This window comes from Coregonus lavaretus (genome assembly GCF_964263955.1).
Source record: "Coregonus lavaretus genome assembly, contig: HAP1_SCAFFOLD_287, whole genome shotgun sequence".
Taxonomy (NCBI): Eukaryota; Metazoa; Chordata; class Actinopteri; order Salmoniformes; family Salmonidae; genus Coregonus; species Coregonus lavaretus.
In genome coordinates, this window is record NW_028156283.1 from 223,755 (window position 1) to 295,843 (window position 72,089).

General features: G+C 40.7%; 2 protein-coding genes across 2 annotated transcripts; one reads left to right on the forward strand and one right to left on the reverse strand.

The window, feature by feature from the left end:
- Positions 1-10,070: 10,070 nt before the first annotated feature.
- On the forward strand, positions 10,071-13,784 carry LOC311126490 (NLR family CARD domain-containing protein 3-like; the record flags this gene model as incomplete). The annotated part of the gene is made up of 5 exons (XM_084200493.1): positions 10,071-10,270; positions 10,613-10,697; positions 10,827-11,055; positions 11,509-13,303; positions 13,595-13,784. The coding sequence occupies exons 1-5, from the start codon at positions 10,203-10,205 to the stop codon at positions 13,782-13,784; spliced, it is 2,367 nt and encodes a 788-aa protein (XP_084056619.1). The 5' UTR covers positions 10,071-10,202.
- An 11,388-nt stretch (positions 13,785-25,172) lies between these two features.
- LOC311126491 (ribonuclease inhibitor-like) lies at positions 25,173-44,310 on the reverse strand (the record flags this gene model as incomplete). The annotated part of the gene is made up of 4 exons (XM_084200494.1): positions 25,173-25,377; positions 26,696-26,869; positions 28,322-28,415; positions 44,247-44,310. 4 exons carry the CDS (start codon positions 44,308-44,310, stop codon positions 25,173-25,175), a joined length of 537 nt encoding a protein of 178 aa, XP_084056620.1.
- Between the last annotated feature and the right edge of the window lie 27,779 nt (positions 44,311-72,089).

Here is a 72,089-nt window from a genome sequence, read left to right on the forward strand (position 1 = left end):
TGAGTCCCCAGTTAGCATCCATGTGGTTCATTTAAACGTTTCTAAAAAAAAAAACGTACTCCTGACGTTTCACCACAATAGGCTTCTTCAGACAATGGTACAAAAAGTAGCCAAACAAAGCCAAAGGAGAGTGATGAGCAGCAGCAGCATCATCAAACCAGCGAGGCCGCCGGCAAGCCCAACAGTGATGATGCTGCCGAGCTCCAGTTAGCTCCGTGTGCAGAGCCTACCCACCCTTCCACAAGCACCGCCAGGATAATGGCTCCACACCCCCCTCCACCTCCGACTGTTCCTGACTATCTTGGAACAGAGGTGCCAGCCCAGATTAGCCTAGAATCCTACCGTAGCCGCAGGTTTTCTGTCCAAAAACCTTCATTTAATAGCAACTTGTTCATAAGAAGAGAGTGTCTGGAATACTCGCTTACTGAAGATGCTGCATTGCTGAAAGTTCTGCGTGGGGTCCATCTATTGGGAGATGGCTAACTAGTCTGTATTTTCCACTGATTCATATGGATGCCAGTGCACACATTGGCTGTAAAAGTGGGTAAAAACAGAAAATACATATAACTGTAGCTATGTGGTCTTTACGTGGGTGTGTTTCAGCAGGGTGAGGTCAGAGAGATGCTTCCAAGTCAGCATTTTTCTGAACTCATAAAATCCTTTACACAATCTGATGGGATGAATGTTCAACCCCATTTAAATAACCATAAAGTCTATATAGTACCTTTAAGTTAAGACCTCACAGATCTGTTCATGGCAAAGCAGTTCAATTAATAATATTAATTGACTCTTAAAGAATATAACTTATAAATCATGAGCCTCATCTTGAGGAGTCACCTGTGACAGTATTCATAAAGAGTAGGAGTACTGATCTGGGATCAGTTTAGCCTTTTAGATCATAATGAAACAGATTAGATGGACAGGGGGGGACCTGATCCTAGATCAGCACTCCTCCTCTGGGAAACTGCCTGTATGAAACCGAACACATAGTCGTAGTCTAGTTACAGCAGGTGGTTACTGCCATCTAGTGGAAGATACCAATAAAACACTTTATTATCAGGAAGGGGAGACGGTTGAGCTGAAACAGAAAGTAAAGTTGTTCTTTTGTACAGGATCCATTTTAAGACGACTGAGCAGAAAACGCTATATGGAGAGAACAAAAAAATTAAGTGAGTATTTCTAAGTATTTCTGAACAATAATCTATTCTAAAGGACAGAGCATGTGAATGAATACCTGGAATGAGATATTACTAGTTAGTAGAACTGCTACTTGAGCTTAGTTGCTGACAGACAGCAGTTTTCAAAGTGTTATCACGTTATCAGTCAAACGTCTGGTAAAGATGGTGGAGGAGCTTTTAAATGATAGGGTTTTATGTTTATCTCAGGGTTTCTCAATCCTTTTGTTCTTGCCCAGCATTTACACACCTGATTCAACTAATCATCAGATATTTGAAGACAGTTTAATATTTGAGGCATACAAATGAACATTCTCAAATTTAAACCTTTTGGATTTGTAGGCCTGTTTACAATTATTATAGGCCTACGGTAATTCACATTTTGGAGGGGAAAAAGCACAGCTAAACCTGGTGGACATTTAATTTAATGACCAATGGAATGGTCTAAAACGTGCCAACTCTGCTCACCCGGGGAGCCGGCCAATGCAAAACTAATTGACCCAGTCACCGTTATAACTTTATTTCCTTATTTGAAATTGAAAGTGACTTTGTAGCCTACGCAGTTACAAAATGTCTGTTCAAACTGTGGCGCATATGGAACATTAGAACAGTGGTGGAAAAAGTAAAGATACCTTAATAGAAAACGACTCAAGTAAAAGTGAAAGTCACCCAGTAAAATACTACTTGAATAAAAGTCTAAAAGTATTTGATTTTAAATATACTTAAGTATCAAAAGTAAATGTAATTGCGAAAGTAAAGTAGGAATAATTAAAATAAAAATTACTTATATGAAGCAAACCAGACGGCACAATTTTCTTGTTATTTTCATTTACGGAAAGCCAGGGTCACATTCCAACACTCAGACATCATTTAAAAAAAGCATTTGTGACCAGGGATGACCAGCGATGTTCTCTTGATAAGTGTGAATTGGACCATTTTCTGAATGTAACAAGTACTTTTGGGTGTAAGGGAAAATGTATGGAGTAAAAAGTACATACTTTCCTTTATGAATGTAGTGAAGTAAAAGTAAAAGTTGTTAAAAATATAAATAGTAAAGTACAGATACCAAAAAAAAAAACGACCTAAGTAGTACTTTAAAGTATTTTTACTTAAGTACTTTACACCACTGCATTAGAAGACAGATAAATGTGTTGATTTTGAAAGAAAGACGGGCAGATTCTGCTAGGTAGGCTACGAACTATTATAAAGTTAGGTCGTCATCACAGTAGGTTTGAGCTACAGTATGATGACTTACCAACCTGATGGTCTCCGTTGGAAATGTTGTGGAAAATGTTGTACACTCAGTGTATTAAAATATATGACATAAACAACAAATGATATGCTCAGATACACAAAATACATCTGGTTTCAGATCTAGAAGATTCTCCTCTTCAATAGTAATATCATCAATTCTGACCAGTAACTTACCTGGGGTCAAAGGTCCCTGATTTATCACTAAAATTTATAGGATGATCTATAGAGATGTCACTCTTCATGGACAGATGACTGGGTACTGGAGAGACTGATCTCAGAGTTTGGTTGGAGATTCTGGAAAAAATAATAAATGACCATGAAACTAAATTTTAAAATATATCAAAATTATATTTCAATAGATAAAATACATTACATAAAGCATTAAAATATATGCCATTACATGATGCAACAAACACAAAACCTGACAAGCATATAACTGTAGTTATGTGGGTGTGTTTCAGCAGGGTGAGGTCAGAGAGATGCTTCCAAGTCAGTATTTTTCTGAACTCATAAAATCTGTTACACAATCTGATGGGATGAATGTTCAACCCCATTTAAATAACCATATGTTTTATATAGTACCTTTAAGTTAAGACCTCACAGATCTGTTCATGGCAAAGCAGTTCAATTAATGATATTAATTGATTCTTAAAGAATATAACTTATAAATCATGAGCCTCATCTTGAGGCGTCACCTGTGACAGTATTCATAAAGAGTAGGAGTACTGATCTGGGATCAGTTTAGCCTTTTAGATCATAATGAAACAGATTAAATGGACAGGGGGGACCTGATCCTAGATCAGCACTTCTCCTCTGGGAAACTGCATGTATGAAACCGAACACATAGTCGTAGTCTAGTTACAGCAGGTGTTTACTGCCATCTAGTGGAAGATACCAATAAAACACTTTATTATCAGGATGGGGAGACGGTTGAGCTGAAACAGAAAGTAAAGTTGTTCTTTTGTACAGGATCCATTTTAAGACGACAGAGCAGAAAACGCTATATGGAGAAAACAAAAAAATTAAGTGAGTATTTCTGAATAATAATCTATTCTAATGGACAGAGTAAGAGAATGAATACCTGGAATGAGATAGTACTAGTTAGTAGAACTGCTTCTTGAGCTTAGTTGCTGACAGACAGCAGTTTTCAAAGTGTTATCACATGTTATCAGCAAAACGTCTGGTAAAGATGGTGGAGGAGCTTTTAAATGATAGGGTTTTATGTTTATCTCAGGGTTTCTCAATCCTTTTGTTCTTGCCCAGCATTTACACACCTGATTCAACTAATCATCAGATAATTGAAGACAGTTGAATATTTGAGGCATACAAATGAACATTCTCAAATTTAAACCTTTTGGATTTGTAGGCCTGTTTACAATTATTACAGGCCTACAGTAATTCACATTTTGTAGGAAAAAAAGCACAGCTAAACCTGGTGGACATTTAATTTAATGATCAATGGAATGGTCTAAAACGTGCCAACTCTGCTCACCCGGGGAGCCGGCCAATGCAAAACTAATTGACCCAGTCACCGTTATAACTTTATTTCCTTATTTGAAATTGAAAGTGACTTTGTAGCCTACGCAGTTACAAAATGTCTGTTCAAACTGGGGCGCATATGGAACATTAGAACAGTGGTGGAAAAAGTAAAGATACCTTAATAGAAAATGACTCAAGTAAAAGTGAATGTCACTCAGTAAAATACTACTTGAGTAAAAGTCTAAAAGTATTTTATTTTAAATATACTTAAGTATCTAAAGTAAATGTAATTGCTAAAGTAAAGTAGGAATAATTAAATACTTATATGAAGCAAACCAGACGGCACAATTTTCTTGTTATTTTCATTTACGGATAGCCAGGGTCACATTCCAATATTCAGACATCATTTAAAAAACGCATTTGTGTTTAGTGAGTCTGCCAGATCAGAGGCAGTAGGAATGAACAGGGATGTTCTGTTGATAAGTGCGAATTGGACCATTTTCTGAATGTAACAAGTACTTTTGGGTGTCAGGGAAAATGTATGGAGTAAAAAGTACATACTTTTCTTTATGAATGTAGTGAAGTAAAAGTAAAAGTTGTTAAAAATATCAATAGTAAATTACAGATACCCAAAAAAATGACCTAAGTAGTACTTTAAAGTATTTTTACTTAAGTACTTTACACCACTGCATTAGAAGACAGATAAATGTGTTGATTTAGAAAGAAAGACGGGACGATTCTGCTAGGTAGGCTACGAACTATTATAAAGTTAGGTCATCGTCACAGTAGGTTTGAGCTACAGTATGATGACTTACCAACCTGATGGTCTCCATTGGAAATGTTGTGGAAAATGTTGTACACTCAGTGTATTAAAATATGTAACATAAACAACAAATGATATGCTCAGATACACAAAATACATCTGGTTTCAGATCTAGAAGATTCTCCTCTTCAATAGTAATATCATCAATTCTGACCAGTAACTTACCTGGGGTCAAAGGTCCCTGATTTATCACTAAAATGTATAGGATGATCCATAGAGACGTCACTCTTCATGGACAGATGACTTGGTACTGGAGAGACTGATCTCAGAGTTTGGTTGGAGATTCTGGAAAACATAATAAATGACCATGAAACTAAATTTTAAACTATATCAAAATTATATTTCAATAGATAAAATACATTACATAAAGCATTAAAATATATGCCATTACATAAATCAACAAACATGCAGCTCTAGCAGGGCAGGAATTTGACGAACTGACTTGTTGGAAAGGTGGCATCCTATGACGGTGCCACGTTGAAAGTCACATATGCATCGTTTTTCAAAACATAGTGAACCTGGAGGCAAAAAGCGAACCCCACATTCTAACTAAATGTTGTTTATTAGCACTCAAATCTATCAATGGTATTTTCGGCACAATTTGGTGAAAGCCCCAAAGCGTTCAGAAAGCCTCTGTTTCCCATCACTAGTGGACACCCCCATGAGTGTCTTTCAGAACCCCTCCTAAAACCACCTGTTTCGTTTTGGTTGTTGTTAGTGACTCTTTGTTAGTTCCTTCTTCTGTTTGAGAGACAATGTTTTATTTCTTGTTGAGGAACGTAACAATGTTCATGTGATTAAATTAAATCACCCGACTGTTTGGATATGTCTGTTAGTAATTGTTTTATTTCTAAGAGATCATGAGTAAAAGAGAACAATTGACATTCTAGAATGAGTTGTCACTGTGTTCACCACAACCAACATGCTGCATCTCTGTTTAGGGGTCAGTGCTCTAAAATGAGTCTCTCTGGGGAGAGAGAGGAGGGGGGCCCTGCCTCTAAAATGCATCTCTCTGGGGAACATGACACCAACGCTAAGAGGTGAGATGACAATTTTATGAAGAATTTATTAATTTTATTTACAAAATAAATAGCTATCTTAAGATGAATGCACTTACTGTAAATCACTCTGGATAAGAGCATCTGCTAAATCAGGAGTTCTCAATCCGGGGTCAGCGGAGGTACTGCAGGGGTTCTGCAGCACCCTGACTGGACTCGTTGCAATGGAAGACATTTCATAACATTTTCAGGACACAAACACTTAGCCTACTCTTCATTATTGCCTAATATAATGGAATGCATATTTCTTTAACCAATTCTGATGGTTGTTACAAGCGGAATTTTGACAATATTACCGTTATACCAACACACTCTTCACACCCGTTTAACAACTCTAAATAGCTTTGGCATCGTAGGCATCAGGGTCCCTTGTCAATAATGTTGCCTACAACTTTGCATACAATGTTCATTTTCATCGAACACATATTTCCCCCTAGATGCCTTCAATTGCCCAATTTATAGCCATGGCCAATTTAGGATTATTTTTTAACAACGTGATGTTGCGCACCAAAGGGATAACTTGAAATAACATGATGTAGGTAATTAAATAATCAAAAGAAAAACGTGTTTATTATACACTTAGAAAATAAGGTTCCTTATAGAACCAAAAAGGCTTCTATCACTTCCTTAATATATGGAACCACTAAAAGTTAGATATATTTTTGGGTTCAGTGAAGAAGAACCTCTAGAGTTCTGATCAACGAAAGGTGAATGTTTTGAGGATGTGAACCCAGTAGCCCTCCAGTGGTCAGATCAAACCCGCCCGTTTTTTCCAGCGCCCGGCCCGTGATTCGAACCAGCCACCTTTCTGCCATAGGTCCAACTCCTGCCACAGCTCCAACTCCTTAGCCGCTGGGCGAAAACCTGAGTTTATCTTCAGAAATAAGCATGAGTTAATCTGCCAAACCGAAGACAAAATGCGATGCATTCATTTATACCCATAAGAGTAAAATGTCTTAATTCTCAGCACTTATACGACCAATTTTCTACTCTGAGATACTTTGTGGATATGGGCCCAGATCTCAAAATATTGTTATAAAATAACTTTGAATGTTTGTTTTACATATAAAAATAAATAAAATAATATTACTAAAGTAAGCCACTGTAAAGACTGAGTTTAGTTTATTGTGTGGCTCTGCTCATGTCCGCGTCCACGTACGGTTTGGTGCCAAGCATATTGTCCAGTTACGCGCTGAGTGGACTGAGGTGATGTTGGGGAACAACGACGGAGTTAGTTACAGTGTTGAGACGCCGAAGTTTATTGTTCAATTTGCTTTTTTGCGTAATGGTCAGTGACAGTATGAGTGTAGCCAGATCCTTTTCACTCGCTATTCTTGTTTAATTGTGTGGTTCACCGGATTCGTCATCATCCTCGAGGGACAGACGAACGACCTGCTAGTTAGCCAAGCTAGTCGGTACAGCAGCATCCTAGTTATCCTAGCTACCACTACATCATCACCGGCTGCCTGCATTTCTTGTGGACCGATGGAGCTCCCTGGTTGTTTCTTCCACCTGTTAAATACCGTGGAGGGCTTCTCCCTCTCTCGTTGACGGATGCTGGCTACCTACCATCCCTCTGTCCGGTTCTCCTCTTCACTAGATGGACGGTAACTTTAGTGTTTAACCCCTCTGTGTCCAAGGACTGAACTTTTTGAATATTATTTTTGGGGCGCCTCAAGTTACATTTTTTTCAACGTTTATTTCTGATAAAATTAGTTCATTGCATCCGCCATGGAGCCCAGTTTCATAATATTACCTTCTGTCCCTGGTTATGAAGTAATCGCGAAAAAACAGGCCTTATGCTCGGACATTTTTCACCCTACCAGCTCCTATTAGTTCTATTGAGCTCTGTGACACCGACTCGCCTTCAGAACGTTCTATTCCCAGCCCATTGTTCTGCGTCACAATGCCAGCTTCACTATTGTTATCAATGAGACCTGCCTGCGTTAACCCTGTAGGTTTACCTCCGGTAACTTATTATTAACAAGGTTACGGCTACTTGGTGAGCGTTAACCCTGTAGGTTTACCTCAGGTAACTTATTATTAACAAGGTTACGGCTACTTGGTGAGCGTTAACCCTGTAGGTTTATCTCAGGTAACTTATTATTAAAAAGGTTACGGCTACTTGGTGAGCGTTAACCCTGTAGGTTTACCTCAGGTAACTTATTATTAACAAGGTTACGGCTACTTGGTGAGCGTTAACCCTGTAGGTTTACCTCAGGTAACTTATTATTAACAAGGTTAAGGTTACGGCTACTTGGTGAGTGCGCTCACTGTTCACCTGAGTACATGTTGTTGTGAGCAGTCGAAGACATTAAACATTAAACATTTTGTGTCAGAAAAAAAGAGATCTAAACAAAACGCATGTAACTGTTTTCTTTTTCAAGATTATTATATTAAATATTTCCAATAGATGGGAGCATAAGACCACGAAGCATCAGTTATAGGCTACAAGCAGCAATATGACATGGTGATCGTTAACCCTTTAGGTTTACCTCAGGTAACTTATTATTAACAAGGTTACGGTTACTTGGTGAGCGTTAACCCTGTAGGTTTACCTCAGGTAACTTATTATTAACAAGGTTATGGCTACTTGGTGAGCGTTAACCCTGTAGGTTTACCTCAGGTAACTTATTATTAACTAGGTTACGACTAATTGGTGAGCGTTAACCCTGTAGGTTTACCTCAGGTAACTTATTATTAACAAGGTTACGGCTACTTGGTGAGCGTTAACCCTGTAGGTTTACCTCAGGTAACTTATTATTAACAAGGTTACGGCTACTTGTTGAGCGTTAACCCGTAGGTTTACCTCAGGTAACTTATTATTAACAAGGTTACGGCTACTTGGTGAGCGCGCACACTGTTCACCTGAGTACATGTTGTTGTGAGCAGTCGAAGACATTAAACATTAAACATTTTTTGTCAGAAAAAAAGAGATCTAAACAAAACGCATGTAACTCTTTTCTTTTTCAAGATTATTATATTAAATATTTCCAATAGATGGGAGCATAAGACCACGAAGCATCAGTTATAGGCTACAAGCAGCAATATGATTGACATAAAATAGCATGCAACCAAATACTATGTGTCCCATGATTTTCTAAAATGGTCACTCATTACTTTAGTTAGCTATATATCTCGTTTTAGGCCTGTGATACTTTTGGAAGAGCAATTAAATAGTGACTATAGCAGGTGTTGAACCCCTGGTAAATAATCACTAGTCAGATGCTCCAACCTCAACCATAGTATACATTCGTTATTAAATATCTAATATTATGATTAAACAACCTCGGAATAGATAAGACAAGAGTGCGTCTTCCAGCCGGCCAATAAATTACATCATGCAACCCTCCCGGTTAGCAAATGTACCTCAACATGCCCCTCAATTGTGCTAGAAGGCAGAGTGCTCGCTGCTGGTTGATGAATCTGACAATGAATGTACTAGGAAAATATGTTTTTCTCAACCAGAGGTGACTAAATTAATGTTCAGGCTTATTGATAATCGTTATAGTAATGAAGTATAATTTCAAAACATGAGCATAAAAACAGTTAATAATAAACATGAATCATCATTATATTATTTCACAGTAATGTGTTAAATGCTTTTTCAGTCGTTCCTCTTGCGTTAGCAGTGTGGAAAGGGACAGTAAAAAGTGTGTGCAGGAGTTTTCCTGTGAGGGGGAGTGGTGGTGTATCCAGGGAGAAAACTAAACTAACCTTCTGAAATGTAATTTGTGGTCTTATGCTACCATCTATTGGAATTATTTAGCAACTGCAGTACTACTGAATAAAGAATATCCTAACTAAAGTAGTAATTACTCAGAAATTGCAAAATATGACATTTTCTAGTTCATTTTACCACTTACAACCATAAAATAACCATTTATAGCATAACAAACAATGAAACTGACATAAACCAAAAACACCATACATTTAGTTAACTATATATATATATATATATATATACTATTTATTTAGATGGGTGACATTATCTGCCAAAGTAACACCACTGTAGATAAAGAAGAGCTCTCCAGTAGGTGAACCAAAACATTTAAAGGCCATTTTCTCAAAATTGAGGTTACAAGTTTATCATCTTTCAAAGCAGAATTACTTTCCCATTGTTCCTCAACTGTAGTGTATGATATACCTTTTTCTAGCTGAGTCTATACTTTTATCCAATGTAAAAAACACAATTTCACACTTTAGACACATTTATAAAGGTTTAATAATTGATTTAAGCAATAAAAGCTAATTGACCAACATTTCTGAAAATGGATATATAGCGTTTTGGAATGAAACTCTTGTTTCCCCATCTGAGCTCAGAGTAGATGAGAGATGTAATGTTTGTCTCTGTTGTGTTGAAGTCCAATCAAGCAGGAGAGACCAGCCTCCCCTGTACCCAGCTGTGTGTCCATGAAGAGTGACAAGTCTATGTATCTACCTATAACGTTTAGAGAGGGATACTTTTCTACTGAACAAAGGTAAGAAGAACTCATGGGTCATGGTCAGTGAGTTAAACAACACTGTCTCTAGTCATTTCTCCTCTCCCATTTTACCATTTATTTTTGTTGTTTTCATAATCCATAGGCTAATCCTTTTTTCCATTTTCATAGTCCTGAAACAATATTAAACTAACACAACATTCCCTCCCTGTGTGTGTGTGTGTGTGTGTGTGTGTGTGTGTGTGTGTGTGTGTGTGTGTGTGTGTGTGTGTGTGTGTGTGTGTGTGTGTGTGTGTGTGTGTGTGTGTGTGTGTGTGTGTGTGTGTGTGTGTGGTGTGCACTCCCTGGATGAGGAGATGTAATCTCATGTTTTGTCCACAGAAAGCAACAGGAGAGATCAGAGTCAGAGATTCTCAGTGGTCAGTCTTCCCAGAGTCATCAAACAGACCTGGCCTCCATATTCAGTGTATGTGGTCCTGTTATGTACATTTGTTTTTGTTTACCTCAAGTAAAGTTGATCTGTCAATCATTCATTCATGTGTTAATGAGAAAGCATTTAGTCTCTTGCTTAACTTATTTACTTGATTTATTTCAGTTGCTTGAAGAGAATATTATGACATTTGTGAAGAACAAGCTGAAGATGTTCAAGAGGATTCTTAGTCCAGAACTCCCAGAAGGCTTTGAGAGTCAGAAGCAGGATAAGGAAGTGGTGGATGCTGAAGATGAGAAGCAGGAGAGCAGTGCCAGAGAGGGGGCTCTGAAGATCACACTGCACGTCCTGAGGAAAATGAACCAGAAGGAGCTTGCTGACACACTGGAGAAAAGTAAGAGTTGTCTGCCTCATGTTGAAAGCTGTTTTAGAACATTTAAAAGCTGTAGCTAAAGTACAGCTAAAGTAGCTGTGTAACTCAATGATATTGTAGCAGCCTTAACAAGTAGCAGCAGGGGTGTGTTGTGTTGATTAATTTAGACAGGAGAGAGAGAGAGAGAGAGAGAGAGAGAGAGAGAGAGAGAGAGAGAGAGAGAGAGAGAGAGAGAGAGAGAGAGAGAGAGAGAGAGAGAGAGAGAGAGAGAGATTGAATTATACCATCAATAATACCAATAATAATATAATCAGTCACACCAGTCTGTAATGCATTATGAAAACATTTACAGATTTATACAGACAGTTAAGAGAATAAATTATTACAATTTAAACTTTATAAAACATTCTTACAATAGTGTAGCCATTAAAACAGACATAATATTAATATCCTCTGTGTTATTTCTTCATTCAGATGAGCTTGCTGTGATTTGCCAACGTGAACTCAAATCTAATCTAAAGAAGAAGTTTCAATGTGTATTTGAGGGGATCGCTAAACAAGGAAACCCAACACTTCTCAATAACATCTACACAGAGCTCTACATCACAGAGGGTGGAACAGGAGAGGTCAATAATGAACATGAGCTGAGACAGATTGAGACAACAACCAGGAAACAAGCAAGACCAGAGACTGCAGTCAAATGTAACGACATATTCAGACCCTTAACTGGACAAGACAAACTTATCAGAACTGTGCTGACAAAGGGAGTCGCTGGCATTGGAAAAACAGTCTCTGTGCAGAAGTTCATTCTGGACTGGGCTGAAGGAAAAGCAAATCAGGATGTCCAATTTGTATTTTCATTCCCTTTTCGGGAGCTGCATTTGATGAAAGGGGAAAAACACACTTTCATTGAACTTCTCAATCACTTCTCAAAGGAAACCAAAGAATCAAGAATCTCCAACTACGACAAGTACAAACTTCTGTTCATCTTTGATGGTCTGGATGAGTGCCGACTGCCCCTAGACTTCCAGAAGAACAAGATTTGTTGTGACGTCACAGAGTCAACCTCAGTGGATGTTCTGCTGACAAATCTCATCAAGGGAAATCTGCTTCCCTCTGCTCTCCTCTGGATAACTACCCGAGCTGCAGCAGCCAATAAGATCCCTTCAGTGTGTGTTGACCAGGTGACAGAGGTACGAGGGTTCAATGACCCACAGAAGGAGGAGTACTTCAGGAAGAGATTCAGTGATCAGGACCTGGCCAACAGAATCATCTCACACATAAAGACATCAAGGAGCCTCCACATCATGTGCCACATTCCAGTCTTCTGTTGGATTTCTGCAACAGTCCTTGAACACATGTTGAGTACAGACAAGACAGAAGAGATGCCCAAGACACTGACTGAGATGTACTCACACCTTGTGGAGTTTCATACCAAACAGAAGAATGAAAAATATCTTGGGAAAGAAGAGACAGGTCCACACTGGAATAAAGAGAGCATTCTGTCACTGGGAAAACTGGCTTTTCAACAGCTTGTTGACGGCAATCTGATTTTCTATGAAAAAGACCTGAAAAAGGCTGGCATTGATGTCAAAGATGCCTCAGTGTACTCAGGATTGTGCACACATCTCTTTAAAGAGGAATGTGGGCTGTACCAGGACAAGGTGTACTGCTTCGTGCATCTGAGCATTCAGGAGTTTCTGGCTGCTGTATATGTGTTCCTCTCATTCATCAACAACAATGAGAATCTAATGGATGAATCTCAATCAACGTCCAGGAACTTTTCTGTGAGGATCAGACACAACCGTAAAGTTACTGTCTACAAGAGTGCTGTTGATAAAGCCTTACAAAGTGAGACAGGAAACCTGGACCTTTTCCTCCGCTTCCTTCTGGGCCTCTCACTGGAGTCCAATCAGAAGCTCTTACGAGGTCTACTGACAAAGACAAGAAGCAGCTCACAGAGCCATGAAGAAACAGTCAAGTACATCAAGGAGAAGATCAGGGAGAATCCCTCTCCAGAGAGGTGCATCAATCTGTTCCACTGTCTGAATGAACTGAATGACCATTCTCTAGTGGAGGAGATCCAAAGCTACCTGAGATCAGGAAGTCTCTCAGAAGAAGAACTGTCACCTGCACAGTGGTCAGCTCTGGTCTTTGTGTTGCTGACTTCAGAAAATGAGCTGGATGTGTTTGACCTGAAGAAATACTCCAGATCAGAGGAAAGTCTTCTGAGGCTGCTGCCAGTGGTCAAAGCCTCCAGAGCTGCTCTGTGAGTACAACAAATGACATATAAGAACTAATCATCAGGAATAAATATGAAATTTAGAGAAATATATGTATTATAATATGTATATAATATATAATATTACATTGAATAACTTACTGAATCAATGCAATGATGTTCATATTAGTACAACAATATGACTATACAATTCTAGGAGACGGAAGATGAATCTATATGTTGTTTAAGAGAATAAACCAAATGCATCTGCCATTGTCCTTCTACACTACTGGTTAAATTAACAGTGTGTTTGTGAAATCATGATGATCTCTTTGTCAGGCTGTCAGGCTGTCTAGTCACAGAGGAAGGCTGTGCTTCTCTGGTCTCAGCTCTGAAGTCAAACCCCTCACACCTGAGAGAGCTGGATCTGAGTAACAATGACCTGAAGGATTCAGGAGTGAAGCATCTCTCTGCTGGACTGGAGGATCCCCACTGTAAACTGGAGACTCTGAGGTCAGTATTCCTGTAGTTGGTCAACAAGTGATAACTGTTCCCTAGATCCACATGTGTATACCAGACACACATAGTCCACACCATATGTGTTTGGACAGTGAAGCTTACAGTTTTAAATTTGGTGCTATGCTCCAGCATTTTGGATTTGAGATAGAATGTTTCATATTAGGCAACAGTACGGAATGTCACCTTTTATTTAAAGGTATTCATACATATCTGTTTTACTGTTTATATATGAAAGCACTTTACGTATCTAGTTCTCCCATTTGAAAAAGTCGTAATAATTGGGACATATTCACTTATATTGTATTAAAGTAGTCATAAGTTTAGTATTTGGTCCCATATTCCTTACCCACAGTGATTACATCAAGCTTGTGATTCTACAAACTTGTTGAATACATTTGCAGTTTGTTTTAGTTGTGTTTTGGATGATGTTTTTCCCAATAGAAACTGAATGGTGAATAATGTCCTGTCATTTTGGAGTCACTTCACTTGTATTGTCAGTAAGAATAGAAGATGTTTCTGAACACTTCTACATTCATGTGGATGCTACCATGATTATGAATAATCATGAATGAATCGTGAATGATGATGAATGAGAAAGTTACAGAGGAACAAGGATCATACCCCCTCTGTTATTGGTAATGGTGAGAGGTTAGCATGTTTTGTTGTAGCCTCTGTAACTTTCTCACTCATTATTATTCATGATTCATTCATGATTTTTCTTAATCATGTCATCATCAGGAGGATTCATTTAGTAGTGTTTAGAAACATGTTATCTACTCACTTAGACAGAAATTACTCCAGTCATCATCCACCATTCAGTTACTATCGGGCAAAACATAACCCAAAACACAACCAAAACACACTGCAAATGCAACCAACGAGTTTACAACCAAATACTAAACTTTTGACTACTTTAATACACTGTAAGTGAATTGGTCAAAATACTTTTTCAAATAGGGGGACTAGATACATAAAGTGCTTTTATTTTTCTGAACAGTGAAACAGATATGTATGAAAATACCCTCAAATAAAAGGTGACATTATATACTGTCACCTCATATGAAACATTTGATCTCAAATCCAAAATGCTGGAATATAGAGCCATATTTAAAATGTTATCTTCACTGTCAAAATATATATGGTGTGGACTGTATACTCAATACAATCTAAATCTGATACCTCACTGTCTGTCTTTTGACTGATACTGCTTTTTAAACTGCTCTGGTCAGTCTACTCAAATATTTGTACTATACATGTTTCTCTCTACAAGCAATATTTTGATAATTTGTCATTTCTAATAATGATACATTAATTTATGAATAGATATGGCAGGTTTCATGACACTGATATATCTTAATATGTAGAAAAATATACTGCCACTATTTTCCCCACCAAAGAATAGCAGTGTGGTTTTAATATTATTTTACTCTTTGCAGGCTGTCAGGCTGTCTAGTCACAGAGGAAGGCTGTGCTTCTCTGGTGTCAGCTCTGAAGTCAAACCCCTCACACCTGAGAGAGCTGGATCTGAGTAACAATGTCCTGAAGGATTCAGGAGTGAAGCTGCTCTCTGCTGGACTGGAGGATCCCCACTGTAAACTGGAGACTCTGAGGTCAGTATTCCTGTAGTTGGTCAACAAGTGATAACTGTTCACCAGATCCACATGTGTTTACCAGGCACACATAGTCCACACCATATGTGTTTGGACAGTGAAGCTTACCGTTTTAAATTTGGTTTTTAGATACAATGTTTCATATTATGCAACAGTACAGAATGTCACCTTTTTTAAAAAGATTTTCATACATTTACAGGTAGGGAAAAAAGCATTTGATCCCCTGCTGATTTTCTACATTTGCCCACTGACAAAGAAGTGATCAGTCTATAATTTTAATGGTAGGTTTATTTGAACAGTGAGAGACAGAATAACAACAAAAAAATCCAGAAAAACGCATGTCAAAAATGTTATAAATTGATTTGCATTTTAATGAGGGAAAAAAGTATTTCACCCTCTCAATCAGAAAGATTTCTGGCTCCCAGGTGTCTTTTATACAGGTAACGAGCTGAGATTAGGAGCACACTCTTAAAGGGAGTGCTCCTAATCTCAGTTTGGTACCTGTATAAAAGACACCTGTCCACAGAAGCAATCAATCAATCAGATTCCAAACTCTCCACCATGGCCAAGACCAAAGAGCTCTCCAAGGATGTCAGGGACAAGATTGTAGACCTACACAAGGCTGGAATGGGCTACAAGACCATCACCAAGCAGCTTGGTGAGAAGGTGACAACAGTTGGTGCGATTATTCGCAAATGGAAGAAACACAAAATAACTGTCATTCTCCCTTGGCCTGGGGCTCCATGCAAGATCTCACCTCGTGGAGTTGCAATGATCATGAGAACGGTGAGGAATCAGCCCAGAACTACACGGGAGGATCTTGTCAATGATCTCAAGGCAGCTGGGACCATAGTCACCAAGAAAACAATTGGTAACACACTACGCCGTGAAGGACTGAAATCCTGCAGCGCCCGCAAAGTCCCCCTGCTCAAGAAAGCACATATACAGGCCTGTCTGAAGTTTGCCAATGAACATCTGAATGATTCAGAGGAGAACTGTGTGAAAGTGTTGTGGTCAGATGAGACCAAAATCGAGCTCTTTGGCATCAACTCAACTCGCCGTGTTTGGAGGAGGAGGAATGCTGCCTATGACCCCAAGAACACCATCCCCACCGTCAAACATGGAGGTGGAAACATTATGCTTTGGGGGTGTTTTTCTGCTAAGGGGCCAGGACAACTTCACCGCATCAAAGGGACGATGGACGGGGCCATGTACCATCAAATCTTGAGTGAGAACCTCCTTCCCTCGGCCAGGGCATTGAAAATGGGTCGTGGATGGGTATTCCAGCATGACAATGACCCAAAAGACACGGCCAAGGAAACAAAGGAGTGGCTCAAGAAGAAGCACATTAAGGTCCTGGAGTGGCCTAGCCAGTCTCCAGACCTTAATCCTATAGAAAATCTGTGGAGGGAGCTGAAGGTTTGAGTTGCCAAACGTCATCCTCGAAACCTTAATGACTTGGAGAAGATCTGCAAAGAGGAGTGGAACAAAATCCCTCATGAGATGTGTGCAAACCTGGTGGCCAACTACAAGAAACGTCTGACCTCTGTGATTGCCAACAAGGGTTTTGCCACCAAGTACTAAGTCATGTTTTGCAGAGGGGTCAAATACTTATTTCCCTCATTAAAATGCAAATCAATTTATAACATTTTTGACATGCGTTTTTCAGGATTGTTTTGTTGTTATTCTGTCTCTCACTGTTCAAATAAACCTACCATTAAAATTATAGACTGATCATGTCTTTGTCAGTGGGCAAACGTACAAAATCAGCAGGGGATCAAATACTTTTTTCCCTCACTGTATATTTTACCGTTTAGAAATGAAAGTACTTTATTATGTAGTTCTCCCATTTGAAAAAGTCATAATTATTTAGACAAATTAATTTAGTCAAAAGTTTAGTGTTTGGTCCAATATTCTTTGCCTGCAGTGATTACATCAAGCTTGTGATTCTACAAACTTGTTGAACTTGTTCAAATATTTGTACTATACATGTTTCTCTCTACAATCAATATATGATCATTTCTAATAATGAAACATTCATTAATTTATTAATAGATATGGCAGGTTTCAGGACACTGATATATCTGAATATGTTGAAAAAATATATTGCCACTCTATTTTCACCACCAAAGAATAGCAGTGTGGTTTTAATATGATTTGACTCTTTGCAGGCTGTCAGGCTGTCTAGTCACAGAGGAAGGCTGTGCTTCTCTGGTCTCAGCTCTGAGGTCAAACCCCTCACACCTGAGAGAGCTGGATCTGAGTAACAATGACCTGAAGGATTCAGGAGTGAAGCTGCTCTCTGCTGGACTGGGGAATCCCCACTGTAAACTGGAGACTCTGAGGTCAGTATTCCTGTAGTTGGTCTGATTTGAGATCAAATGATTCATATTAGGTGACAGTACATAATGTCACCTTTTATTTGAGGATATTTTCATACATATCTGTGTTACTGTTTAGAAATGAAAGCACTTTATGTATCTAGTTCTCCCATTTGAAAAAGTCGTAATTATTTGGACATATTCACTTATATTGTATTAAAGTAGTCTTAAGTTTAGTATTTGGTCCCATATTCCTTACCTGCAGTGATTACATCAAGCTTGTGAATCTACAAACTTGTTGAATACATTTGCAGTTTGTTTTGGTTGTGTTTTAGATGATATTTTTCCCAATAGAAACTGAATGGTGAATAATGTCCTGTCATTTTGGAGTCACTTCACTTGTATTGTCAGTAAGAATAGAAGATGTTTCTGAACACTTCTACATTCATGTGGATGCTACCATGATTATGAATAATCATGAATGAATCGTGAATGATGATGAATGAGAAAGTTACAGAGGCACAAGGATCATACCCCCTCTGTTATTGGTAATGGTGAGAGGTTAGCATGTTTTGTTGTAGCCTCTGTAACTTTCTCACTCATTATTTTTCATGATTCATTCATGATTTTTATTAATCATGTCATCATCAGGATTAATTTAGTAGTGTTTAGAAACATGTTATCTACTCACTTAGACAGAAAATTACTCCAGTCATCATCCACCATTTAGTTACTATCGGGCAAAACATAACCCAAAACACAACCAAAACAAACTGCAAATGCAACCAACGAGTTTGAGTCACAAGCTTGATGTAGTCATTGTGTTCAAGGAATATCGGACCAAATACTAAACTTTTGACTACTTTAAAACACTATGAGTGAATTTATCAAAATACTTATGACTTCTTCAAAAGTGGGGGACTAGATACATAAAGTGCTTTCATTTCGAAACGGTGAAACAGATATGTATTAAAATACCCTAAAATAAAAGGTGACATTATATACTGTCACCTCATATGAAACATTTGATCTCAAATCCAAAATGCTGGAGTATAGAGCCACATTTAAAATGCTATCTTTGTCAAAATAGATATGGTGTGGACTGTATACTCAATACAATCTAAATCTGATACCTCACTGTCTGTCTTTTGACTGATACTGCTTTTTAAACTGCTCTGGTCAGTCTACTCAAATATTTGTACTATACATGTTTCTCTCTACAATCAATATATGATCATTTCTAATAATGAAACATTCATTAATTTATTAATATATATGGCAGGTTTCAGGACATTGATATATCTGAATATGTTGAAAAAATATATTGCCACTCTATTTTCACCACCAAAGAATAGCAGTGTGGTTTTAATATGATTTGACTCTTTGCAGGCTGTCAGGCTGTCTAGTCACAGAGGAAGGCTGTGCTTCTCTGGTCTCAGCTCTGAGGTCAAACCCCTCACACCTGAGAGAGCTGGATCTGAGTAACAATGACCTGAAGGATTCAGGAGTGAAGCTGCTCTCTGCTGGACTGAGGAATCCCCACTGTAAACTGGAGACTCTGAGGTCAGTATTCCTGTAGTTGGTCTGATTTGAGATCAAATGATTCATATTAGGTGACAGTACATAATGTCACCTTTTATTTGAGGATATTTTCATACATATCTGTGTTACTGTTTAGAAATGAAAGCACTTTATGTATCTAGTTCTCCCATTTGAAAAAGTCGTAATAATTTGGACATATTCACTTATATTGTATTAAAGTAGTCTTAAGTTTAGTATTTGGTCCCATATTCCTTACCTGCAGTGATTACATCAAGCTTGTGAATCTACAAACTTGTTGAATACATTTGCAGTTTGTCTTGGTTGTGTTTTGGATGATGTTTTTCCCAATAGAAACTGAATGGTGAATAATGTCCTGTCATTTTGGAGTCACTTCACTTGTATTGTCAGTAAGAATAGAAGATGTTTCTGAACACTTCTACATTCATGTGGATGCTACCATGATTATGAATAATCATGAATGAATCGTGAATGATGATGAATGAGAAAGTTACAGAGGAACAAGGATCATACCCCCTCTGTTATTGGTAATGGTGAGAGGTTAGCATGTTTTGTTGTAGCCTCTGTAACTTTCTCACTCATTATTATTCATGATTCATTCAAGATTTTTCTTAATCATGGCATCATCAGGATTCAGTTAGTTGTGTTTAGAAACATGTTATCTACTCACTTAGACAGAAAATTACTCCAGACATCATCCACCATTCAGTTACTATTGGACAAAACATAACCCAAAACACAACCAAAACAAACTGCAAATGCAACCAACGAGTTTACAACCAAATACTCAACTTTTGACTACTTTAATACACTATAAGTGAATTGGTCAGAATACTTATGACTTCTTCAAATAGGGGGACTAGATACATAAAGTGCTTTCATTTCTAAACGGTGAAACAGATATGTATTAAAATACCCTCAAATAAAAGGTGATATTATATACTGTCACCTCATATGAAACAATGCTGGAGTATAGAGCCACATTTAAAATGTTAGCTTCACTGTCAAACTAGATATGGTGTGGACTGTATACTCAATACAATCTAAATCTGATACCTCACTGTCTGTCTTTTGACTGATACTGCTTTTTAAACTGCTCTGGTCAGTCTACTCAAATATTTGTAATATACATTTTTCTATCTACAAGCAATACTTCGATCATTTGTTATTGTTAATAATGATACATTAATTTATGTATATATATGTCAGGTTTCAGGACACTGATATATCTGAAAATGTTGAAAAAATATACTGCCACTATTTTCACTACTAAAAAAATAGCAGTGTGGTTTTAATATGATTTGACTCTTTGCAGGCTGTCAGGCTGTCTAGTCACAGAGGAAGGCTGTGCTTCTCTGGTCTCAGCTCTGAAGTCAAACCCCTCACACCTGAGAGAGCTGGTCCTGAGCTACAATCACCCAGGAGACTCAGGAGTCAGACTGCTCTCTGCTGGACTGGAGGATCCACACTGCAGACTGGAGAAACTCAAGTATGTAGAGGGTTTATGTCAATGTTCATATCAGACATGTTGGAATTATCAGGCTAGTTAAGACAAACATTCTGACCACCACTTGGACTAAGTTAGATAAAGACTGTGTGTGTGTGTGTGTGTGTGTCCAGTGCATGGGTCCTGTGTGTGTGTGTGTGTGTCCAGTGTTTGTGTGTGTGTTTTTGTGTGTGTGTCCAGTGTGTGTGTGTGTGTGTGTGTGTGTCCAGTGTGTGTGTGTCCAGTGTTTGTGTGTGTGTTTTTGTGTGGGGGTCCAGTGTGTGTGTGTGTATGTGTCAAATAGTACACATACTGGACAAACACACAAACTGGACCCACACACACACACACACACACACACACACACACACACACACACACACACACACACACAGTCATTATATAACTTTGTCCAAGCGGTGGTAAGAATGCTTGTCCAGTGTGTGTCGAGTGTGTGTGTGTGTGTGTCCAGTGTGTGTGTCTGTCCAATGTGTGTGTGTGTCCAGTGTGTGTGTGTGTCCAGTGTGTGTGTGTGTCCAGTGTGTGTGTGTGTCCAGTGTGTGTGTGTGTGTGTGTGTCTAGTGTGTGTGTGTTTCTAGTGTGTGCGTGTGTGTGTGTCTAGTGTGTGTGTCCAATGTGTGTGTGTCCAGTGAGTGTGTGTGTGTCCAGTGTGTCTGCGTGTGTGTATATCTATTGTGTGTGTGTGTTTGTCTATTGTGTGTGGCCAGTTTGTGCTTGTGTGTGTGCGTGTGTGTGTGTCCTGTGTGTGTGTTTGTGTCCAGGGTAAGTTTCTCTGTGTGTGTGTCTAGTGTGTGTGTCCAGTGTGTGTGTGTGTTCAGTGTGTGTGTGTGTGTGTCCAGTGAGTGTGTGTGTGTCTAGTGTGTATGTGTCCAGTGTGTGAGTGTATGTGTGTGTGTGTGTTCAGTGTGTCTGTGTGTGTTTCCAGTGTGTGTGTGTGTGCGTGTGTGTGTCCAGTGTGTGTGTTTGTGTGTGTGTGTGTGTCCAGTGTGTGTGTCCGTGTGTGTCCAGTGTACGTGTCTATGTGTATGTGTGTGTATGTGTGTGTGTGTGTGTGTGTAGTGTGTGTGTCCAGTGTGTGTGTGTGTGTGTGTATGTGTGTGTGTGTGTGTGTGTGTGTGTGTGTGTGTGTGTGTGTGTCCTGTGTGTGTGTTTGTGTCCAGGGTAAGTTTCTCCGTGTGTGTGTCTAGTGTGTGTGTCCAGTGTGTGTGTGTGTTCAGTGTGTGTGTGTGTGTGTCCAGTGAGTGTGTGTGTGTCTAGTGTGTATGTGTCCAGTGTGTGAGTGTATGTGTGTGTGTGTGTTCAGTGTGTCTGTGTGTGTTTCCAGTGTGTGTGTGTGTGCGTGTGTGTGTCCAGTGTGTGTGTTTGTGTGTGTGTGTGTGTCCAGTGTGTGTGTGTGTGTGTCCAGTCTACGTGTCTATGTGTGTGTGTGTGTGTGTGTGTTTGTGTGTGTGTGTAGTGTGTGTGTGTCCAGTGTGTGTGTGTGTGTCCAGTGTGTGTGTGTGTGTGTGTGTGTGTGTGTGTGTCCAGTGTGTGTGTCCAGCGTGTGTGTGTGTGTGTGCGTCTAGTATTTGTGTTTGTATGTGTCCAGTGTTTGTGTGTGTCCAGTGTGTGTGTGTGTGTGTCTAGCGTTTGAGTGTGTCCAGTGTGTGTGTGTGTGTGTGTGTGTGTTTGTGTGTGTGGGTCCAGTGTGTGTGTGTGTGTGTTTGTCTAGTGTGTGTTTGTTTGTCTAGTGTGTGTGTGTGTGTGTGTGTCCAGTGTGTGTGTGTGTCCAGTGTGTGTGTGTGTGTGTGTGTGTTTCCAGTGTGTGTCCAGTGTGTGTACTGATACTGATCACACACTGGACCCACACACTGGACCCACATACACACCAACACACACCAAAACACACATACACCAACACACACAAACACACACACTGGACACACACACACTGGACCCACACACACACACACACACAGTCTTTATATAACTTAGTCCAAGTGGTGGTCAGAATGTTTGTCTTAACTAGCCTGATAACTCCAACATGTCTGATATGAACATTGACATAAACCCTCTACATACTTGAGTTTCTCCAGTCTGCAGTGTGGATCCTCCAGTCCAGCAGAGAGCAGTCTGACTCCTGAGTCTCCTGGGTGATTGTAGCTCAGGTCCAGCTCTCTCAGGTGTGAGGGGTTTGAACTCAGAGCTGAGACCAGCGAAGCACAGCCTTCCTCTGTGACTAGACAGCCTGACAGCCTGCAAAGAGTCAAATCATATTAAAACCACACTACTATTCTTAGGTGGTGAAAATAGAGTGGCAGTGTATTTTATAATATTTTCAGATATAGAGTATCATCGTCCTGTAATCTGGGGGGGGGGGGGGGGGGGATGATCTTTGTCCCTCTGAAACTTTCTCATACATCATTATTTACGGTTCATTCATGATTATTAAAATCATGTTAGCAACTAACAGAAAATGCATTCAACAAGTTTGTAGTCACAAGCTTGATGTAATCACTGCAGGCAAGGAACATGGAACCCAATACTAAACTGTTGACTACTTTAATACTAGATACATAAAGTACTTTAATTTCTGAAAGGGTAAAACAGGTATGTATGAATACTCTAAAATAAAAGGTGACATTCTGTACTGTTGCCTAATATGAAACGTTTTGTCTCAAATCCAAAATGCTGGAGCATAGCACCAAATGTAAAACTGTAAGCTTCACTGTCCAAACACATATGGTGTGGACTATGTGTGCCTGGTAAACACATGTGGATCTGGTGAACAGTTATCACTTGTTGACCAACTACAGGAATACTGACCTCAGAGTCTCCAGTTTACAGTGGGGATTCCCCAGTCCATCAGAGAGCAGCTTCACTCCTGAATCCTTCAGGTCATTGTTACTCAGATCCAGCTCTCTCAGGTGTGAGGGGTTTGACTTCAGAGCTGAGACCAGAGAAGCACAGCCTTCCTCTGTGACTAGACAGCCTGACAGCCTGCAAAGATTCAAATCATATTAAAACCACACTGCTATTCTTTGGCGGTGAAAATAGTGGCAGTATATTTTTTTCAACATATTCAGATATATCAGTGTCCTGAAACCTGCCATATCTATTCATAAATGAATGAATGTATCATTATTAACAATAACAAATTATCAAAGTATTACTTGTAGATAGAAAAATATAAAGTACAAATATTTGAGTAGACTGACCAGAGCAGTTTAAAAAGCAGTATCAGTCAAAAGACAGACAGTGAAGTATCAGATTTAGATTGTATTGAGTATACAGTCCACACCATATCTAGTTTGACAGTGAAGCTAACATTTTAAATGTGGCTCTGTACTCCAACATTTTGGATTTCAGATCCAATGTTTCATATGAGGTGACAGTATATAATGTCATCTTTTATTTGAGGGTATTTTAATACATATCTGTTTCACCATTTAGAAATGAAAGCACTTTATGTATCTAGTCCCCCCATTTGACGAAGTCAAACATATTCTGACCAATTCACTTATAGTGTATTAACGTAGTCAAAAGTTTAGTATTTGGTTGTAAATTCGTTGGTTGCATTTGCAGTTTGTTTTGGTAGTGATTTTGGGTTATGTTTTGCCCGATAGTAACTGAATGGTGGATGATGACTGGAGTAATTTTCTGTCTAAGTGAGTAGATAACATGTTTCTAAACGCTACTAAATGAATCCTGATGATGCCATGATTAAGAAAAATCATGAATGAATCAAGAATAATAGTGAGTGAGAAAGTAACAGAGGCTACAACAAAACATGCTAACCTCTCACCATTACCAATAACAGAGGGGGTATGATCCTTGTTCCTCTGTAACTTTCTCATTCATCATCATTCACGATTCATTCATGATTATTCATAATCATAGTAGCATCCACATGAATGTAGAAGTGTTCAGAAACATCTTCTATTCTTACTGACAATACAAGTGAAGTGACTCCAAAATGACAGGACATTATTCACCATTCAGTTTCTATTTGGAAATACATCATCCAAAACACAACCAAGACAAACTGCAAATGTTTTCAACAAGTTTGTAGAATCACAAGCTTGATGTAATCACTGCAGGTTAGGAATATGGGACCAAATACTAATCTTATGACTACTTTAATACATTATAAGTGAATATGTCCAAATTATTATGACTTTTTCAAATGGGAGAACTAGATACATAAAGTGCTTTCATTTCCAAACAGTAAAACAGATATGTATGAAAATACCCTCAAATAAAAGGTGACATTCTGTACTGTTGCCTAATATGACATTCTATCTGAAATCCAAAATGCTGGAGCATAGCACCAAATGTAAAACTGTAAGCTTCACTGTCCAAACACATATGGTGTGGACTATGTGTGCCTGGTAAACACATGTGGATCTGGTGAACAGTTATCACTTGTTGACCAAATACAGGAATACTGACCTCAGAGTCTCCAGTTTACAGTGGGGATTCCCCAGGACAGCAGAGAGCAGCTTCACTCCTGAATCCTTCAGGTCATTGTTACTCAGATCCAGCTCTCTCAGGTGTGAGGGGTTTGACTTCAGAGCTGAGACCAGAGAAGCACAGCCTTCCTCTGTGACTAGACAGCCTGACAGCCTGCAAAGAGTCAAATCATATTAAAATCACACTGCTATTCTTTGGCGGTGAAAATTGTGGCAGTATATTTTTTCAACATATTCAGATATATCAGTGTCCTGAAACCTGCCATATCTATTTTTAAATGTATCATTATTAAAAATTAAAAATGATCAAAATATTGCTTGTAGAGAGAAACATGTATAGTACAAATATTTGAGTAGACTGACCAGAGCAGTTTAAAAAGCAGTATCAGTCAAAAGACAGACAGTGAGGTATCAGATTTAGATTATATTGAGTATACAGTCCACACCATATCTAGTTTGACAGAGAAGCTAATATTTTAAATGAAAGCACTTTATGTATCTAGTCCCCCCATTTGAAGAAGTCATAAGTATTTTGACCAATTCACTTACAGTGTATTAAAGTAGTCAAAAGTTTAGTATTTGGTCCTAACTTGTTGGTTGCATTTGCAGTTTGTTTTGGTTGTGTTTTGGGTTATGTTTTGCCCAATATTAAAATGGTTGATGATAACTGGAGTAATTTTCTGTCTATGTGAGTAGATAACATGTTTCTAAACACTACTAAATTAATCCTGATAATGCCATGATTAAGAACAATCATGAATGAATCATGAATAATAATGAGTGTGAAAGTTACAGAGGATACAACAAAACATGCTAACCTCTCACCATTACCAATAACACAGGGGGTATGATCCTTGTTCCTCTGTAACTTTCTCATTCATCATCATTCACGATTCATTCATGATTATTCATAATCATGGTAGCATCCACATGAATGTAGAAGTGTTCAGAAACATCTTCTATTCTTACTGACAATACAAGTGAAGTGACTCCAAAATGACAGGACATTATTCACCATTCAGTTTCTATTGGGAAAAACATCATCCAAAACACAACCAAGACAAACTGCAAATGTTTTCAACAAGTTTGTAGAATCACAAGCTTGATGTAATCACTGCAGGTAAGGAATATGGGACCAAATACTAATCTTATGACTACTTTAATACAATATAAGTGAATATGTCCAAATTATTATGACTTTTTCAAATGGGAGAACTAGATACATAAAGTGCTTTCATTTCCAAACAGTAAAACAGATATGTATGAAAATACCCTCAAATAAAAGGTGACATTCTGTACTGTTGCCTAATATGACATTCTATCTGAAATCCAAAATGATGGAGCATAGCACCAAATGTAAAACTGTAAGCTTCACTGTCCAAACACATATGGTGTGGACTATGTGTGCCTGGTAAACACATGTGGATCTGGTGAACAGTTATCACTTGTTGACCAACTACAGGAATACTGACCCCAGAGTCTCCAGTTTACAGTGGGGATTCCCCAGTCCAGCAGAGAGCAGCTTCACTCCTGAATCCTTCAGGTCATTGTTACTCAGATCCAGCTCTCTCAGGTGTGAGGGGTTTGACTTCAGAGCTGAGAGCAGAGAAGCACAGCCTTCCTCTGTGACTAGACAGCCTGACAGCCTGCAAAGATTCAAATCATATTAAAACCACACTGCTATTCTTTGGCGGTGAAAATAGTGGCAGTATATTTTTTTCAACATATTCAGATATATCAGTGTCCTGAAACCTGCCATATCTATTCATAAATGAATGAATGTATCATTATTAACAATAACAAATTATCAAAGTATTACTTGTAGATAGAAAAATATAAAGTACAAATATTTGAGTAGACTGACCAGAGCAGTTTAAAAAGCAGTATCAGTCAAAAGACAGACAGTGAAGTATCAGATTTAGATTGTATTGAGTATACAGTCCACACCATATCTAGTTTGACAGTGAAGCTAACATTTTAAATGTGGCTCTGTACTCCAGCATTTTGGATTTCAGATCCAATGTTTCATATGAGGTGACAGTATATAATGTCATCTTTTATTTGAGGGTATTTTAATACATATCTGTTTCACCATTTAGAAATGAAAGCACTTTATGTATCTAGTCCCCCCATTTGACGAAGTCAAACGTATTCTGACCAATTCACTTATAGTGTATTAACGTAGTCAAAAGTTTAGTATTTGGTTGTAAATTCGTTGGTTGCATTTGCAGTTTGTTTTGGTAGTGATTTTGGGTTATGTTTTGCCCGATAGTAACTGAATGGTGGATGATGACTGGAGTAATTTTCTGTCTAAGTGAGTAGATAACATGTTTTTAAACGCTACTTAATGAATCCTGATGATGCCATGATTAAGAAAAATCATGAATGAATCAAGAATAATAGTGAGTGAGAAAGTAACAGAGGCTACAACAAAACATGCTAACCTCTCACCATTACCAATAACAGAGGGGGTATGATCCTTGTTCCTCTGTAACTTTCTCATTCATCATCATTCACGATTCATTCATGATTATTCATAATCATGGTAGCATCCACATGAATGTAGAAGTGTTCAGAAACATCTTCTATGCTTACTGACAATACAAGTGAAGTGACTCCAAAATGACAGGACATTATTCACCATTCAGTTTCTATTTGGAAATACATCATCCAAAACACAACCAAGACAAACTGCAAATGTTTTCAACAAGTTTGTAGAATCACAGGCTTGATGTAATCACTGCAGGTAAGGAATATGGGACCAAATACTAATCTTATGACTACTTTAATACATTATAAGTGAATATGTCCGAATTATTATGACTTTTTCAAATGGGAGAACTAGATACATAAAGTGCTTTCATTTCCAAACAGTAAAACAGATATGTATGAAAATACCCTCAAATAAAAGGTGACATTCTGTACTGTTGCCTAATATGACATTCTATCTGAAATCCAAAATGCTGGAGCATAGCACCAAATGTAAAACTGTAAGCTTCACTGTCCAAACACATATGGTGTGGACTATGTGTGCCTGGTAAACACATGTGGATCTGGTGAACAGTTATCACTTGTTGACCAACTACAGGAATACTGACCTCAGAGTCTCCAGTTTACAGTGGGGATTCCCCAGGACAGCAGAGAGCAGCTTCACTCCTGAATCCTTCAGGTCATTGTTACTCAGATCCAGCTCTCTCAGGTGTGAGGGGTTTGACTTCAGAGCTGAGACCAGAGAAGCACAGCCTTCCTCTGTGACTAGACAGCCTGACAGCCTGCAAAGAGTCAAATTATATTAAAACCACACTGCTATTCTTTGGCGGTGAAAATTGTGGCAGTATATTTTTTCAACATATTCAGATATATCAGTGTCCTGAAACCTGCCATATCTATTTTTAAATGTATCATTATTAAAAATTAAAAATGATCGAAGTATTGCTTGTAGAGAGAAAAATGCATATGACAAATATTTCAGTAGACTGACCAGACCAGTTTAAAAAGCATTATCAGTCAAAATTTACAGACAGTGAGGTATCAGATTTAGATTGTATTGAGTATACAGTCCACACCATATCTAGTTTGACAGTGAAGCTAACATTTTAAATGTGGCTCTGTACTCCAGCATTTTGGATTTGAGATCAAATGTTTCATATGAGGTGACAGTATATAATGTCACCTTTTATTTTAGGGTATTTTAATACATATCTGTTTCACCGTTTAGAAATGAAAGCACTTTATGTATCTAGTCCCCCTATTTGAAGAAGTCATAAGTATTCTGACCAATTCACTTATAGTTCATTAAAGTTGTCAAAAGTTGAGTATTTGGTCCCAAACTCGTTGGTTGAATTTGCAGTTCGTTTTGGTTGTGTTTTGGGTTATGTTTTGCCCAACAGTAACTGAATGGTGGATGATAACTGGAGTAATTTTCTGTCTAAGTGAGTAGATAACATGTTTCTAAACACTACTAAATTAATCCTGATGATGCTATGATTAAGAAAAATCATGAATGAATTAAGAATAATAATGAGTGAGAAAGTTACAGAGGCTACAACAAAACAGCTAACCTCTCACCATTACCAATAACAGAGGGGGTATGATCCTTGTTCCTCTGTAACTTTCTCATTCATCATCATTCACGATTCATACATGAATGTAGAAGTGTTCAGAAACATCTTCTATTCTTACTGACAATACAAGTGAAGTGACTCCAAAATGACAGGACATTATTCACCATTCAGTTTCTATTGGGAAAAACATCATCCAAAACACAACCAAAACAAACTGCAAATGCATTCAACAAGTTTGTAGAATCACAAGCTTGATGTAATCACTGTGGGTAAGGAATATGGGACCAAATACTAAACTTATGACTACTTTAATACAATATAAGTGAATATGTCCAAATTATTACGACTTTTTCAAACGGGAGAACTAGACACATAAAGTGATTTCATTTCTAAACAGTAACACAGATATGTATGAAAATACCCTCAAATAAAAGGTGACATTCTGTACTGTTGCCTAATATGACATTCTATCTGAAATCCAAAATGCTGGAGCATAGCACCAAATGTAAAACTGTAAGCTTCACTGTCCAAACACATATGGTGTGGACTATGTGTGCCTGGTAAACACATGTGGATCTGGTGAACAGTTATCACTTGTTGACCAACTACAGGAATACTGACCTCAGAGTCTCCAGTTTACAGTGGGGATTCCCCAGTCCAGCAGAGAGCAGCTTCACTCCTGAATCCTTCAGGTCATTGTTACTCAGATCCAGCTCTCTCAGGTGTGAGGGGTTTGACTTCAGAGCTGAGACCAGAGAAGCACAGCCTTCCTCTGTGACTAGACAGCCTGACAGCCTGCAAAGATTCAAATCATATTAAAACCACACTGCCTATTCTTTGGTGGTGAAGATAGTGCCAGTATATTTTGTCAACATTTTCAGATACATCAGTTTCCTGAAACCTGCCATATCTACTTATAAATGTATCCTTATTAAAAATTAAAAATGATCAAAGTATTGCTTGTAGAGAGAAAAATGTAAAGTACAAATATTTCAGTAGACTGACCAGACCAGTTTAAAAAGCAGTATCAGTCAAAAGACAGACAGTGAAGTATCAGATTTAGATTGTATTGAGTATACAGTCCACACCATATCTATTTTCACAGTGAAGCTAACATTTGAAATTTGGCTCTATACTCCAGCATTTTGGATTTGAGATCAAATGTTTCATATGAGGTGACAGTATATAATGTCACCTTTTATTTGAGGGTATTTTCATACATATCTGTTTCACCGTTTAGAAATGAAAGCACTTTATGTATCCAGTCCCCCTATTTGAAGAAGTCTTAAGTATTCTGACCAATTAACTTATAGTGTATTAAAGTAGTCAAAAGTTTAGTATTTGGTCTGTCATAGAATTACAACATTATGTTAATCACACCTTTACAGTAGCTTGCAAAAGTATTCTCAATTGGATTGAGGTCTGGGCTTTGACCACTCGAGTGTATGCTTAGGGTCATTGTCCTGCTGGAAGGTGAACCCTCAAGAATTTCCCTGTATTTAGCATCATCCATCATTCCTTCAATTCTGACCAGTTTCCCAGTCCCTGCCGATGAAAAACATCCCCACAGCATGATGCTGCCACCACCATGCTTCACTGTGGGGATGGTGTTCTCGGGGTGATGAGAGGTGTTGGGTTTGCGCCAGACATAGCGTTTTCCTTGATAGCCAAAAGCTCAATTTTAGTCTCATCTGACCAGAGTACCTTCTTCCATATGTTTGGGGAGTCTCCCACATGCCTTTTTGCTTATTTTTTTCTTAAAGCAATGGCTTTTTTCTGGCCACACTTCCGTAAAGCACAGCTGTGTGGAGTGTACGGTTTAAAGTGGTCCTATGGACAGATACTCCAATCTCCGCTGTGGAGCTTTGCAGCTCCTTCAGGGTTATCTTTGGGCTCTGATTAATGCCCTCCTTGCCTGGTCCATGAGTTTTGGATTGATGGTTGTATAATGCAAGGTATCATGGTATGGATGGTTGTGAGGAGAACCCTCCCTCCAGGTGATTAATTAACACCCAACTTCATAAATTAAGGCAAAGACTTAGTGTCCTATGTTGCATTAGTATGTCTGTATAAACAATCAGTAAATGAACTGGAGACAGATATTTGGCTCCATGTAAATCTTGATGTCTGTTACATGAGAGCACAATGTACCTTTGTATAATTTCACGTATCTGTTCTTCGTCACAAGGACTCAGGAAGACTATAAAGAGTTGTAAACGAATCCTGTTTATTTTGGGGCTTTAACTCGACACCTTAACTGTAACCTTAGCTTTAACTCGGTGACTGTTAACACTCCATTACTGCAGTAATTAATAAAGCTAAATTGCTTTGAGGAAATCTAAAAGTCTCTCCTTTGATTCGAATAATTACCACGACAGTTCCCATATTCCTTGCCGACAATGACTAAATCAAGCTTGTGACTGCCATGATTAAGAAATATCATGAATGAATCATGAATAATAATGAATGAGAGAGTTACAGAGGCTACAACAAAACATACTAACCTCTCACTATTAACATCAAATAAAAAGGTGACATTCTGTAATGTCGCCTAATATGAAACATTTTATCTCAAATCCAAAATGCTGGAGCATAGCAAAACATTTAAAACTGTAAGCTTCACTGTCCAAACACATATGGTGTGGACTATGTGTGCCTGGTAAACACATGTGGATCTGGTGAACAGTTATCACTTGTTGACCAAATACAGGAATACTGACCTCAGAGTCTCCAGTTTACAGTGGGGATCCCCCAGTCCAGCAGAGAGCAGCTCCACTCCTGAATCCTCCAGGTCATTGTTACTCAGGTCCAGCTCTCTCAGGTGTGAGGGGTTTGACTTCGGAGCTGAGTCCAGAGAAGCACAGCCTTTCTCTGTGACTCCACAGCCTGACAGCCTGACAAAGAGATCATCATGATTTCACAAACACACTGTTAATTTAACACAAGTAGAGTAGAAGGACAATGGCTGATGTCTCTTTGCCCTGTCTCAGAGCTCTACTGACAATTATTTCGACCTCATGGCTAGGTTTTTGCTCTGACATGCACTGTCAACCATGGGACCTACAGTGGCTTGCGAAAGTATTCACCCCCCTTGGCATTTTTCCTATTTTGTTGCCTTACAACCTGGAATTAAAATGGATTTTGGGTCGGGGGGGGGGGGGTTGTATCATTTCATTTACACAACATGCCTACCACTTTGAAGATGCAAAATATTTTTTGGGGTGAAACAAACAAGAAATAAGACAAAAAAACAGAAAACTTGAGCGTGCGTAACTACTTTGTAGAGCCACCTTTTGCGGCAATTACAGCTGCAAGTCTCTTGGGGTATTACATTTTTTAATTTTAAATTTCATTTAGCAGTCGCTATCCAGAGCGACTTACAGTTAGTGAGTTTCTGATCTTTTTTTATAACCCAACCCTGATCTGTACTTCTCCACAACTTTGTCCCTGACCTGTTTGGAGAGCTCCTTGGTCTTCATGGTGCCGCTTGCTTGGTGGTGCCCCTTGCTTAGTGGTGTTACAGACTCTGGGGCCTTTCAGAACAGGTGTACATATACTGAGATCATGTGACACTTAGATTGCACACAGGTGGACTTTATTTAATTTCACTTCACCAATTTGAACTATTTTGTGTATGTCCATTACATGAATTCCAAATAAAAATCCATTTAAATTACAGATTGTAATGCAACAAAATAGGAAAAACGCCAAGGGGGATGAATACTTTTGCAAGGCACATCTAATTTCCAGTGTCTAGTGTCTGTGTTTATGTTGAAGGTGAATCAACAGTTACTACATCCATTTTTGGATCCACATCCATTTTTGGATCCACATCCATTTTTGGACGTATTAATTAATGATATCTACCCATTGATTCAGAAAATAATATAACTTATAAATGCCTCATGAGCTTAGTTCAACTGCCATGACCGACTTTGGGAAGCTCTGCTCAGCAGAACCCAAAATACACGTTTTTTTTTACTCCAAACACTGTAAAGCCTCAAAACATGGTTAAAACTATAGTTTTTGTACCATGGATGGTCAGTCTTAGCATCCATCCTCTGTCTATACATTTATGTGGATACATTTCTCCAGCCCAAGCCCAGCTTTTTTACCAAAACAGTGGCAGGGAAGACACTTTGTGGGTGGGTGGGTGGGTGGATGGATGGATGGATGGATAACTGTGAAGTAATGAGTGACCATTTTAGAAAATCATGGGACATATATTTTTGCTGCTTGTAGCCTATAACTGATGCTTCGTGGTCTTATGCAGCCATCTATTGGACATTTAGCAATTAAAAGTTATTAATTCACATAAAGACATTGGTGAGGCAGCTGATAAATAAAGTGTATTTTTCTTGTTAATTCCTTAGATCAGTCTCAAACCTGCCCCACCTATCCCACGCCAATTGCTGGACTTTCACATAGAGGTTATTAGGTCACCCAGTTCAAACCACATTTGAAAAATAAAACAAATGTGTCTTATTTATCAAGTGTTCTGCCTTGCAATAACAAATATCATAAAATAACTAATAACAACAAAAAAACAGCAAAACGCTTGACAGGTTTTGATTAACAAAATAATCAAAATGTTATTTAGTACTATAATTGTATTTACTAAGATAATATTATTACTAAAATAGTTTCTAAAAGTGTTCTAGGCTACCCTACCCTAGAATTAGGGTTAAGGTTAAGGCTAAAATAGGTTATACCTAGGGTTAGGGGTTAGGGTTATGGCTAAAATAGAATTAGGGTTAAGGGTTAAGGCTAAAATAGGTTATATTTAGGGTTAGAGTTTCTGTATAGCACTTTAAGACATCTGCTGATGTAAAAAGGGCTTTATAAATACATTTGATTGATTGATTGATTGATTGATTGTTAGGTTTAGGGTTTGTAAGGCAAAAAAAACAGTATGGGTTTATAGCTCTCTTGCGCCTCCCTGTGGCCGTCTGTGGGTACTACATAACTCATTCACGACATCTGCTAGGTTCATAATCTGAGGTAGCAACTGCGTCAGATCTACAAATCCATTAGCTAGACCACCCGATTAGACAACAATCACCCCATTATATCCATTTGGTTTGCAACTCAGTGAACCTGCGCAGCATTCGCTCAATTCCATGCCTACAAACTAAGATTTCGATGAATATCAAATTACCCAGCAGCCATTTAGAAACAAAAAGTCGTCAAAAAAATGGTTATTTCTTACTTAAAAAATTTCTTCTGGCTGTTTAAATCGGCCACATCTTGAAAAAGAGAACAGAGACGTGTTTTTTTTAGATTGTACACTTTTTTCTTAAAACATATATGGTTAACCATGACCAGAAACTGTTTAACGTTTGATGGCTACACGCCAGCCATCGTGTTGCAGACAGTGGCTAACCACAACGTGTATTCAGGTGAACAGTGAGGTCGCTCACCAAGTTACCTGAGGTAAACCTACAGGGTTAACGCAGGCAGGTATCATTGATAACAATAGTGAAGCTGGCATTGTGACGCAGAACAATGGGCTGGGAATAGAACGTTATGAAGGCGAGTCGGTGTCACGGAGCTCAATAGAACTAATAGGAGCTGGTAGGGTGAAAAATGCCCAAACATAAGGCCTGTTGTTTCGAGATTACTTCATAACCAGGGACAGAAGGTAATATTATGAAACTGGGCTCCATGGCGGATGCAATGAACTAATTTTATCCGAAATAAACGTTGTAAAAAATGTCACTTGATGCGCCCCAAAAATGATATTCAAAAGTTCAGTCCTTGGACACAGAGGGATTAAACACTAAAGTTACCGTCCATCTAGTGAAGAGAGGAGAACCGGACAGAGGGATGGTAGGTAGCCAGCATCCGTCAACGAGAGAGGGAGAAGCCCTCCACGGTATTTAACAGGTGGAAGAAACAACCAGGGAGCTCCATCGGTCCACAAGAAAAGCAGGCAGCCGGTGATGATGTAGTGGTAGCTAGCTTAGCTAGCTGTACCGACTAGCTTGGCTAGCTAGCAGGTCGTTCGTCTGTCCCTCGAGGATGATGACGAATCCGGTGAACCACACAATTAAACAAGACTAGCGAGTGAAAAGGATCTGGCTACACTCATACTGTCACTGACCATTAAGCAAAAAAGCAAACTGAACAATAAACTTCAGTGTCTCAACACTGTAACGAACTCCGTCGTCATTTCCCAACATCACCTCAGCCCACTCTGCGCGTAACTGGACAATATGCTTGGCGCCAAACCGTACGTGGACGCGGACAGTTCTGTACGGGGACGCGGACAGCTTCAGAACGCGGACATGAGCAGAGCCACACAATAAACTAAACCAAGTCTTTACAGTGGCTTACATTAGTAAAATTCATTTTTTATTATGTAAAACAAAATGATTCGTTTTTTAAAACAATGTTTTGAGATCTGGGCCCATATCCAAAAAGCGTCTCAGAGTAGAAAATGTGTCGTATAAGTGCTGAGAATAAAGCCATTTAGTCCTACTCTTATGGGTATAAATTAAAGCTATGCATGAAGCCTCTTTATTCATAAGCGTCCCACCTAGTTGGCAGATATTTAGGACACCTCATGAGCTGTCCTAACCAGTTAAGAGGTACCAGCAGGTGTCTTGATAATAGAAACATGCAGCGAGTCAGTGGTTCCTGTGCAACATGTAATTGCTTTGGAGCAGTGGTGACCTGTCATTCAGGGCAGAGCCCCACCTGTTTAGCAGATGCTCTTACCCAGAGCGATTTACAGTAAGTGCATTCATCTTAAGATAGCTAGGTGAGACAACCAGATAATACAGTCAAATATACAGGATACGGACATTCAATTTCAGCTAAACAATGGATATATAGCGTTTTGCAATAAAAATAATAATAATTATCTACATCTAAAATCTATTTATTAAACATCTGAGAACAGTAATATTGAAGGTACCCATAAGCAACCATTTCTGATTATTGTGGAAATAGCATTTAGGAAATAAACTCTTAATAATTCTTAAACAAAATTGTCATCTCACCTCTTAGCTTTGGTGTCATGTTCCCCAGAGAGACTCATTTTAGAGGCAGGGCCCCCCTCCTCCCTCTCCCCAGAGAGACTCATTTTAGAGGCAGGGCCCCCCTCCTCTCTCTCCCCAGAGAGACTCATTTTAGAGGCAGGGCCCCCCTCCTCCCTCTCCCCAGAGAGACTCATTTTAGACCACTGACCCCTAAACAGAGATCCAACATGTTGGTTGTAGTTAACACAGTAATTCTTGAATGTGAATTGTTATCATTTATTAATTATCTCTTACAAAACATTTACTAACAGACATATTGAAACAGTCAGGCTATTTAATGCAATCAAATGAACATCTGGTTGTGACATCTCTTCTCCATGTTAACTGTCAATAATAATAATAAGTCACTGTTTGTTAAGGTAGTTATAGACAGTGCAGCAACACAAGGCCATGTCTCACACTTATTTGTATTCATTAAAAGTCAGCCAATTATTATCTTTAAATCTGTTCTTTTCTAAACGTATCTGAGAATGTAGACAGAAGGGCTAAAACGGGCTTGATTGATCTGGGGGGGATCAGTGATCTATACAGAAAGGTTTTTTGCAACAATTAAGATATTTTTTATTATTTAAAGTAGGCTAGGTTATAATGTATAACAGTAATTTTTTGTGTAAAGCAGATCAAGGTCTATACCTCAGCCAGTGGTGACCCGTCATTCAGGGCAGGTGGCCTTTCCTGTTTTGCATGTTATTTTGGCATTAATACGTGTCACATATCAGTTTGCAAAAAATGTAAAAATAATATATATATAATTGAGTTAATAAAGCCGCAAAAAAACATGGTCTCTTTTTTGTTTTCTTGAGTAAGGCAGCTCCAAAATGCAGGTGTTTCAGCCTAGCTCAGTGCTTTCTGTGGTGGTGGGTCAAGCCAGAAGACAATACAGAGCATTGCTTCGTGATTGGCTCAGTGTTCTGTCACTCATGGGGACACTACGTCACCGCCAAGTCTAAGGGTAGAGCTAGAAAATTCAAGCCCATTGGGTGCTGCCACAGAGTTACATTAGAAGTGCCCATCCAAGAAGGTCATTGGCCAACAGATAAAATGACGTCAAATCACATTATATCTACAGTAGCTTTGATTGAACTGATCAGGTCAACATCATACTTTCAAAATCTTAGCCAGCAGTCATCATCATGAATCAAGTCGACAATCTACAGGCAAATCCTTTTTAATCCTTGTCATATGAAGAGAAATAATGAAGAGAAATGATAGGACAGCTGTTGGGACTCTGCTGTTGGGACTCTGCTGTCGGGACTCTGCTGTTGGGACTCTGCTGTCGGGACTCTGCTGTCGGGACTCTGCTGTCGGGACTCTGCTGTCGGGACTCTGCTGTCGGGACTCTGCTGTCGGGACTCTGCTGTCGGGACTCTGCTGTCGGGACTCTGCTGTCGGGACTCTGCTGTCGGGACTCTGCTGATGGGACTCTGCTTTATGTCGGCCCTAACAGTTTGTGGCCACCGTTTCTCACCGTTATAGTGCAATGAATGTATTGTTTAGTGTTGTGTTGTGGAGTGGCTTTGCTGGCATGCATCCCCCTTTATTTATGTTTTGCCCCACCAAGATTGACATGCTAAAATCACCACTGACCTCAGCTATAGCCTAGATGACCAGCCTAAACCTGTTCAGATCAGTTCCCATAACGTTATAACACTAACAGTAGCAGGAGCCTAGTCCTGATACAGATGGAGGTCTATACCTCAGCTATAGCCTACATATCCTAGATGACCAGCCTAAACCTGTTCAGATCAGTTCCCATAACGTTATAGACCTAACAGTAGCAGGACAGAGCATGTAGCATAGGCATGGTATTTTACACACCAAAACAACAGTAAATAAAAGATGTCAAATGGTCAAAAGTCAATCCTAATATAGCCATGTACATCAAAGAGAGGTGTATTGCTACAGATGTAGGATCTTAATTTTAGCCAGTTTGCTACAGCAGGAAAATAATCCTGCAGCAACAGGACATTTGAATTATTATGGGAATGGCCGGCAGGGATGTAGCTCAGTTGGTAGAGCATGGCATTTGCAACGCCAGGGTTGTGGGTTCAATTCCAGTATAAAAAATACAAATGTATGCACTCGCAATTTATGTAAGTCGCTCTGGATAAGAGCTTCTGCTAAATGACTAAAATGTAAAAAATCACCATGTAGAATTATGTGTACAGATATAGGATCTTAATTTGATCACCCCCCACTGCAGAATAACTTTCCCTCAACGCAGTAAATGTAAAACTTGTAGTGTATTTGAGGTTTTAAAAGGCTTCTGAAGTTTGTAATTTCCACTTAGAAATGGCAGACTTGAGTTTCCCTTACTAAAAATGTATCAACTGCTACAAAAATGTCCATGAATTATAATTCACATTTCCTGTTGCTGCAGGAATATTTTCCTACTGTAGCAAACTGGCTCAAATTAAGATCCTACATATGTACATGCAAATGTACTTGGCGAATAAAGGTGATTCTGATTCTGCAAAGGTTGAGTCTCTAGATTCCCTTGCTGCTCTGGGGAAATAATGAAATGGAAATCATGGGCGATTTAAACTGGGACTGGTTATCTCCTAACTTTGAGACCATGTCATTTGTTATATTTCACCCTATTGATAAAGGCAGCTAGAAGGCTGAACCCAGAAGACAACTTTAAATCAACACTTACTGATATTATCCTAAAATCCTTTCACTCATATTGTCTCTTTGTTCAACGGACGTCGGGTAGCCTGTGATATTAATATTGTGTCAAACAGCGGGGCAGGGCAGTGAACCCAGGTCGCTGTCCAAAACTAGGTTAACCCTATTGCTGCGATGGGAATTGTAACCTGTCTCACACTGCCCCCTATAAAAGCAAGTCTCGTGCTTCGACTACTCAGACCCCTCACACATCCGGGCCGTGCATTCTGATGGCCTCACAGACACCATACTACTTCTGACACCAATGTAGCAAACAGCGGGGCAGGGAAGTGAACCCAGGTTGCACTTGTAAAAAGGCAAACAACCTACGCATCGCGCCACTGGCGCCAATTGGGTTACTTGGTTGGAATTGCATCATAGTACATGGGAATAATGATGCATTTTATTTAGTAAAGTGGTTTCTTGCATCAAACACAACAACATTTTCAGTCACCTCCTCCTTGTGTGAAGGACAAGTAGATAAACAGGTTAATGTCAAGCTCTGCATGTTTTTTGGAATGTCTCATGGAATGTAGGCTTACATTGAACACCACACATTGGCTGCTACTGTAGGCTGAATGATAGAACAGCTATTTCCATGTTAAATGTTATTGGAGACCTTTTTTACATTATGATCAAATAGCCTACTTGGTCTCTGTCTAAACTGTAACTTAAAGTGGGTACAGCCTCAGTGTTCACAGTAAACTCACGCCGGAAGTTGCACAGATCGCTACACTATAGTAGAACTATGATACAATTACATTTATCATACGAGATGTGAAATGTAGAACTATGACGAATGAATATTGATATATTGAATTCACAGGAGGTTGGTGGCACCTTAATTGGGGAGGACGGGCTTGTGGTAATGGCTGGAGCGGAATAGGTGGAATGGTATCATTAATATGAGCCGTCCTCCCCTCAGCAACCTCCACTGATTGAATTTGACTTGCCCACATCCAGTTAGCGCCATTTTGTATGATTAAACTGTCAAGTCATTATATATTTTCCGTTCTGCTGAGAGAGCACCTTCCTGATGACTGGCACTCTGTACATTCCTATGGATGAGGGCTGAGCTGGAATGTGAAGCTAACTGAAGCTAGCTTTAGAAAACCAGTATATCTAGCTTGCATCATAGTCCACCCCTCAGGCTAAGTTCAGGTTACAGCATGAGGCAGACATCAACAGCCGAGTTGTAGGCTACTACCTGTGTCGTGTTCATTAGTTTACACAGCAGCCAACAGTTTTGCAACAATGCATAAACAGTTTACTCCAAACGCTGTACAACGTGACCTAAACGGTTTCCGTTGCCAAACGTTTTGCTACGGTGGGCACTAATGAATACACACAACCTGTTTTGAGGAAGTGTAAGTTGTTGTTAGTCTTTCCACAGTATTTATTAGTCTCTCTTTCACACAAAATACCTTCCTGAGTGAAAAGAGTTAACAGTAGATTAGAAAGAGAAAATGTTGTTGCTTGTTGTGTTTTAAGCCTGTTTTGAGAAGACAAGTCTATAGACCTATGATACAGTACACTCTTAGAAAAAGAGTTCCAAAAGGGTCCTCTGGCTGTCCCCACAGGAGAACGCTTTTGGGTTCCAGGTAAAACCCTTCTGGCTTCCATGTAGAACCCTCTGTGGAAAGGAGTCTTCATGGAACCCAAAAGGGTTCTACCTAGGACCAAAAAGGGTTCTACAAAGGGTTCTCCTATGGGGACAGCCAAAGAACCCTTTTAGATTCTAGATAGTGTAGGAGCGATCACCCTGGGGCACACAGATGGAAACAGACCAAATTCACCCCACGCATCTAATTTATATCCAAAACATTTTAAGGAGAGTAGGCCTATTATAACACTGTCCACAAAACATATCATCAACTATATTAATACACATAACAATATCATCAACTATATTAATACACATAACAATATCATCAACTATATTAATACACATAACAATATCATCAACTATATGAATACACATAACAATATCATCAACTATATGAATACACATAACAATATCATCAACTATATTAATACACATAACAATATCATCAACTATATGAATACACATAACAATATCATCAACTATATTAATACACATAACAATATCATCAACTATATTAATATCATAACAATCGTCGTCTTACCTTTTATATGTCTCTCAATAGAAGTAGAGTCTGGAATGATAATTCGATGGTGGAAAGTTCCTTTTGTTTGTTCTGCTCATTTCCATATCAGGTTCTACCTGTTCTCTCTCCCACTCCCTGTGTCTTTATAGCTCTTACAATGTGCCTTGGCATACATTATACAAGTGTCTGGAACTCTATTGGAGGGATGTGACATCATTCTTCCACGAGAAATTCCATCATTTTGTGTTTTGTTGATGGTGGTGGAAAACGTTGTTTCAGGCGCCTCTCCAGAATCTCCCATAAGTGTTGAATTGGGTTGAGACCTGGTGACTGAGACATCCATGGCACATTGTGAAACATCGGCAAGTTGAGCAGTTTTTGTCACTGAAGCTCCTGCCAAACGTGCCCCAACAATCACCAATCGTTATGCTCTTCCCGAGCAGGGTCGCAGTCTCTCCAGGTTGCAGCTCCTCTCTCCCCAGGGGTAACAGCTCCTCTCTCCCCAGGGGTATCAGCTCCTCTCTCCCCAGGGGTAGCAACTCCTCTCTCCCCAGGGGTAACAGCTCCTCTCTCCCCAGGGGTAGCAGCTCCTCTCTCCCCAGGGGTAACAGCTCCTCTCTCCCCAGGGGTAACAGCTCCTCTCTCCCCAGGGGTAGCAGCTCCTCTCTCCCCAGGGGTAACAGCTCCTCTCTCCCCAGGGGTAACAGCTCCTCTCTCCCCAGGGGTAGTAACTCCTCTCTCCCCAGGGGTATCAGCTCCTCTCTCCCCAGGGGTATCAGCTCCTCTCTCCCCAGGGGTAGCAACTCCTCTCTCCCCAGGGGTAACAGCTCCTCTCTCCCAAGGGGTAGCAGCTCCTCTCTCCCCAGGGGTAGAAGCTCCTCCCTCCCCAGGGGTAACAGCTCCTCTCTCCCCAGGGGTAGCAGCTCCTCTCTCCCCATCAATATGTCTTCCTCGTCTTGTCTAGTGTGTCTCTCTCCATCATATCCTATTCTTCTGTTGCTGTCTCTATGTCTTGTCTGGTGTCTCTCTCCATCATATCCTATTCTTCTGTTGCTGTCTCTGTGTCTTGTCTGGTGTCTCTCTCCATCATATCCTATTCTTCTATTGCTGTCTCTGTGTCTTGTCTGGTGTCTCTCTCCATCATATCCTATTCTTCTGTTGCTGTCTCTGTGTCTTGTCTGGTGTCTCTCTCCATCATATCCTATTCTTCTGTTGCTGTCTCTGTGTCTTGTCTGGTGTCTCTCTCCATCATATCCTATTCTTCTATTGCTGTCTCTGTGTCTTGTCTGGTGTCTCTCTCCATCATATCCTATTCTTCTGTTGCTGTCTCTGTGTCTTGTCTTGTGTCTCTCTCCATCATATCCTATTCTTCTGTTGCTGTCTCTGTGTCTTGTCTGGTGTCTCTCTCCATCATATCCTATTCTTCTGTTGCTGTCTCTGTGTCTTGTCTGGTGTCTCTCTCCATCATATCCTATTCTTCTGTTGCTGTCTCTGTGTCTTGTCTGGTGTCTCTCTCCATCATATCATATTCTTCTGTTGCTGTCTCTGTGTCTTGTCTGGTGTCTCTCTCCATCATATCCTATTCTTCTGTTGCTGTCTCTGTGTATTGTCTGGTGTCTCTCTCCATCATATCATATTATTCTGTTGCTGTCTCTGTGTCTTGTCTGGTGTTTCTCTTTAGTTTTGCAATCCAAAATGATCAAGGGATACTGGGGCAGCTTAACATGTTTTGGACCTCTATAGGGCTGTTGGGGTGACTGTATCACTGCCACACCGGCAGTCATCAGTCATGACCGCAGTCATCAGTCATCAGTCATCAGTCATCAGTCATCAGTCATCAGTCCATCAGTCATCAGTCATCAGTCATCAGTCATCAGTCATCAGTCATCAGTCATCAGTCATGACCGCAGTCATCAGTCATCAGTCATCAGTCATCAGTCATCAGTCATCAGTCATCAGTCATGACCGCAGTCAAATTCCACAAGACTGTTGAGTAATCTCTTCTGATTCATCATGCAGCCCATATATGTTTTGATTTCTAAGACATTCTAGGTTTCAGAATAATATTATTAGTATTATTATTAATAATAATAGTATCGGGCCGAGTGAAGAGAAACAATAACAGTGAAAGGTTGGATTATACATTATTATTAAAATGGTTATTGGATTATACATAATTATTAAAATGGTTATTGGATTATACATTATTATTAAAATGGTTATTGGATTATACATTATTATTAAAATGGTTATTGGATTATACATTATTATTAAAATGGTTCTTGGATTATACATTATTATTAAAATGGTTCTTGGATTATACATTATTATTAACATGGTTCTTGGATTATACATTATTATTAAAATGGTTCTTGGATTATACATTATTATTAAAATGGTTCTTGGATTATAAATTATTATTAAAATGGCTCTTGGATTATAAATTATTATTAAAATGGCTCTTGGATTATTATTTATTGCAGGTTTGTATCATTCACAGCTGAAGTTTCCAAAGAACTGTTTCAAATGATCACTTTTATGCTCATCATAGCTACTTCATATGCGCACATGCTCCGGAATGGGAAAAATATCCTTTCTATTTTATTCAGATAAATTCAATGATATTCTTCTTACTATAAAATCATATAATGTAAAATAATGTCCCAGGACTCATAAGCATAGGCCTGTCTTGTCTGCTTAATGAACAAGCCTACAGCCTATGGCCTGGAGCATAGAGAGATAACATACAGTAGGCCACTCATATTCTGTTCTTCTGAAATACATTTTCTTCATATCATGTTTATTTAGATCTGCCTAAAATAAATAATGGATTTATTGGATATATTAAATTGATTTATTAGACTTTTGAAATATAGGTTTTCCGAAGGCGCGCATCAGCCGCTTGTATGCGGCTTGTATGCAGTGGAGGCCTGGAGATGCTAAATGTGTTTATGTTAATTAACGGTAAATTACTGTGAGACCGACAGTCTTTTACATGACAATAACCGGCTGTCACAATGTAGTGACAGCCTCAGCCCAAGGCCTGTGTCTGGGTCACCTAAATCATCCTCCTCCCTACCATTTGCCCCTGGCTGCTGCTGTTCTAAGGGATCCACTGACCTGCTGTTGTCATCTGTCCTCCTCCTTGGATCATCTGAAAGGTAGAAAGGTTGAGGCGCAACATGTCATTAGTTAGTTTTAAAGGGCGACTGCGCTTCCTGATTTGGCCTCGTTTTAGACTGGGTTCGTTTAGAAATGTTAGCGGCCGTGACTGAATTCAAACGTGAGTTGGTTTTGGGGTGTGGTTTGATGTGGGTGTCTCTTGTGTGTGTTTACAGGTTCCCAAATGTCACCTGACTGGCTTTGGATAGCCTATATCAGGGGCTAGTTAGGGACATGTCACCTGACTGGCTTTGGATAGCCTATATCAGGGTCTAGTTAGGGACATGTCACCTGACTGGCTTTGGATAGCCTATATCAGGGGCTAGTTAGGGACATGTCACCTGACTGCCTTTGGATAGCCTATATCAGGGTCTAGTTAGGGACATGTCACCTGACTGGCTTTGGATAGCCTATATCAGGGTCTAGTTAGGGACATGTCACCTGACTGCCTTTGGATAGCCTATATCAGGGGCTAGTTAGGGACATGTCACCTGACTGCCTTTGGATAGCCTATATCAGGGTCTAGTTAGGGACATGTCACCTGACTGGCTTTGGATAGCCTATATCAGGGGCTAGTTAGGGACATGTCACCTGACTGGCTTTGGATAGCCTATATCAGGGGCTAGTTAGGGACATGTCACCTGACTGCCTTTGGATAGCCTATATCAGGGGCTAGTTAGGGACCGGCAATAAATTACACAATGAAAATGAGACAATAGTGTCATATCTTTACATTTTCTCTTTAAATTCTTTCAATATTTGTAAATGAACAATAGTGTCATTGTCTCATTTAAACATTAATTTGTATATGAATTTCTAAAATGTATAGTTGATTTGATTTTTAAGTAATTTAAGCTATTTGGAGCTATTGACATTTTGACATATTGTCCCATGAACATTGTGTAATTTACCAATGGTCCCTAACTAGCCGCATAGAGATATCTAAAGTCAACTCAAATGTACCACAGACATTAGGACCGGGTGGCGTGCAGCTTCACTCCAAATGGATGATTACTTGTGTGCTGCCAGCCGTCATCTGCCAGACTCTTTACATTCTGTAGCCAATTTTGACAGAAGAATGAATGTTTCTCACTCATTTCGGTCCCCCAGAGGCTGTTTTCTAAATGAGAAGTGTGTTTTTTTAGGTGCAGTTCCTCTTTAAAGTTTCTGTATACTGACAGGACCAAGGCAACTCAACTATAAAGGCATAACAGCGCAACACAACTCCAAACATGACAGATACGAAGCTACATGGCCCCTAGGGTATATGAATATAAACACGAGACAAAACAAATGAGCCTGTAGAATGGAATAAGTTATAAGACCTCTATGATTCATTTCATTTCGTCAGCTAATGTGAGATTTTTAGATTAAATAATATTTGAGGACACATTACTTAAGGGCCTGTGTATTTTTAAAGTTATGTTCACCTTCAATCTAACCACAAATCTGTCCATCTTTTCCCCTCCCTTTCTGGCTGACCTCCTCCTTCCCTTCTAAGTTCATGTTGGTTTATTTATTATATCCACATGATATACACTGTGTGGACAAAACATTAGGGATACCTGCTCTTTCCATGACATAGACTGACCAGGTGAATCCAGGTGAAAGCTATGATCCCTTATTGATGTTACGGAGGACTGTGGTGGTCATGACATTCTGTTAGCCGGTGATTGTCATTCAGATAACTGCCGGTCTCATGCTTATTGTCCTTAACTAACATCAACACGTTTAGCATCTCCTGGATTCCACCCATAGCCTGCAAGCCACTGATGCGGACCTTTGGAACATCTACATTTAAAAAGTCTAATAAATCCATGTAATATAGCCTACACCATCACAATAACTCCATTATTTATTTTAGACAGGTCTAAAGAAACATGACATTAAGAAAATGTAGCCTATTTCAGAAGAACACACTAAGAATTAGGGGTTCAATTAGGAAAGTTGAAATGTAAAAAAAGGTTCTTACATTTGGAGAGTTCCTCTGGGAACCTTTCCTTATCAATGGGTTCATATTTGAACCTTTCTGATCATAAATGGTTCTTGGAGGAACCTGAAGGTGAAAAGGTTTCTGGAGGAACCTTTCAATATGCTGAAGCCCTCTTAATATCAATAGGTTCCACATGACTACTACCACCCATATCAACATTCCATTCCAGGAACGGTCATTGAGACAGACTGGCAGCTCCACAACAACACTTGTTGGAAAACAACAACAGTTTTTCCAAATGTACTCAAAAAAACTCCTGCTAAGTGGTAGTCCCTGTTCTCCTGCATTCTTTAGGGAGAAGAACATCTAGGAAAGTTTTGCTAGCTAGCTGGCTAGTTTTAGCTAATTTTGAAATGTTGTAGCTAGCTAACGTTTTGACTCCATTGGTTCTTCAATGAACCCCGCCCCCCCCCCCCCCGCAAACCCAAACTAGAGTTTAAAGCAGCACTCGGTTTTTTGACGGCTGTATGGGCACAGGCCCCCCACCTGCCCAGCCCCCGACTGGGTTTGATTGAATTAAAAGACAGTATCCTTCGCTCCCGCCTGCCGAACACCTCCCCTCGCCGTCGTTAACAGAACAGTGGTAAAACAGTGTCCAACAGGCAGGGGGCGAAGGACACTGTCTACAGGTGTACAGCTAGCTAGCTACTGCTTATAAACTCCAGGTTACCGATACAACACCAATAATCATGTAAGGTTGTATACGTGTGAGACCTAATGTTTGCTCAAAAGTCACATGAATAATTCCAGGTGGTTGTATAGAGGAGGGAGAACCCATTCCTGTTGTATGAGACTGTCAGGAATTATCAAGATTACATTGTGGGGATCAATCCCTCTGTAAAAGTATGAGATAATTCTGGGGGACTAGTCAAGACTACATATACAGGGAGGGGTGGTTCCAGGTGGTTGTATAGAGGAGGGAGAACCCATTCCTGTTGTATGAGACTGTCAGGAATGATCAAGATTACATTGTGGGGATCAATCCCTCTGTAAAAGTATGAGATAATTCTGGGGGACTAGTCAAGATTACATATACAGGAAGGGGTGATTCAAGGTGTTGTTGTGTGAAGCTATTTTGAATTACTTGTTAAATTGACTTGTTATATAGAAGAGGTGGCTAAGAAATTTTTAACAGTACCAACCATGGGGGGGCAAATCCTCACAAGAGGTCCCAGAATTTACTGGGGACGAGAAATGCTTGATGTAATTAAAATGGAATCCAGGGATAGAAGAAATCTCCATTATGTAACCAGGTGGAGGGAGAGGTATGGTTTTGAGGGACGTCTAGACGCAGATAAACTCGAATCCATGCTAAAACAGATACATAAGGTGTGTAAAGGAGAAATAAGCAGTGAGAGAGAGAGAGAGTAGGAGGGGGCCAGTACCCACTGAGAGCCTTACCTAATCTATTGGCGGGGAATGAAAGGGGCCCCAGCAACCTTAGATGTATACAGTAATAATAATAATATGCCATTTAGCAGACAGGCCATGAACACAGAGGACGTGGCCAGAGCGGTAGAAAGAATGACCCACCCCAAAACAGGAATAGTAAGGTTTGGGCTGCCGTTAGAGGGCAGTGGGTTTCAGGGGATGCCCAGAGGACACTTTTGCCATGGGCCGATTACAGAGAGTATGTTGGGAAAATAACTGAATTGTGTAATAGCCTCAGAGAGACATGCAATCCATCATGAGCAGAATAACAGACAGGACATAGCCAAGAAAGAAGAGGAAGATGCAGAGTAACTAATTGCCACTCTGGGAGAGATGGCGGGTAGAACTAGAAACTTAGGAGAGAGAGGAGATAAGGCAGGAAGAAAAGAGAAGTGAGTGAGAGGGAAAGAGAAGTGAAGGTTGAGGTCTCCGTGCCTCCCCCAGAGCAGAGGGCAGAAAGGTTATATCCAAACTTGGCAGACCAGGCATGGAGAGAAAATCCAGATGATGAATACGTAGGGAGGAGAAGGAGAGTGCAGGGGAATAATGTTGCCCCCCCACTGGCCCCACCTCCCTATGAGGAAGAAGGGGCTGGAGGAGGAAGGAAAGATGAAGGTGAGGAAGAGCCAGAGGTAGAGGAGTACAGGACAAGGGCAGAGAAAGTCAGACAGGAGAGAAAAGAGAGAAAAGAGAGAAGAGAGAGAGAGAGAAGTCCATCCCCCAGCTTTGAGCGTGAGGAAGAGGAAGATAAGGCGTGACTAGTCCTTGAGGGAGAAATAGTAGACTAGTGGGGGGAAGACTAAGGAACCCTTTGATCCAAATTGTGAGGTGTTTGAATTGGCTACTATTGACTTCAACAGGAACAGAAACCTTATTTGACATTGACAGTAATGGGTATGAAAATTAAATTCCTTTGTGATACGGGAGCCTGCAGGACAGCAACCTGTGCAACAGACAAGCCAGATGGAGTCAGGATTGATGGGGAGAAAATAATAGTGCGATCTGCCTCTGGTCATCAATTTATTGAAAGGTTATCAGCCCCAATAACCCTAAAACCTGACCAATCAGGATGAGAGGCAACCATACCCATCCTGATATCTAAGCTGTGTCGGGTAAATTTACTAGGACGTGATGTAATGACTAAATTGAATGTGGCCGTAATTTCCACTGAGAGGGGAATGAAAGTACACATAGTCAGAGACAATATGGTGGTCTGTGGGGAAGGGGAGCCATGTTATTGGTATAGGCAAGAATTGTTAAGGGGGGGAATAATTGATATTCCCCGAACCTTGATGGAACTTGCTGATGATGTAGTACCAGGCCCCACTAAAATGTCCCCTGATGACCTACACTGTACTCTCTGGTATAACAAACACCCAGGTCCAGATGCAATCTATGAGAAAGCATTATTTAAAACCACAGAAAGGACTATAGCCTTGAAATGGTTTCACTATGACAACACCCACGCAGTAGTGGAGGTGGAACTAGGGCCCCAAAGTCAGAGACTGTTCAGGGAAATATGGAGCCCACATGTGTCCCTAGCAAAGGAGCCAGCAGAGGACTGGAAAAACATGGGCCAGTGGGTATCCAAGGGTAAGAGGATCACTGATTGGGTCAATATTGTGAGTGGCGATCAACACAGCCCATCCACAGATAGTACATTTAGATGAGAATGGCAGATGCTGAGGAGAGGAATACCTGTTGACAGAACAACAGAAGTCAGACTTAAAATCAGTTCCAGAGCATTTGTGGTCCCGGGTCCAGCAGACGTAGGATTAATAAAAGGGGTAATTCCAGTACAGGTGATACCCAAATCTAATCATAGGCCATATCAGAAGCAATACCCTATGAAATCAGAAGCAATAAAAGGTTTGCAGTTTACCAAGAGCAGATTGGGAGGGACCTTGAGGGAGGGCCATTTCCCGGGGAGATAGTGAGGCCAGAAACAAAGGTGCAGTGTCCTGGAAATCACAGTCTGTTTTTTTTTTTTCAGTTCTGCTGGGAGTACATTTGATGATGGGGTTTTGTGTTGAATTAGAGACAGTGAGACTATTAGTCAATACCTAGGAGAGAAGAGAGGTTACGGTAGCAAAGACAGACAAGAAGGAAATGGTAATAGTGGAGACAGGAGTGAGTGGAAGTGTTACAATTGTGACAAAACGGGACATTTTGCTAGAGAATGTGAGGAACCGTGTAGTTACTGTGCAAGGAAAGGGCACCAGTTAAGAAACTGTAGGCAGAAGGGGAAGAGAGAAATCAGGAGTCCTCATGACCTGGCTGTTTGGTTGTTGTTTTTTAATTGGGGTTTTCAAATAAAAAACAACACACCTAGTATGATGTTTATAAAGTCTTGTTGTTTCAATTTTGGGGGGTTTTCAGCAGGTCAAGGGTGATAGGTCTTAGAGGAGCACACAGTGAATTTTATGGAGTTTTTTAGGTTTGGGCTGAGTTTGGGGTATATATGATTTCTTATGAGAATGAATGTCATGAGGATTAATGAACACTTGGGATAAGTAACATTTATTAAATATTTAGAATAATGGTAATGTTTGGTATACTATGGGATGGAATTTCAATTGCCTCTGAACTCTGTTTTTACTTTCTGGTGTTAATTAATCATCCACACTGGTAAATTCTAAAGGCATGAGAGGAGGACATTAAGATAGTTTATTTTACCAATAAATAAAAATAAGGGATGGCAATTGGATGATAAATTACCAATATTACCTAAGTGATTGTTAGGTAGGTGATAATATTGACACATGGGCAGTGACATGTGTCAAAAGGAGGGATAGATGGTAGAACAGATTAGACAACACTTTGTGGCATATGGGATTACTCATTATTAAAAAATATATATATATAAAATAAAAAAAATTCAAGATGTGTTATCTGTGCTCAAAATAATCACCAGGGCAGACAAAGGGCACCTCAGGGTGAGTATCCTCCGGCTAAGTACCCTTTCCAGCAATTTGAAATTGATTTTATAGAGTTATCACGGAGTGAAGGGAAGAAATTTAGAGTAACCCCAGATAAAGATGGGTTATCTCCCTTTGAGAAAGTGTTTGGAAGACCTTACAGAATGCCACAGTTGGCAGGACCAGACAGGCAGACATAGAACTAGAGAGCACCCTAGCAGAACACGTGAGAAGGTAGTTTATTAACCACACCTGTATGTCAGAGGTTTTGTGCCCCACAGGTGAACTAAAGGAGAAGGTGACCCACTTTATCTAACCAGGAGACTAGGTGTGGATGCAGTCCCTTGAAGAAGAAAGCCTGTTGGTGACGGCCTTCGCTGTAAGAAAGATCCACCTGGGTGCATGTCACACACTGTAAAAAGGTAAAACCAGCTACACCTGACGAACAAACACAGAGTTAGGAGAAAGAACCGATCACCACTAGGGCTCGGGGTTTGGCTCCTTAACGAAGATTCCCTTACCCTGTCTGATCATCCCTTTTCGAGTTCGATAGAAGGTAAAGCAATGGGTTGGCCTCTGGCATCTGACATGTTCTCAGGGCGAGGGTGGGGATTCACAGGTCTCCTGACGGTAGGTAGCTGTCTGATTGTGGGGGCCATATTCCTAACACACTCAAACCCTCCTGATCCGCCAGAAGTAGTAGTTAACCTAACACAAGTTGATAAAATAATACCTGAGCACAGTCTACGAAGGCATAGGAGACAGCTAGATGTAGGGAAAGGGGAAGTACTAGGGACTGTCGGGAAGGACATCACCTTTGAGGTCTTTGCGGACCAGTTGGGAAGTTGGGGACTACTGGCTGGTAGTATCATAAAGGATGGGAGATATATACAGTGGGGAAAAAAAGTATTTAGTCAGCCACCAATTGTGCAAGTTCTCCCACTTAAAAAGATGAGAGAGGCCTGTAATTTTCATCATAGGTACACGTCAACTATGACAGGCAAATTGATTTTTTTTTTCTCCAGAAAATCACATAGTAGGATTTTTTATGAAATTATTTTCAAATTATGGTGGAAAATAAGTATTTGGTCACCTACAAACAAGCAAGATTTCTGGTTCTCACAGACCTGTAACTTCTTCTTTAAGAGGCTCCTCTGTCCTCCACTCGTTACCTGTATTAATGGCACCTGTTTGAACTTGTTATCAGTATAAAAGACACCTGTCCACAACCTCAAACAGTCACACTCCAAACTCCACTATGGCCAAGACCAAAGAGCTGTCAAAGGACACCAGAAACAAAATTGTAGACCTGCACCAGGCTGGGAAGACTGAATCTGCAATAGGTAAGCAGCTTGGTTTGAAGAAATCAACTGTGGGAGCAATTATTAGGAAATGGAAGACATACAAGACCACTGATAATCTCCCTCGATCTGGGGCTCCACGCAAGATCTCACCCTGTGGGGTCAAAATGATCACAAGAACGGTGAGCAAAAATCCCAGAACCACACGAGGGGACCTAGTGAATGACCTGCAGAGAGCTGGGACCAAAGTAACAAAGCCTACCATCAGTAACACACTACGCCGCCAGGGACTCAAATCCTGCAGTGCCAGACGTGTCCCCCTGCTTAAGCCAGTATATGTCCAGGCCCGTCTGAAGTTTGCTAGAGTGCATTTGGATGATCCAGAAGAGGATTGGGAGAATGTCATATGGTCAGATGAAACCAAAATATAACTTTTTGGTAAAAACTCAACTCGTCGTGTTTGGAGGACAAGGAATGCTGAGTTGCATCCAAAGAACACCATACCTACTGTGAAGCATGGGGGTGGAAACATCATGCTTTGGGGCTGTTTTTCTGCAAAGGGACCAGGACGACTGATCCGTGTAAAGGAAAGAATGAATGGGGCCATGTATCGTGAGATTTTGAGTGAAAACCTCCTTCCATCAGCAAGGGTATTGAAGATGAAACGTGGCTGGGTCTTTCAGCATGACAATGATCCCAAACACACCGCCCGGGCAACGAAGGAGTGGCTTCGTAAGAAGCATTTCAAGGTCCTGGAGTGGCCTCGCCAGTCTCCAGATCTCAACCCCATAGAAAATCTTTGGAGGGAGTTGAAAGTCTGTGTTGCCCAGCGACAGCCCCAAAACATCACTGCTATAGAGGAGATCTGCATGGAGGAATGTGCCAAAATACCAGCAACAGTGTGTGAAATCCTTGTGAAGACTTACAGAAAACGTTTGACCTGTGTCATTGCCAACAAAGGGTATATAACAAAGTATTGAGAAACTTTTGTTATTGACCAAATACTTATTTTCCACCATAATTTGCAAATAAATTCATATAAAATCCTACAATGTGATTTTCTGGATTTTTTCTCTCCTAATTTTGTCTGTCATAGTTGACGAGTACCTATGATGAAAATTACAGGCCTCTCATATTTTTATGTGGGAGAACTTGCACAATTGGTGGATGACTAAATACTTTTTTTCCCCACTGTATGTATGTCACCATGTACGTCCTGGGACCATGTAGTTGCTCATACAGAGCGAGGGGGATATGTCAATCTCCATACACAGTTTAAGGACAGGTGGAGTATTGTGAAAGTAGGGAATTATCATAAATGGCAGTGCGACCCATATAAGGGTAGGTACTGTCTGAAAGTCTGAATTTTGCTAAAACAGATTACAGACCTGACAGGTGAGATATCCTCTTCAACTGGGGCACCCTATAGAGTAAACCTCTCTGAGGGAGGTAGTGAGAGCAAACTATAGACCTGAAGGAAGTAGTACAGATGGAGACGGAGTAAATAGATTTTAACCTGTGGTTGGATGGATTCAGTATACGGTCTAAAGAGGACTGTTATGCCTGTAGGACAGCCAAACCAAGGTTAACAACTACTCTGTTCCCCTTGACAGGCTTTAACTCTGTGTCAGGTTTATCCTCCATGCAAGCCACCTGGGAATGTGGTGAAAGAGTCTTATGGTAACTTGCACTATCTGTTTCCTCCGATAACAAAGTCATCCCGACCTGGGTTGCCTCAGTTTGAAATCACAGGGGATTCTAATTGTTTTTCTAGGACTAGTAAAACAGGATACAGGGTAGGGCCTCTTAGCTCCTGCTCCCACACAGAGAATATCACAACTAAAAGAGACCATGACTAATCTCTCCTCTTTGTTGCAGCCAGAGGATTGTAGGATCCAAAACCAGGCCCGTGCTGACATCTGATGGTTGTGTGGTGATAACAGATTGTGAACTCACTTACATACGCAAACAATCAAACGTGTCAGAGATTGGTGAGTTGTCACGTAGAAAGTGGGACCTCCTCCCGGGATCCTTTGATGAAAGGATATATATTGATGGGATAGGAGTACCTCCAGGGGTTCCAGAAGAATTCAAAGCTAGGAATCAGATCGCAGCTGGGTTTGAATCAAGTATTTTCTGGTGGTCAACAATTAATAAAAGCGTAGGTTGGATAAATTATATGTACTATAACCAGCAAAGATTTATAAACCACACTCGTAATGCAATAAAGGGATTAGCTGAGCAGACAGCGGCAACTAGCTTAATGACATGGCAGAATAGAATAGCTTTAGATATGCTTTTGGCTGAGCGGGATGGAGTTTGTGTTCTGTTTGGATCTATGTGCTGTACTTTCATCCCCAACAATACAGCACCGGACGGGTCCGTGACCAAAGCGCTTCAGGGACTCACCACGTTGGCAAACGAACTGGCTGAGAACTCTGGTATTGATAGCTCCATAAACGTTTGGTTTGATAACATATTTGGTAAATGGAAAACTATTGTTGTAACTATTCTGGGTGAAGTTATAGCTTCTATGGGTATACTTGTTCTTTGTGGATGTTGTCTTATTTCCTGTGTCTGAGGGTTGGTGAGAAAAGGAGATGGAGAAGGTGGTTTCCCAACAGATGGTGAGATACGGCCCAATCCCGGACTCCGACCTAACGAATGAAACCAGGCTTGGTGGAGGACGACGACGATCCAGATAATTTGAGACTGGATGTTTTCCTAGAACTATACATCTCTAGTTTAAAAGTTATTGTAATGATATTGTGTGTATTAAAGTCTCATTTTAAGTATGATGTACTAGTTACCATTGCTAAAAAGTAACGTTATGCTTTTAATCATGGGGTAACCCTGATGAACCTGTAATGTTTTTATATGCAAACCAACTTATATACTTCAATGAGTGAGATTAATTTCTATAACAACATATATTTTGTATGTGTGTAATATTTAGTCAAAGGGTGGAATTGATAGATTCATTATTAATGACTAATTATTACACCCTGAAACTGTGTATAATGTGTTAGAGAAATGTGTGAGTGTAGGACCAGTAAAGGCTATGGCATTGAGCCACTATTTAGCAATGTGAGTAAGAGTTAGGCCAGACAACAAAGACAACTGAGAAACTAAGATAAAGAGGCCTCCCAATTTAGGGAGGGGAGAAACTGTTATGAAAACATGGTGCAGAATATTGTGAGAACGGCAATAACTGAGTAAAGCAGGGAGTAGGATATGTGTGTGTGTGTGTGTATGTATGTGTGTATGCATGTGTATATATGTGTGTGTGTGTGAACTGAAGGTCAGTAGAGCAGTTTTAGAGTGGAAAACTACAGCCCGCCTACAGAGGGAAGGGATTTCTTTTTGTATGACGTATGAGTATAAAAGATGGACTCTGAATTTGTGATGGCAGAATTCTCAATGAATAAATATCTCTGACTATGCAGACCGGGACTCTGGCCGTTACTTAAATCCCAAAAGACTTACAACCTTTTGGGAGACGCACAGAGACACTAAAATAGTTTGTTAAATAATTCACTTAACAACAACCGAAGAATTTCTGCACAAACTGTCAGAAACCGTCTCAGGGAAGCTCATCTGCATGCTCGTCATCCTCACCAGGGTCTTGACGTGACTGCAGTTCGGTGTCATAACCGACTGCAGCGGGCAAATGCTCACCTTCGATGGCCACTGGCACGCTGGAGAAGTGTGCTCTTCACAGATTAATCCGGTTTCAACTGTACTGGCGTCGTGTGGGCAGCAGCCTGATCAACTCTATGCGAAGGAGATGTGTCGCGCTGCATGAGGCAATTTACATTATAATTAGGCCTACATGAAACATGAAACAACAATATTAAACATGCAACATGAAACAACAATAATAAACATGAAAGCAATAAATCCAAAACAAAACAACAAGCCCATACTTTGTGCTTAACACTTTTTTTTTAAATGAATGAATATTATATATTCTATAGAAATTATATTATGAAAGCCTACGACCTTGAAGTGGTCATCACTTTACTTTGATGCCACATCTCATTCATGGAGGAACCAATGAGGTCAAAACGTTAGCTAGCTACACCAGGTAGAAAAATTTGCCAGCTAGCTAGCAAAACTGTCGTTGACGTTCTTCTCCCTAAAGAAGGCAGGAGAACAGGGACTGTCACTAAGCAGGTTTCTTTTTGTGTACATTTTTAGAAACTGTCGTTGTTTTCCAGTGATTGTTGTCGTGTAGCGACCAGACTGTCTCCAAGGCCGTTCCTGGAATGGAATGTTGATGTGGGTGGTAGCAGTTGTGCAGAAGCTATTGATAATATTTAGTCAAAGGGTGGAATTGATAGATTCATTATTAATGACTAATTATTACACCCTGAAACTGTGTATAATGTGTTAGAGAAATGTGTGAGTGTAGGACCAGTAAAGGCTATGGCATTGAGCCACTATTTAGCAATGTGAGTAAGAGTTAGGCCAGACAACAAAGACAACTGAGAAACTAAGATAAAGAGGCCTCCCAATTTAGGGAGGGGAGAAACTGTTATGAAAACATGGTGCAGAATATTGTGAGAACGGCAATAACTGAGTAAAGCAGGGAGTAGGATATGTGTGTGTGTGTGTGTATGTATGTGTGTATGCATGTGTATATATGTGTGTGTGTGTGAACTGAAGGTCAGTAGAGCAGTTTTAGAGTGGAAAACTACAGCCCGCCTACAGAGGGAAGGGATTTCTTTTTGTATGACGTATGAGTATAAAAGATGGACTCTGAATTTGTGATGGCAGAATTCTCAATGAATAAATATCTCTGACTATGCAGACCGGGACTCTGGCCGTTACTTAAATCCCAAAAGACTTACAACCTTTTGGGAGACGCACAGAGACACTAAAATAGTTTGTTAAATAATTCACTTAACAACAACCGAAGAATTTCTGCACAAACTGTCAGAAACCGTCTCAGGGAAGCTCATCTGCATGCTCGTCATCCTCACCAGGGTCTTGACGTGACTGCAGTTCGGTGTCATAACCGACTGCAGCGGGCAAATGCTCACCTTCGATGGCCACTGGCACGCTGGAGAAGTGTGCTCTTCACAGATTAATCCGGTTTCAACTGTACTGGCGTCGTGTGGGCAGCAGCCTGATCAACTCTATGCGAAGGAGATGTGTCGCGCTGCATGAGGCAATTTACATTATAATTAGGCCTACATGAAACATGAAACAACAATATTAAACATGCAACATGAAACAACAATAATAAACATGAAAGCAATAAATCCAAAACAAAACAACAAGCCCATACTTTGTGCTTAACACTTTTTTTTTAAATGAATGAATATTATATATTCTATAGAAATTATATTATATGAAAGCCTACGACCTTGAAGTGGTCATCACTTTACTTTGATGCCACATCTCATTCATGGAGGAACCAATGAGGTCAAAACGTTAGCTAGCTACACCAGGTAGAAAAATTTGCCAGCTAGCTAGCAAAACTGTCGTTGACGTTCTTCTCCCTAAAGAAGGCAGGAGAACAGGGACTGTCACTAAGCAGGTTTCTTTTTGTGTACATTTCTAGAAACTGTCGTTGTTTTCCAGTGATTGTTGTCGTGTAGCGACCAGACTGTCTCCAAGGCCGTTCCTGGAATGGAATGTTGATGTGGGTGGTAGCAGTTGTGCAGAAGCTATTGATAATAAGAGGGCGCCAGCATGATTGTGTTCATGAGTGTGTTCTTCTGAAGTAGGCTACATTTTCTTCATGTCATGTGTCTGTATACCTGTCTAAAATAAATACATAGAGTTATTGTGATGGTGTAGGCTATATTCAATGGATTTATTAGACTTTTGCAAATGTAGATGTTCCAAAGGTCTGCATCAGTGGCTTCTAGGCTATGCGTGGAAGCCAGGAGATGCTAAACGTGTTAATGTTAGTTAAGGACAATAAGCATGAGACCGGCAGTTATCTGAATGACAATCACCGGCTGACAGAATGTCATGACCACCACAGTCCTCCGTAACATCAATAAGGGATCATAGCTTTCACCTGGATTCACCTGGTTAGTCTAGGTCATGGAAAGAGCAGGTGTTCCTAATGTTTTGTACACACAGTGTATATCATGTGTATATAATAAATAAACCAATTTGAACTTAGAAGGGAAGGTGGAGGGCAGCCAGAAAGGGAGGGGAAAAGATGGACAGATGTGTGGTTAGATTGTAGGTGAACAAAACATTGAAAATACATAGTCTTAAGTTATGTCCTCAAATGTTATGTAATCTAAAAATATCATATTAGCTGGTAGAACTGACGAATGAAATGAAAATGAATCTTAGAGATCTTATAACTTATTCCATTCTACAAGTCTCATGTCTCTTTATATTCATATACCCTAGGGCATTGGTGCCCAGGACGTCGATCACTGTCGACCGGTCGATCGCAAACTTCTTTCTAGTAGGCCGCATAAAAGTTTTCAAAATGTATGCACTAAAAATATATATTTTGTCAATTCACAGCGTTACCATCGAGTCTGCTTAAAAATAATGAGGTCCACATTTCTGAAGCACCGTATGCTTTTCTTACAGGTTAGCTTCTTTGTTGAATATTACTGCACAGCCAAAATATTTTAAAAAACTGCTTGATTGACATAAGATTTACATACATTTGTTTTCCAAATTGTCGCTACCATAGCAACCGTCTGCAGTTAGTACGTTTACATTTCCACGCTTGCGAGACCTAGACCTGTAATAGACCTGTAACAGATCTGCCATTCAAACGTAGATCTTGTGGAAGAATGATGTCACATCCCTCCAATAGAGTTCCAGACACTTGTAGAATGTATGACAAGACACATCTACACCAAGGAGCATTGTTTACAGAAGGCTGTCATTTCACAAATTGTTCCTATATTGAAAGGACATAGGGAAAATGAAGTCAAACATTTCAATACAAATAATAAAAACAATCACAGCATTACTCAGTCTTAATGTATTTTAACCATATTAACCAGTTTAATCAAATTGTTTTCATTTGGAACACTAAATCAGAACTACATTTGGAGTTCCAGACACTTGTAGAATGTATGCCAAGGCACATTGTAAGAGCTATAAAGAGACAGGGAGTGGGAGAGAGAACAGGTAGAACCTGATATGGAAATGAGCAGAACAAACTAAAGGGACTTTCCACCACCGAATGATCATTACAGACTCTACTTCTATTGAGAGACATATAAAAGGTAAGACGACGATTGTTATGTCTATTAATATAGTTGATGATATTGTTATGTGTATTAATATAGTTGATGATATTGTTATGTGTATTAATATAGTTGATGATATTGTTGTGTGTATTAATATAGTTGATGATATTGTTATGTGTATTCATATAGTTGATGATATTGTTATGTGTATTCATATAGTTGATGATATTGTTATGTATATTAATATAGTTGATGATATTGCTATGCGTATTCATATAGTTGATGATATTGTTATGTGTATTAATATAGTTGATGATATTGTTATGTGTATTCATATAGTTGATGATATTGTTATGTGTATTCATATAGTTGATGATATGTTTTGTGGACAGTGTTATAATAGGCCTATTCTCCTTAACATGTTTTGGATATAAATTAGATGCGTGGGGTGAATTCGTTCTGTTTCCATCTGTGTGCCCCAGGGTGATCGCTCCTACACTATCTAGAATCTAAAAGGGTTATTTGGCTGTCCCCATAGGAGAACACTTTGTAGAACCCTTTTTGGTCCTAGGTAGAACCCTTTTGGGTTCCATGAAGAATCCTTTCCACAGAGTGTTCTACATGGAAGCCAGAAGGGTTTTACCTGAAACCCAAAAGTGTTCTCCTATGGGGACAGCCAGAGGACCCTTTTGGAACTCTTTTTTCTAAGAGTGTACTGTATCATAGGTCTATAGACTTGTGTTCTCAAAACAGGCTTAAAACACAACAAGCAACAACATTTTCTCTTTCTAATCTACTGTTAACTCTTTTCACTCAGGAAGGTATTTTGTGTGAAAGAGAGACAAATAAATATTGTGGAAAGACTGTGTTCATTAGTGCCCACCGTAGCAAAACGTTAGGCAACATAAATTGTTTAACATTTACATTTACATTTTAGTCATTTAGCAGACGCTCTTATCCAGAGCGACTTACAGGAGCAATTAGGGTTAAAGTGCCTTGCTCAAGGGCACATTTACGTCATTTAGCAGACGCTCTTAACCAGAGCGACTCACAAATTGGTGCATTCACCCTATAGCCAGTGGGATAACCACTTTACACATTTTTTTTAGGGGGGGGGGGGGGGGGGGGGGGTAGAAGGATTACTTTATCCTATCCCAGGTATTCCTTAAAGAGGTGGGGTTTCAAATGTCTCCGGAAGGTGGTGAGTGACTCCGCTGTCCTGGCGTCATGAGGGAGCTTGTTCCACCATTGGGGTGCCAGAGCAGCGAACAGTTTTGACTGGGCTGAGCGGGAACTATGCTTCCGCAGAGGAAGGGGAGCCAGCAGGCCAGAGGTGGATGAACGCAGTGCCCTCGTTTGGGTGTAGGGACTGATCAGAGCCCGAAGGTACAGAGGTGCCGTTCCCCTCACTGCTCCATAGGCAAGCACCATGGTCTTGTAACGGATGCGAGCTTCAACTGGAAGCCAGTGGAGTGTGCGGAGGAGGGGGGTGACGTGAGAGAACTTGGGAAGATTGAACACCAGACGGGCTGCGGCATTCTGGATGAGTTGTAGGGGTTTAATGGCACAGGCAGGGAGGCCAGCCAACAGCGAGTTGCAGTAGTCCAGACGGGAGATGACAAGTGCCTGGATTAGGACCTGTGCCGCTTCCTGTGTAAGGCAGGGTCGTACTCTCCGAATGTTGTAGAGCATGAACCTGCAGGAGCGGGTCACCGCCTTGATGTTAGCGGAGAACGACAGGGTGTTGTCCAGGGTCACGCCAAGGCTCTTCGCACTCTGGGAGGAGGACACAACGGAGTTGTCAACCGTGATGGCGAGATCATGGAACGGGCAGTCCTTCCCCGGGAGGAAGAGCAGCTCCGTCTTGCCAGGGTTCAGCTTGAGGTGGTGATCCGTCATCCATACTGATATGTCTGCCAGACATGCAGAGATGCGATTCGCCACCTGGTTATCAGAAGGGGGAAAGGAGAAGATTAGTTGTGTATCGTCAGCGTAGCAATGATAGGAGAGGCCATGTGAGGATATGACAGAGCCAAGTGACTTGGTGTATAGGGAGAAAAGGAGAGGGCCTAGAACTGAGCCCTGGGGGACACCAGTGGTGAGAGCACGTGGTGCGGAGACAGCTTCTCGCCACGCCACTTGGTAGGAGCGACCGGTCAGGTAGGACGCAATCCAGGAGTGAGCCGCGCCGGAGATGCCCAGCTCGGAGAGGGTGGAGAGGAGGATCTGATGGTTCACAGTATCAAAGGCAGCAGACAGGTCTAGAAGGACAAGAGCAGAGGAGAGAGAGTTAGCTTTAGCAGTGCGGAGAGCCTCCGTGACACAGAGAAGAGCAGTCTCAGTTGAATGACCAGTCCTGAAACCTGACTGGTTTGGATCAAGAAGGTCATTCTGAGAGAGATAGCAAGAGAGTTGGCTAAAGACGGCACGCTCAATAGTTTTGGAAAGAAAAGAAAGAAGGGATACTGGTCTGTAGTTGTTGACATCAGTGGGGTCGAGTGTTGGTTTTTTGAGAAGGGGAGCAACTCTCGCTCTCTTGAAGACGGAAGGGACATGGCCAGCGGTCAAGGATGAGTTGATCAGCGAGGTGAGGTAGGGGAGAAGGTCACCGGAGATGGTCTGGAGAAGAGAGGAGGGGATGGGGTCAAGCGGACAGGTTGTTGGGCGGCCTGCAGTCACAAGTCGCAGGATCTTATCTGGAGAGAGAGGGGAGAAAGAAGTCAAAGCATAGGGTAGGGCAGTGTGAGTAGGACCAGCAGTGTCATTAGACTTAACAAACGAGGATCGGATGTCCTCAACCTTCTTTTCAAAGTGGTTGACGAAGTCATCCACAGAGAGAGAGGAGGGGGGGGGGGGGGGGGGGGGGGGGGGGATTCAGCAGGGAGGAAAATGTGGCAAAGAGCTTCCTAGGGTTAGAGGCAGATGCTTGGAATTTAGAGTGGTAGAAAGTGGCCTTAGCAGCAGAAACAGATCAAGAAAATGTAGAGAGGAGGGAGTGAAAAGATGCCAGGTTGGCAGGGAGTTTAGTTTTCTTCCATTTCCGCTCCGCTGCCCGGAGCTCTGTTCTGTGAGCTCGCAGTGAGTCATCAAGCCACGGAGCTGGAGGGGAGGACCGAGCCGGCCGGGAGGATAGGGGACACAGAGATTCAAAGGATGCAGAAAGGGAGGAGAGGAGGGTTGAGGAGGCAGAATCAGGAGATTGGAGGGAGAAGGATTGAGCAGAGGGAAGAGATGATAGGATGGAAGAGGAGAGAGTAGTGGGAGAGAGAGAGCGAAGGTTGCGGCGGCGCATTACCATCTGTGTAGGGGCAGAGTGAGTAGTGTGGGAGGAGAGCGAGAGAGAAAAGGAAACAAAGTAGTGGTCGGAGACATGGAGGGGAGTTGCAGTGAGATTAGTAGAGGAGCAGCATCTAGTAAAGATGAGGTCAAGCGTATTGCCTGCCTTGTGAGTAGGGGGGGACGGTGAGAGGGTGAGGTCAAAAGAGGAGAGGAGTGGAAAGAAGGAGGCAGAGAGAAATGAGTCAAATGTGGACATAGGGAGGTTGAAATCCCCCAAAACTGTGAGGGGTGAGCCATCCTCAGGAAAGGAACTTATCAAGGCGTCAAGCTCATTGATGAACTCTCCAAGGGAACCTGGAGGGCGATAGATGACAAGGATATTAAGCTTAAATGGGCTAGTGACTGTGACAGCATGGAATTCAAATGAGGAGATAGACAGATGGGTTAGGGGAAAAATTGAGAATGTCCACTTGGGAGAGATGAGGATTCCTGTGCCACCACCCCTCTGACCAGATGCTCTCGGGGTATGCGAGAACACATGGTCAGACGAGGAGAGAGCAGTAGGAGTAGCAGTGTTTTCAGTGGTAATCCATGTTTCCGTCAGCGCCAGGAAGTCGAGGGACTGGAGATTAGCATAGGCTGGGATGAAGTCAGCTTTGTTGGCAGCAGAACGGCAGTTCCAGAGGCTGCCGGAGACCTGGAACTCCAGGTGTGGGGTGCGTGCAGGGACCACCAGGTTAGAGAGGCAGCAGCCACGCGGTGTGGGGCGTTTGTGTAGCCTGTGCAGAGAGGAGAGAACAGGGATAGGCAGAGGCATAGTTGACAGGCTGTAGCAAATGGCTACAATAATGCAGAGGAGATCGGAATGAAATGAACTAAACATCTGGGAGAGTAGAGAGCAGGGCCTCCCTCACCAAAAACTTCTACCTCAGAAACTATAATTGTTTCACTGAACCACCCGAACAAAAACTACCAACTTCCACCTTTGGAAATCAGAATTGTTGTGAACCACAGCGGTTCAATGTTTAAAGGAATAGACTCAACCCACTTTATTCAGCTAGCTAACTATGACACCATAGCTAACTAGCATGCTAGCATCCAATAACACACAGTTTAGCACCAACACTTGGTCACAACAAACCACCAATAGTGTGAAACACACTAAGCAGATAATTCGTGTCCGTGTCTAGTTCCTTTCATAACGCAGCGATAATTAAACGTTGGCTATGTAGCACAAATATATTGTATTTAGCTACTACAGTACAGTTAGCTGGTCGTGTTGGCTAGCTAGCAATGGCCACTGTGTTGAACTTGTTTGAAGAGCGGCTAGCTAGCTAGCTTCGTGCTACCCCCGGCACCGCCGAAAAATAATGCCAACCTACAGTAACTACCCACAAAAGCCCACGATGCCTAGCTATGACGCCATAGCTAACTAGCATGCTAGTATCCAATAACACACAGTTTAGCACCAATCCTTGGTTACAACAAACTACCAAGAGTGTGTTACACACTAAACAGACAATTCATGTCCGTGTCTAGTTCCTTTCATAACGCAGCAAAAATTAAACGTTGGCTAGCTAGCACATTAACACTGGAAACAACTCTCCACCGTTGCACTAAACAGATAATTACCAATAAACGTTACCAGTAGCTACCCGCTAGCTAGCTAACATGCTAAGCAGATAATTCATGTCCGTGTCTAGTTCCTTTCATAACGCAGCAAAAATTAAACGTTGGCTAGCTAGCACATTAACATTGGAAACAACTCTCCACCGTTGCACTAAACAGATAATTACCAATAAACGTTACCAGTAGCTACCCGCTAGCTAGCTAGCCTCGTGCTTCGCCGGGGTCCGCCGTAAACAATACTTACCTACAATAATTACCTACGGAAACCTACAATAACTATTTAAATAACGACCTAAATAAACTACGTACAATACCAAACTACAGCTACCTACCTACGATCTAAATACATGGTTTAAGCTTTACTCAACACCATATGAGAAGCCAGCTTACCTCCTGCTAGAGAAAACACAACCTCTCCCGACGAAGCACAGCACAGCAAGCTGTACAGCGTTTGGAGTAAACTGTTTATGCAACATTTCAAAACTGTTGGCTGTGGAGTAAACGAATGAATACGACCCAGGTTGTAGGCTACAACTCGGCTGTTGATGCCTGCCTCATGCTGAAACCTGTATGTAGCCTGAGGGGTGGACTATGATGCAAGCTAGATATACTGTTTTTTCAAAGCTTATCTAGATGTCAGTTAGCTTCACATTCCAGATCAGACTTCACCCAGAAGAATACACAGAGTGCTAGTCATCAGGAAGGTGCTCTTTCAGCAGAACTGTAGATATCTCAATGACTTGACATGTTCTGTTTGTGAATTCAGGCTACAAGGTGAGAATCTTTCCAGGGATTATTATAAAGTGGTAGAGAAATTAAATGTATGGTGTAATTTTAGTCCAGTGAATGGAAGTAAAACACTCAGACCTAACAGTCGACTTCTAATGAGACAGGTACGTGTCAGTTTAATCATACAAAATGGAGCTAACTGAATGTGGGCAAGTCAAATTCAATATATGTATATATTATAGTTCTACATTTAACATTTGATATGATAAATGTGATTGTATCATAGTTCTACTATATTGTAGTGATCCTCGCTAAATGAGCCACGTCACAATTCCAACCAAGTAACCCAATTGGCGCCAATGGCGCGATGCGTAGGTTGTTTGCCTTTTTACAAGTGCAACCTGGGTTCGCTTCCCTGCCCCGCTGTTTGCTACATTGGTGTCAGAAGTAGTATGGTGTCTGTGAGGCTATCAGAATGCACGGCCCGGATGTGTGAGGGGTCTGAGTAGTCGAAGCACGGACTTGCTTTTGTAGGGGACAGTGTGAGCCAGGTTACAATTCCCATTGCTGCGATGCGTAGGGTGTTTGCCTTTTTGGCCAGCGACCTGCTTTACCGCCCTGGCCGCTGTTTGCTACACTATTGATATCATAGGCTTCCCGACATCCGTTGAACAAAGATACATTATAATATGAGTGAAAGGATTTGAGGATAATATCAGTTAGTGTTGATTTAGAGTTGTCTTCTGGGTTCAGCCTTCTAGCTTCCTTTATCAATTGGGTGAAATATAACAACTTACATGGTCTCCGAGTTGGGAGATAACCAGTCCCAGTTTAAATCACTATGACAACCATTTCATTATTTCCCCAGAGCAGCAAGGGAATCTAGAGACTCAATCTTTTTTAATTTAACCTTTATTTAAGTAGACAAGTCAGTTAAGAACAAGTTCTTATTTACAATGACGGCCTACCCCGGACGACGCTGGGGCAATTGTGCGCAGCCCTATGGGACTCCCAATCACAGACGGTTGTGATACAGCCTGGAATAGAACCAGGGTCTGTAATGACGCCTCTAGCACTGATTGGCTCAAACGCAGTAAGAAGGAAAGAAATTCCACAAATTAACTTTTAAGAACAAATGACATCCTCATCCGTTTAAGAAGAAATGACAAATGTGGTCCTCTGTAGCTCAATTGGTAGAGCATGGCGCTTGTAACGCCAGGGTAGTGGGTTCGATCCCCGGGACCACCCATATGTAAACATTTATGCACACATGACTGTAAGTGGCTTTGGATAAAAGCGTCTGCTAAATGGCATATTAAAAGAAGGCACACCTGTTAATTGAAATGCATTCCAGGTGACTACCTCATGAAGCTGGTTGAGAGAATGCCAAGAGTGTGCAAAGCTGTCATCAAGGCAAAGGGTGGCTATTTAAAGAATCTCAAAAATAACATATATTTTGATTTGTTTAAAACTTCTTTGGTTACTACATGATTCCATATTCACAATTCATTATTTTTATGTCTTCACTCTTATTCTACAATGTAGAAAATAGTAAAAATAAAGAAACAATGGTTTTGGAAACAGCTTGGAGATTTAACAATACTACAAAGGTTCTAACGATTAACTTAGCCTTCAGGTGCTTTTGGGAAACCGGGCCCAGATGGTCTCTTTAGGAAATGTTTTGAGAATATTTGGCCTAGGCTACATGCCCTGTTATTTGGACTGAAAACCGATTTGTAGGTGATCAATCCTGCTACTGATAGCCTATGTGAACTGATATGAATCGGTTTAGGCTGGTCATCTAGGATATGTAGGCTATAGCTGAGGTATAGACCTCCATCTGCATATCACTAACAAACCGCTGTTATATATTATAACCTAGCCTACTTTACAAAATATAAATCTCCTACTTGTTGCAAAAATACTTTCTGAATGTATCAATGATTTCCCCTCAGATCAATCATGCCCGTTTTAGCCCTTCTGTCTACATTCTCAGATACGTTTAGAAAATAACAGATTGAAAGAAATAGTCTACTTTTAATAAATACACATTAGCCTGAGAGAGTGGAAGGGCTGAGAGGAATGTGGCCTTGTGTTGCTGCACTGTCTATAACTACCTTAACAAACAGTAACAGGGAGATGAGGTGAAAGATATCAGTCACGACTACATGTTGTTACAGGCTTTGGTATTTCCATTTATATTTTGAGGTTGGACGTTAGCATGTTGGCCGCACCTCTTGGCGCCACCTCATTAGACAGTATGCTTATGCCTGTGCTGGCTTGTCATCTCTTTAGTCAGAAGGGTTCCATCTGTTATGTGATATTGAAGAGCAGCTGGTCCAGTGTTCTGGTTGTCATCTCTTTAGTCAGAAGGGTTCCATCTGTTATGTGATATTGAAGAGCAGCTGGTCCAGTGTTCTGCTTGTCATCTCTTTAGTCAGAAGGGTTCCATCTGTTATGTGATATTGAAGAGCAGCTGGTCCAGTGTTCTGCTTGTCATCTCTTTAGTCAGAAGGGTTCCATCTGTTATGTGATATTGAAGAGCAGCTGGTCCAGTGTTCTGCTTGTCATCTCTTTAGTCAGAAGGGTTCCATCTGTTATGTGATATTGAAGAGCAGCTGGTCCAGTGTTCTGCTTGTCATCTCTTTAGTCAGAAGGGTTCCATCTGTTATGTGATATTGAAGAGCAGCTGGTCCAGTGTTCTGCTTGTCATCTCTTTAGTCAGAAGGGTTCCATCTGTTATGTGATATTGAAGAGCAGCTGGTCCAGTGTTCTGCTTGTCATCTCTTTAGTCAGAAGGTTTCCATCTGTTATGTGATATTGAAGAGCAGCTGGTCCAGTGTTCTGCTTGTCATCTCTTTAGTCAGAAGGGTTCCATCTGTTATGTGATATTGAAGAGCAGCTGGTCCAGTGTTCTGCTTGTCATCTCTTTAGTCAGAAGGGTTCCATCTGTTATGTGATATTGAAGAGCAGCTGGTCCAGTGTTCTGCTTGTCATCTCTTTAGTCAGAAGGGTTCCATCTGTTATGTGATATTGAAGAGCAGCTGGTCCAGTGTTCTGCTTGTCATCTCTTTAGTCAGAAGGGTTCCATCTGTTATGTGATATTGAAGAGCAGCTGGTCCAGTGTTCTGCTTGTCATCTCTTTAGTCAGAAGGGTTCCATCTGTTATGTGATATTGAAGAGCAGCTGGTCCAGTGTTCTGCTTGTCATCTCTTTAGTCAGAAGGTTTCCATCTGTTATGTGATATTGAAGAGCAGCTGGTCCAGTGTTATGCTTGTCATCTCTTTAGTCAGAAGGGTTCCATCTGTTATGTGATATTGAAGAGCAGCTGGTCCAGTGTTCTGCTTGTCATCTCTTTAGTCAGAAGGTTTCCATCTGTTATGTGATATTGAAGAGCAGCTGGTCCAGTGTTCTGCTTGTCATCTCTTTAGTCAGAAGGTTTCCATCTGTTATGTGATATTGAAGAGCAGCTGGTCCAGTGTTCTGATTGGCCTTAGAGATGTTAGAAGACTGGCACCTCTTTGTAGCTCTGCTTCTTTAAGTTGATGAACAAAGTCTTTCTGTCTTGTATCTCCCAGGGTTTGGTTTGGTTTGGTTTGGATTGGTCTGGTTTGGTCTGGTTTGGTGTGGTCTGGTTTGGTCTGGTTTGGTCTGGTTTGGTCTGGTTTGGTCTGGTTTGGTTTGGTCTGGTTTGTTCTGGTTTGGTGTGGTCTGGTTTGGTCTGGTTTGGTCTGGTTTGGTCTGGTTTGGTCTGGATTGGTCTGGTGTGGTCTGGTTTAGTTTGGTCTGGTTTGGTCTGGTTTGATCTGGTCTGGTTTGGTTTGGTGTGGTCTGGTTTGGTCTGGTTTGGTTTGGTTTGCTCCACTTGTTTTTTTTTACGTTGGAGGGTTTTTATTTCAGATGTCCTCGTCTGGAGCCACTTCAATGGGCACTCATGGTGGGTGTCCTTTAGGTACCACTTTCTTGTTGCTAGTCAACATTCAGTGGACACTAGGGATTGGCCGATTAATACTGGAGCAACATGTAAAGTGTTGGTCCCATGTTTCATGAGCTGAAATAAAATATTCCAGAAATGTTCCATATGCACAAAAAACAAAAAACATATTTCTCTCCGATTTTGTGCACAAATTTGTTTACATCCCTGTTAGTGAGCATTTCTCAGTTGCCAAGATAATCCATCCACCTGACAGGGGTGGAATATCAAGAAGCTGATTAAACAGCATGATCATTACACAGGTACACCTTGTGCTGGGGACAATAAAAGGCCATTCGAAAATGTGCAGTTTTCTCACACAACACAATGCCACAGATGTCTCAGGTTTTGAGGGAGCGTGCCATTAATAATAAATAAAAAAATAATTGGTCATTTAGCAGACGCTCTTATCCAGAGCGACTTACAGGAGCAATTAGGGTTAAGTGCCTTGCTCAAGGGCACATCGACAGATTTTTCACCTAGTGGGCTCGGGGATTAGAACCAGCGACCTTTCGGTTACTGGCACAACGCTCTTAACCACTAAGCTACCTGCCGCCCATACCATTGGCATGCTGACTGCAGGAATGTCCACCAGAGCTGTTGCCAGAGAATTACATTGGTGTCAGAAGTGGAATGGCGGTTGTGAGGTCATCAGAACGCACGGCCCGGACGTGTGAGTAGTCGACTTCCTGGTCGGAGGGGGCAGTGTGAGCCCCATTCCAATTCCCACCATGTGGGTTAACCCTATTGGTGCGATGCGTAGGTTGTTTGCCTTTTACACGTGCAACCTGGGTTCGCTTCCCTGCCCTGCTGTTTGCTACATTGGTGTCAGAAGTAGGCCATCAGAATGCACGGCCCGGATGTGTGAGGGGTCTGAGTAGTCGAAGCACAGGACTTGCTTTTATAGGGGGCAGTGTGAGCCAGGTTACAATTCCCATCGCAGCAATAGGTTTAACCCTATAGACAGAGTCCCAACAGCAGAGTCCCAACAGCAGAGTCCCAACAGCAGAGTCCCATCAGCAGAGTCCCAACAGCAGAGTCCCAACAGCAGAGTCCCAACAGCAGAGTCCCAACAGCAGAGTCCCAACAGCAGAGTCCCATCAGCAGAGTCCCGACAGCAGAGTCCCGACAGCAGAGTCCCGACAGCAGAGTCCCGACAGCAGAGTCCCGACAGCAGAGTCCCGACAGCAGAGTCCCGACAGCAGAGTCCCAACAGCAGAGTCCCAACCGCAGAGTCCCAACCGCAGAGTCCCAACAGCTGTCCTATCATTTCTCTTCATTATTTCTCTTCATATGACAAGGATTAAAAAGGATTTGCCTGTAGATTGTCAACTTGATTCGTGATGATGACTGCTGGCTAAGATTTTGAAAGAATGATGTTGACATGATCAGTCCAATCAAAGCTACTGTAGATATAATGTGATTTGACGTCATTTTATCTGTGGCCAATGACCTTCTTGAATGGGCACTTCTAATGTAACTCTGTGGCAGCACCCAATGGGCTTGAATTTTCTAGCTCTACCCTTAGACTTGGCGGTGACGTAGTGTCCCCATGAGTGACAGAACACTGAGCCAATCACGAAGCAATGCTCTGTATTGTCTTCTGGCTTGACCCACCACCACAGAAAGCACTGAGCTAGGCTGAAACACCTGCATTTTGGAGCTGCCTTACTCAAGAAAACAAAAAAGAGACCATGTTTTTTTGCGGCTTTATTAACTCAATTATATATATATTATTTTTACATTTTTTGCAAACTGATATGTGACACGTATTAATGCCAAAATAACATGCAAAACAGGAAAGGCCACCTGCCCTGAATGACGGGTCACCACTGGCTGAGGTATAGACCTTGATCTGCTTTGCACAAAAAATTACTGTTATACATTATAACCTAGCCTTCTTTAAATAATAAAAAATCTCTTAATTGTTGCAAAAAACCTTTCTGTATAGATCACTGATCCCCCCCAGATCAATCAAGCCCGTTTTAGCCCTTCTGTCTACATTCTCAGATATGTTTAGAAAAGAACAGATTCAAAAATAATAAATGGCTGACTTTTAATGAATACAAATAAGTGTGAGACATGGCCTTGTGTTGCTGCACTGTCTATAACTACCTTAACAAACAGTGACTTATTATTATTATTGACAGTTAACATGGAGAATAGATGTCACAACCAGATGTCATTTGATTGCATTAAATAGCCTGACTGTTTCAATATGTCTGTTAGTAAATGTTTTGTAAGAGATAATTAATAAATGATAACAATTCACATTCAAGAACTACTGTGTTAACTACAACCAACATGTTGGATCTCTGTTTAGGGGTCAGTGGTCTAAAATGAGTCTCTCTGGGGAACATGACACCAAAGCTAAGAGGTGAGATGACAATTTTATTTAAGAATTATTAAGAGTTTATTTCCTAAATGCTATTTCCACAATAATCAGAAATGGTTGCTTATGGGTACCTTCAATATTACTGTTCTCAGATGTTTAATTAATAGATTTTAGATGTAGATAATTATTATTATTTTTATTGCAAAACGCTATATATCCATTGTTTAGCTGAAATTGAATGTTCGTATCCTGTATATTTGACTGTATTATCTGGTTGTCTCAGCTAGCTATCTTAAGATGAATGCACTTACTGTAAATAGCTCTGGGTAAGAGCATCTGCTAAACAGGTGGGGCTCTGCCCTGAATGACAGGTCACCACTGCTCCAAAGCAATTACATGTTGCACAGGAACCACTGACTCACTGCATGTTTCTATTATCAAGACACCTGCTGGTACCTCTTAACTGGTTAGGACAGCTCATGAGGTGTCCTAAATATCTGCCAACTAGGTGGGACACTTATGAATAAAGAGGCTTCATGCATAGCTTTAATTTATACCCATAAGAGTAGGACTAAAACGGCTTTATTCTCAGCACTTATACGACACATTTTCTACTCTGAGACGCTTTTTGGATATGGGCCCAGATCTCAAAACATTGTTTTAAAAAACAAATCATTTTGTTTTCCATAATAAAAAATGAATATTACTAATGTAAGCCACTGTAAAGACTTGGTTTAGTTTATTGTGTGGCTCTGCTCATGTCCGCGTTCTGAAACTGTCCGCGTCCACGTACAGAACTGTCCGCGTCCACGTACAGAACTGCCCGCGTCCACGTACGGTTTGGCGCCAAGCATATTGTCCAGTTACGCGCAGAGTGGTCTGAGGTGATGTTGGGGAACAACGACGGAGTTCGTTACAGTGTTGAGACACCGAAGTTTATTGTTCAATTTGCTTTTTTGCGTAATGGTCAGTGACAGTATGAGTGTAGCCAGATCCTTTTCACTCGTAGCCAGATCCTTTTCACTCGCT